The sequence below is a fragment of the Gossypium hirsutum genome, chromosome D04 (assembly GCF_007990345.1).
Source record: "Gossypium hirsutum isolate 1008001.06 chromosome D04, Gossypium_hirsutum_v2.1, whole genome shotgun sequence".
Lineage (NCBI taxonomy): Eukaryota > Viridiplantae > Streptophyta > Magnoliopsida > Malvales > Malvaceae > Gossypium > Gossypium hirsutum.
The window spans coordinates 19,670,563-19,742,651 of record NC_053440.1 but is presented as its reverse complement, the minus strand read 5'-3'; the positions used below and the strand labels follow the sequence as shown (position 1 = coordinate 19,742,651).

The 72,089-nt window shown below is 35.8% G+C and overlaps 2 non-coding genes across 2 annotated transcripts; both read left to right on the top strand.

Moving 5' to 3' along the window:
• The first annotated feature begins 2,009 nt into the window (after positions 1-2,009).
• On the top strand, positions 2,010-2,116 carry LOC121216487 (small nucleolar RNA R71). Its single transcript, XR_005912668.1, has one exon. It is a non-coding gene; the product is annotated as a small nucleolar RNA R71 (small nucleolar RNA).
• A 31,819-nt stretch (positions 2,117-33,935) lies between these two features.
• Positions 33,936-34,042, top strand: LOC121216573 (small nucleolar RNA R71). The gene has a single exon (XR_005912754.1). It is a non-coding gene; the product is annotated as a small nucleolar RNA R71 (small nucleolar RNA).
• The last annotated feature ends 38,047 nt before the right edge of the window (positions 34,043-72,089 follow it).

Genomic DNA, 72,089 nt, shown 5'->3' with positions numbered 1-72,089 from the left:
TAAAAAGGTCTTATACCTCGAATATCAGCTAAGGTCCAACCAATTGCTATCATAAATTTCTTTAGAACAGTAATTAGTTGCTCCTCTTGATCTTTCGTCAGTTTTGCTAAAATAATCACAGGCAAAGTAGAACAATCACCTAAATAAATGTATTTCAAATAGGAAGAAAGTACCTTTAGTTCGAGTTTAGGTGGTTCTTCCATTGACAAATTGGGTTGCACAAATTCTCTGACTTCCAATTTCAACGGTTCTAACCGTGTGGATTGAATAAGATTTCCCAGATTGGCTTCCATCAAAGCCATGTTTTCTTCACTTTCTTTATCCTCCAAAGGGTCAAGATCTAAGGTTACCTGGTCATAACTGAACACTCCTTTGTTGGATCGGGAAATTTCATCGCTTTAAGAATGTTAAAGGTTACCTGGTCATTTTGAACTCGCATGGTGAGTTATCCTTTCTACACATCAATTAACATTCTTCTTATGGATAAGAAAGGTCTCCCAAGGATGATGAACAGTTCCTTCTCTTCTTCAAAATCTAAGACACTGAAATTAGCAGAAAAAATAAATTTATCGACTTTTACCAAAACATCCTCGATCTTTCCTTTGGGATATGCTAAATATCGATCCGCTAGCTGAACCGTCACAGTTGTAGGTCTTACTTCACCTATCCCTAACATCTTGAAAATAGACTTAGGCATCAAGTTGATACTCGCTCCTAAGTCACACAAAGCTTTACAACAGAAAGATTCACCTATGTTACAGTGTCTAATAAAGCTTCCTTGGTCTTTCAATTTCGGTGGCAATTTGTTCTGCAGGAACGCACTGCACTCCTTTGTCAAGGCAACAGTCTCATACTCACTAAGTCTTGGACAGTATATCCTTCATAAACTTCACATAATTTGGCATTTGTTCTAAAGCCTCCACCAATGGAGTATTGATGTGTAACTACTTCAGAACATCCAAAAACTTCTGGAATATTGATGTGCAATCTTTGCGGATATGGAGGTGATGGAACTTTCGGTTGAACCGGACAAATTTTCTGAGTAGGTAAATCTACATCTAAAGAAGATGTTAAAATATCTGAATTTACTAAGTCGGTGTTTACCTTGTCAAACTTTGTAGATTTTGATTCCTTTGGTGTAGGAACTTCAACAGCTGGTTGATTCTTCTCAACGGGCTTATCTTCTACATCAATGAATCGGGGTTCTAGAATTTTAACACTTTGAATGCCACTGCCTTGATATGTTATTACCCAAATTTCATGGATTTTTAGTATCGCTCGGCAAGGTTCCTTGCAGTCTATTACGTAGCTCCATAACTAACTGACCCATTTGGTTTTCCAAATTTTTCAATGTTGCTGCTTGGCTTTGCATCAAAGTGTCATTCTTTTCCATGTATGCTTTCAACAAGTTCTCCAAACTATTTGATGCCTTAGCTTGAGGTGGTTTTGGAGCTTGCTGATTAAGCCCTTGAGATTGATTGGGTTTTTGCTACAATAAGTTGTTGTTCGGTCCATTTCCTTGGTTGCTCCAAGAAAAGTTAGGATGATTACGCCATGAAGGATTCTAAAAATTGGACTGGGTTCCTTGTCCACTCCTATTTTGATATTGGGTCCCCACATAGTACATTGACTCTGGATTTGATAGACAATTCTCAAAAGAATGACCTTTCCCATAGTAGACACAGGAAACTACTTCAAAAAAACTTGGTGGCTGAGCTGTAGAATTATTAGTACTATTAGCGGTTAACTATTTTATCATAGAGGAAATAGATGATACCTGAGCTGATAACGAAGTCAGAGTGTGAACTTCATGAGCTCTGGCTAAACGTTTTCCTGAAGCTATTCAATTTGTTGGCCATTGATAGTTATTACTCACGATCCTCTCGATGATCTCATAAGCCTCATTATAAGACTTAGACAAAATTGCACCATTCGCAGAAGCATCTACCACCAATCTTGTATTTACATTGAGACCATTATAGAATGTCTCCAACTGGATACAATGAGGAATCCCATGATAAAGACACTTATGAAGTAATTCCTTGAATCACTCCTAAGCCTCATACAAAGACTCATCATCCAATTGTTGGAAAGTTGTGATCTCATTCCTTAACTTAGCGTTTTTGCTAGGTGGGAAATACTTAACAAAAAATCTCTCTGCTAATTCTTGCCATGTAGATATGGAACTTGGTGGTAATGAATTGAGCCATGCTCATGCTCGATCTTGTAACGTGTACGGAAACAACTTCAACCTTAGTGCGTCTTCAGTCACACCGGTTATCTTGAATGAATCACTCACCTCTATAAACAACTGAAGGTCGAGATGTGGATCTTCCATGGGCATACCACTAAATTGGCCCACCATTTTTCGTATTTAAAACATCACTGGTTTCAATTCAAACTGGGTTGCCTCAATATATGGCCTTCTAATTCCTGGTTTTAGCTCACTGAAAAGTGGCACAGCATATTGTCTGATGCATCGATCCCTATCATCGACAATGAGGATGGGATTTCATACATGACCGGCTTCATTACCTTGATCTTGATTTTGATTCCCAAGCTCCATCTCGACTTGTCTTTCAGCTGTTCGTTCACATCTTCTTTGTCTGAAAGTTTGCTCAATTTTAGGGTCTACAGGGAGCAAATCAAGTAATAAGTATCGAGTTATCGTCTTCAGAGAGATTGTATTTTTGCTAAGTCACTTAATTTGTAAAATTATATTAACAATTCGGTAAATTAAAACACAATATAGTTGAGAAGTGGTGATTAAAATATATTAAACTAAATGCAATGATCCCTAATGCAAATTATCATAAGTATGCAAACTATATGAATGAAATATATTTTAGTATAATTAAACACAATTTGCAACAATTATAACATAAATAAAATAGGATAATTACTTTAATCAAACTCAATTTATTATCAACATGCATAATAACATTCGAAAAAACATTCCATGGCAACTCGAGCTTTCATGATTTTCGAAACCACATTAGGTCCTTTCAAAATCTTTTACTTAGTAAATACGAATTTTACTGATCCTTATTTACTAAAGGTTTTTTAGCATTCGTGTGAGGTAACAGGGACGTGTCAGGTTTGAACTAATTTAATCATACAAATCTAAAAACTATACAGATAACAGAGCTTGGTCAGAGTTGTTATGCAACCTTTAATTTAATCGGGTTAGGATCTAAATTGAGCATGCACATTTCAATTGTGTCCATTAGCCATCGTCTGGTCAGAATCGCTTAGCTAATTCAAGTGCATTTCAATCACGTATGAATGAAATACAAACTTGATTTTAATTGAAAACATGATTGATTGAGGCACAAACATTATAAGAATGAATCAAATAAATATTATTTAATTAAAACAATCATCCTAGCTTAAATAAAATTAAGCTAACATTTTTGTAAACACGACTCTGACTGACGAGGCTGTCACCCAAGACTCTGACTAACGAGGCCCCTTCGTTCTTTTGCTTTGCTCCTTTGCTAATGGCTCTCCAAGGTGGCTGACCAAGAGTTCTTTAAGACGCTTAATTGTCAAAATCTCTATGAAGAGATGATGCTAGGCGTGGGAATGGAAAAGGCTAAGAGAATTTGGAGAAAAGAGAGAATGATGCTTGAGGGATGATGAATGAAGGAATGAAATGGTCTTATGTATAGGTGAGGAGAGGGGGATAGTTTGCTGAAAAGAGGAGTTTTCATCTTTTGAAGCATCTTCCATGGGTGGCCGGCCATAAATTGAGCAAGTTGAGCTGATTTTTCCTTGATTTTTGGCCTATTTGAGTGCCACAACAACTCAAGACTGAGACTCGGTCAAGTGAAAATCTTCAGGTAAATCTTTAATTTCTTTAACTTTTTAATGACCTGTGCAATTAAACCAAAGAGTGATTTATAGAAAGCCATGTGCAACCGAATTTAAAGGTTGACTAGGTCTCTAATTTGGACGGTTTTGTTGTAACATCCTGAAATAGTGCCTAAACGGAATAGTGGTAGCGACACCATGAATCTAAGATAGAAATGTTTATTGTGATTATTTTTTATGATTTACTGATTGATTGGATGCATGTGTTAGAATACCGATAAGAAATTTCAGTGATTCCATGTCTGAATTGCATATTAGGGCTTAATTGCAAAAGTGGGTAAATATAAGTTTTAGATGATAAAGGATTTAATTGAAGTGCATAATTGAAGTAGAGGTCCTTAAATGATAATTAGACCATTAGATTTTCATGGACAAAAATGGGCATGTATAGATAAAAAGAACTAAAGTTTTAATAAAGGGCATTTTAGTCATCTGGTAATAAAAAGAATTAAAAAGGGAAAAAGATGACAAAATGTGCTCATCTTCTCCATAGGGTCAAAACTTCAAGGACACCATAGCTAGGGCTTCTTCACTTTCTCAAGCTCATAGTAAGTGCATCCAAGCCCCGTTTTTAATGATTTTTACGTTTTTGGAGTCCTCATAGCTCGATTTAGCTTATTCTACCATTAATTCATGTTAGGGTTCATATTTGGAAAAATATCCATAGGTGAAATATGTTTATTTTGATGTTTTATGGTAGAATATGAAGCTTTAAATTATGTTAAACAACTTTTCCTAGGTGATTTTAAGTGAAAACGAGTAAAACGACATAATCGGAAAAAATACCTAATGTTCATAAGTAAATGTTAGAGTGGGAATTTGATGTTTCCATATAAGGGAAAGATCTTCAGTATGTCACAAAACATAAGAATAAGGGATGAAGTTTAATTTTCAAGCTTTGGGGCAAAAGTGTAAATATGCAAAAGTTTAGGGGAAAATCATAATTTTGCCAAAGTTCGAGTCAAGGACTGTTTTGATGAATGTCAGTATCAAATAAACTGAATTTGCTATTATAGATCAAGAGGAACAAAATCCTGAGTTACATCGAGGAAAGAAAAAGGTTGAGGACTAAGTTGATAAATTTGATCGTATTTTGTACCAAGGTAAGTTTACGATAAATAAATGTAATATTTCATTAATTATTATTAATGTTGTCATTTTCCAGCAATTATGTACTTATTTCATGAAATTGTTTAATGTTGACTCAAGTATGAGATGATAGAGAATCAGTGTTAAAAAGTCCCGTTAAACATTAGGAATGTATCAGATACAAATGTCATGACATTAAGGGAATGAGATCCCATGTAAGACCATGTCTGGGACATGGCATTGGCATTATTAAGGTTATGAGAGGTCTGATGTAAGACCATGTCTAGGACATGGCATTGGCACTGAGATGAGAGGTCCCCCGTAAGACCATGTCCAGGATATGGCATGCGCACTGATATGAGAACTCCCATGTAAGACTACATCTAGGATATGTGATTGGCAGTAAAGGAAATGTCCCATGTAGGACCATGTCTGGGACATGGCTTTGGTATGTTGTTATCAGACAGGAGACCCGAGTGTCCATAGTATTCCAAGTGATTCAACGGTCTATTAAATAGACTATGTTACATGAAAGCTCAGGTAAAAGCATAATAAACAGATTCAGGTGAGTTATGAGAGTTAAGAATATCTCAGTTATCAGTTGAGAAAGAAATTTTTGCAAGGGAAGAGTAAGTTATAATCATGAGTTATTTAAGTAAGCAAGTAAGTAAACAAGTAAGAGAGTAAGTAAAAGAAACAAAGACCGTGATACTTGGTGATAATTTATGAGCATACTTATTTATGTTAAATGTTGTTATTTATTTGCTTGAATACTTACTAAGCTTTATGCTTACTCCCTTTATTTACCTTTTTTTATAGTATTTCCAATCCAATTCAGGGATCGTAAGGACGTCGGAGATCGTTTCACACTATCAACAGTTTATCTCGGTATTTTGTGATTCAAAATGTTTTAAGTTATGGCATGTATAGGGACTTAGTCATTTTGTGTGTGTATTCTTATGATATGGCTAATGAATAACATGTAAATGCTCAATAATGAATAGCTATTGAAATGACTATTTAAGAACATGTTTTGGTGTTATGTATGCCTAAATGATAGTTAATACAAAGAAATTAAAAAAGAGAAAAATTTTGCAATGGAATAGTTTTTGGACAGCAGCATTGACGTGAATTTGGAAAATCACCAAGGATAGTAGAAATGAAATTAGATAGTGAATAAGTTATAGAATTAAATCTTATCGTGTCAATTTACACATGAAAGTAACGATGTAGGCAAAGGAATTTTATATTATGAGATATTTGAATTTTAGTGAGACAGGGTCAGAATAGTTCTTGAAGCCCCCTATTCTGACTTTGGAAAATCATTAAAAATTGTACAGAAAGAATTATGAGTTATAATTTATATCTCTAGATTCCTTAGTGAGTCTATTTTTGAAAGAAACAAACGAGAACATTATTTGAATTCTGTACAATGAGAGAATTGAATTTTTTGTGAAGAGGGGTCAGAACTGTCGAGCAGTGAAACAGGGGAGATTTTAACGAATAAACTGTATTATTTGGCTAACCCAAAAATTCTAAAAAATTTTTGGTAAGAGTATATATGAGTCTAGTTTCATGGAAAATCAACAGATCTAAATTTCAAGTTTCGTAACTCGAGTTATAATTAATTTAGTGACTGTTACGCAAGTGGACAGTTTTATTGTGAATAGTGAAATAAATTATTTTGATTTGTTTAAGTATTCAAAAAATTTTTAATGTTCCCAGTTTGAACCCGAACTGTGTTCATTGTATATTTTAGGGTCTCAAGGACTCTTTTTACGGATATATTGAATGAATGTGAGTGAATTAATTATTTTTTTTAACAAAGGAAATTTTTATGCTCCAAATTAGTAAGTTAAGTTAGAGAACGCTTCGTGCTCGACTCCGGAAACAGTCTCAAGGGGTGTTACATTTATTGGTATCAGAGTGAGAGTTTAGTTGGTTGTTGGAATATTCATTATGAATAAGAGTCTAGCTATACATGTCATACTTGTATTTAGATAGTGTGACGACTCTTGACGATTTTGAAATGCTTTTCTGTTATAGTTATGGATCCTGAACGAGCTGGTGTAAATGATGTAGAAAGTAATACGCCCGCTCCCGCAGAAGGGACGGTGCCATTAGATAGTAGTGAAATGCCTGTTACAGTTAGTCAGGGAGGAAGGGATCGAGAAGCCTTCTTCCAAGCTATGAATGAATGGTTTGTCGAGTCTGTTCGTACGAATCCGGCTGTTAGATCTCCACCCCCTCATGATTCTTCGATCCCCCATGTAGCTCCCCCAATCACAGGTACAGTTTAAGAGAAAGGCCACCAGTTGATAAGATCAGAAAACAAGGGGCTGAAGAGTTTTGGACTACTAAATTTGATGATGCAGAGAGAGCAAAATTTTGGCTCAAAAATACAATCAGAGTCTTTGATGAGTTATCGTGTACACCTGAGGAATGCATGAAGTGTGTTGTCTCACTCCTTAGAGATTCGTCCTATCATTGGTGGAAGACTCTTGTGTCAGTTGTACCAAGCGATAGAGCTACTTGGGATTTCTTTCAGGAGGAGTTCCGTAAAAAGTATATCAGTCAGAGATTTATTGACCAGAAAAGAAAAGAGTTCCTTGAGTTAAAGCAGGGTAAGATGACTGTAACCGAGTATGAATGTAAATTTGTCAGACTCAGCAAGTATGCTCGAGAGTGTGTGTCTACAGAGGCTATCATGTGCAAAAGATTTGAGGATGGGCTCAATGATGATATCTGACTGTCAGTTGGCGTTCTAGAGATAAAAGAGTTTGTTGTTCTAGTTGAAAGTGTCTGTAAGGCAGAGGAGTTATTAAAAGGAAAAGAAAAGGGCAAAGCTAAAATTGAGGTTCAAGACACACAAAAAAGGCAGATGAGCAGATCATTTCAGTCTACATCCAAAAGGCCTAGAGAGTTCTTTATTAGATCAAATTTTTTAGCCGGATATCCTAGCCGAAACAGAGGTAGAAGATTTGTAGGTTCAAGAGCTCAAACTACTACAGTTGCAAGTGTAGGTAGTACTCGACCACCTAGACCAGAGTGTGTTCAATGTGGTAGACGTTATCTCGGTGAGTGCCAAGCAAATGAAAATGCTTTTTTCAGATGTGGTGCACTAGATCATTTTATTCGGGATTATCCCGAAATAGTCAAAAGAGAAGTAATACAGAGTGCAAGATCGGGAAATGTTCCCACTACAGGCAGACCACAGAGAAATCTGGGAGTTGGAGTAAGTAATAGGGGTACGTCCAAAGACTCAGTAGCTAGACTAGATGTTAGAGCACCCGCAAGGACTTATGCTATTCGCGCTCGCGAAGAGGCATCCTCCCCCGATGTGATTACAGGTACATTTTCTCTCTATGATACTAGTGTTATTTCTTTGATTGATCCGGGTTTGACCCGTTCCTATGTTTGCATGAGATTGATGCCTAATATGAACATGCCCATAGAATCTACTGAATTTATGATTAAAGTATCAAATCTATTGGGCCAGTATGTGTTAGTAGACAAAGTATGTAAAAATTGCCCCTTGATGATTAGAGGTCACAAATTTTTGGTCGATCTTATGCTATTGCCATTTGATGAGTTTGATGTGATTCTTGGTATGGATTGGTTGACTGTCCATGATGTGATAGTGAATTGCGAAAAGAAATACATTGATTTGAAATGCCAAAATGGTGATATTATCTGGGTTAATTCAGATGAGTCAGATAGTTCTCTTGCCATGATTTCTGTTATGTCTGCTCAGAAATGACTGAGAAAAAGGTATGAAGCTTATCTTGTTTTTGTATTGAATACTAAAGATCTAGAGTTGAAAATTGAATCAGTGCCAGTAGTTTGTGAGTTTTCCGATGTGTTTCTGAAAGAATTGCAAAGTTTAACTCCTATTAGAGAAGTTGAGTTTGGTATTGAGTTGGTTCTAGTTACTACTCCCATTTCTATTGCTCCTTATAGAATGGCCCCGTTGGAATTGAAAGAATTGAAAGCTCAGTTGTAGGAATTAACTTATAAAGGTTTTGCAATGCCTAGTTGTTCTCCGTGGGGTGCACCAATGCTTTTTGTGAAAAAGACAGACGGTTCAATGAGGTTGTGTATAGATTATCGACAGCTTAACAAGGTAACAATAAAGAATAAATATCCACTGCCTAGAATTGATGATCTGTTTGACCAATTGCAGGGAGCCACTGTGTTCTCCAAGATAGATTTGAGATCCGGTTACTATCAGTTGTGGGTTAAAGAGTCAGATGTTCTGAAGACTGCTTTCTGGACTAGGTATGGTCACTATGAATTTCTTGTGATGCCATTTGGTTTGACTAATGATCCTGCCATATTCATGGATTTCATGAACCGAATCTTCTGACCGTACTTGGACAAGTTTGTAGTTGTGTTTATTAATGATATTCTGATTTATTCTCCTGATGAGATTGAACAAACCGAACATCTGAGAATAGTTTTACAGATTTTGAGAGATAATCAGTTCTATGCCAAGTTTAGCAAAAGTGAGTTATGGATTCCTTGGACACATTGCCTCAGCTGATGGTATTAAAGTTTATCTGAATAAAATTTCAGCAATTGTTGAGTAGAAACCACCCAGAAATGTGTCAGAGGTTAGAAGTTTTCTTGGATTAGCTGGTTATTACAGACGATTTGTAAAGGAATTTTCCATGATAGCTACCCAATTGACAAGTCTGTTGCAGAAAGATGTCAAGTTTGAATGGACTGCGAAGTGTCAACAGAGTTTTGACAAGTTAAAGGCATTGTTGACTGAAGCTCCTGTTTTAGTACAACCTGAATCGGGTAAAGAATTTGTGATTTACAGTGATGCATCCTTGAATGGATTGGGTTGTGTACTTATGCAGGAAGGTAAAGTAATAGCATATGCTTCCAGACAGTTAATGCCACATGATAAAAGCTACCCGACACATGATTTAGAGCTAGCTGCCATTGTATTTGCATTGAAGATCTGGAGACATCACTTGCACGGTGAGAAGTGTCGAATATTCGCTGACCATAAAAGTTTGAAATACTTGATGACTTAGAAAAATTTGAACTTGAGGCAAAGAAGATGGCTAGAGTTGATTAAAGATTATAAGCTAGTGATAGACTATCACCTGGGTAAGGCAAACATTGTTGCTGATGCCCTGAGTAGAAAGTTTTTATTTACATTGAGAGCTTTGAATACTAGTTTGGTTTTATCAGATGAAGGTTCTATTGCAGCTGAGTTAGGAGTTGAACAGATGTTTCTTGAAGAAATCTGTAAAGATCAAAAAGATGATAGTGAGTTGTAAACTAAAAGAGCTAAATGCGAGTCAGGCGTAGAGTCTGATTTTCAGATTGGTTCTAATGGTTGTTTGATGTTTAGAAGTCGGATATGTGTACCGAAGAATGATGAGCTTATTCGAAAGATCTTATAAGAAGCACATAGCAGTTCTTTGTCTATTCACCCAGGTAGTACAAAGATGTATAATGATTTGAAGAAAATGTACTAGCGGGCAAGAATGAAAAGAGATATTTCAAAATTTGTTTCTAGATGCTTGATTTGTCAGCAGGTAAAGGCCGAACATCAAGTGCCTTTAGGTTTATTGTAGCATGTGTTAGTTCCTGAGTGGAAATGGGACCGAGTTACCATGTATTTTGTTATAGGGTTGTCGTTGACACTGAGAAAGAAAGATGCAGTATGGGTTGTGATTGATAAGCTAATGAAGTTGGCTCATTTTATCCCAATTCGTATGGATTATTCACTTGACAAATTGGCCGATTTGTATATTTCAGAGATAGTCAAACTACATGGAGTACCGTTATTGATTATCTCAGATAGAGATCCGAGATTTACTTCGTGATTTTGGAAGAAATTGTAGGAAGCTTTGGGCACAAAGTTGAGTTTTAGTTCAACTTTCCATCCTCAGACCGATGGTCAGTCAGAGAGAGTTATTCAGATACTTGAGGATATGCTCAGATGTTGTGTTTTAGAATATCAAGGTAATTGGGAGAAATATTTACTATTAGTAGAGTTTGCCTATAATAATAGTTATCAGTCGAGTTTAAAGATGGCACCTTATGAAGCTTTGTATGGACGTAAGTGTCGTACGCCTTTGTATTGGACAGAGCTTAAGGAAAATCAAATTTACGGGGTTGATCTAGTCAAAGAAACAGAAGAGAAAGTAAAAGTCATTAGAGATTGCTTGAAAGCAGCTTCAGATAGACAGAAATCCTATGCAAATTTGAAAAGAAAAGAGATTGAGTTTCAGGTTGGTGACAGGGTATTTTCGAAAGTATCTCCGTGGAAGAAACTTCTCAAATTTGGAAATAAAGTCAAACTAAGTCCACGTTTTATTGGACCGTTCTAGGTGACTGAAAGAGTGTGGCCCTTAGCATATTGGTTAGCTTTGCCGACTGAGTTAGAGAAGATTCATGATGTGTTCCATGTGTCTATGTTACACCATTATCGTTCAGATCAGTCACATGTGATTTCTCAGACAGAGGTTGAGATTCATCTAGACATGACTTACGGTGAAGAACTGGTAAAGATTCTAGCTCGAGAGGCTAAGCAACTAAGGAATAAAAGTATTGCACTTGTGAAAGTATTATGGAATAGGCATGGGATAGACAAGGCTACATGGGAGCCCGAAAAGGCTATCGAAATTAGTACCCAAATCTCTTCACAGGTAAGATTTTTCGGGACAAAAATACCTAAAGGGGGAGAAATGTAACATCCTGAAATAGGGCCTAAACGGAACAGTGGTTGCAAAACCACGAATCTAAGATAGAAAAGTTGATTGTGATTAAATTTTATGATTTACAGATTGATTGAATGCATGTGTTAGAATACCGAGAAGAAATTTCAACGATTGCATGTCTGAATTGCATATTAGGGCTTAATTGCAAAAGTGGGTAAATATGAGTTTTAGATGATAAAGGATTTAATTGAAGTGCATAATTGAAGTAGAGGTCCTTAAATGGTAATTAGACTATTAGATTTTCATGGACAAAAATGGGCATGCATAGATAAAAATAAGTAATGTTTTAATGAAGGGCATTTTAGTCATTTGGTAATAAAAAGAATTAAAAAGGGAAAAAGATGGAAAAATGTGCTCATCTTCTCCATATGGCCGAAACTTCAAGGACTCCATAGCTAGGGTTTCTTCACATTTTCAAGCTCATAGTAAGTGCATCCAAGCCCCGTTTTTAATTTTTTTTACGTTTTTGAAGTCCTTGTAGCTCGATTTAGCTTATTCTACCATTAATTCATGTTAGGGTTCATATTTGGAAAAATACTCATAGGTGAAATATGTTTATTTTGATGTTTTATGGTAGAATATAAAGCTTGAAATTATGATAAACAACTTTTGCTAGGTGATTTTAAGTGAAAACGAGTAAAACGACATAATCGGTAAAAATACCTAAAGTTCATCAGTAAATGTTAGAGTGGAAATTTGATGTTGCCATAGAAGGGAAAGATGTTCAGCATGATATAAAAAATAAGAATAAGGGATGAAGCTTAATTTCCGAGCTTTGAGGCAAAAGTGTAAATATGCAAAAGTTTAGGGGCAAAATCATAATTTTGCCAAATTTCGAGTTAAGGACTGTTTTGATGAATGTGATTTTAAATAAGCTAAAATTGCTATTATAGATATAGAGGAACGAAATCTTGAGTTAGACTGGGGAAAGAAAAAGGTTGAGGACTAAGTTGATAAATTTGATCGTATTTTGTACCGAGGTAAGTTTATGGAAAATAAATGCAATATTTCAATAATTATTATTAATGTTGTTATTTTCCAGAAATTATGTACTTATTTCATGAAATTATTTAATGTTGACTCAAGTATGAGATGACAGAGAATCAGTGTTAAAAAGTCCCGTTGAAACATTAGGAATGTATCGGATAAAAATGTCATGACATTAAGGGAATGAGTTCCCATGTAAGACCATGTCTGGGACATGGCATTGGCATTATTGAGGTTATGAGAGGTCCGATGTAAGACCATGTCTAGGACATGGCGTTGGCACCGAGATGAGAGGTCCCCCCCGTAAGACAATGTTTGGGACATGACATGGGCACCGATATAAGAACTCTCACGTAAGACCATATCTGGGATATGGCGTTGGCAGTACAGGAAACATCTCATTTAAGACCATGTCTAGGACATGGCTTTGGTAGGTTATTATCAGACAGGAGACCCGAGTGTCCTTAGTATTCCAAGTGATTCAACGGGCTAGTAAATAGACTATGTTACATGAAAGCTCAGGTAAAAGCATAATAAACAGATCCAGGTGAGTTATAAGAGTTAAGAATATCTTAGTTATTAGTTGAGAAAGAAATTTCAGCAAGGGAAGAGTAAGTTATAATCATGAGGTATTTAAGTAAGCAAGTTAGTAAACAAGTAAGAGAGTAAGTAAAGAAGAAGCAAAGACCATGATACTTGGTGATAATTTATGAGTATAATTATTTATGATAAATGTTGTTTTTTATTTGCTTGTAAACTTACTAAGCTTTATGCTTACTCCCATTATTTTCCTTTTTTTGTAGTATTTACAATCCAATTCGGGGATCGTAAGGACGTCGGAGATCATTTCACACTATCAACAGATTATCTCGGTATTTTGTGTTTCAAAATGTTTTAAGTTATAGCATGTATAGGGACTTAGTCATTTTTTGTGTGTGTATCCTTATGATATGGCTAATGAATAGCATGTAAATGCTCGATAATGAATAGTTATTGAAATGGCTATTTAAGAACATGTTTTGGTGTTATGTATGCCTAAATGATAGTTAATACAAAGAAATTATAAGAGTAAAAATTTTCAATGGAACAGTTTCTGGACAACAGCATTGACTTTATTTTGAGAAATCACCAAGCATATTAGAAATGGAATTAGATAGTAAACAAGATATATAATTAAAGCTTATCGAGTATATTTTTACATGAAAGAAACGGTGTAGGCAAAGGAATTTTATATTATGAGATATTTGCATTTAAGTGAGACAGGGTCAGAATGGTTTTTGAAGTCCCCTGTTCTGAATTTAGAAAATCATTAAAAATTTTATAGAAAGACTTATGAGATATAATTTATATGTCTAGATTCCTTAGTGAGTATTTTTTCAAAAAAAAAAAAACAAACGATAACATTATCTGAATTTTTTACAATGAGATAATTGATTTTTAGTGAAGAGGGGTCAGAACTATCGAACAGTGAAACAGGGGAGACTTTAATGAATAAACTGTACTATTTGGATGACCTAAAAATTCTGGAAATTTTATTGTAAGAAGATATATGAGTCTAGTTTCAGGGAAAATTTACAGATCTAAATTTTAAGTTTCATAACTCGAGTTATAATTAAATTAGTAACTGTTACACAAGTGGACAGTTTTATTGTGAATAGTGAAATAAATTATTTTAATTTGTTTAAGTATTTGGAAAATTTTTAATGTTCCCGGTTTGAACTCGAACCGTGTTCGTTGCATGTTTTAGGGTCTCGAGGGCTCTTTTTAGGGATATATTGAATGAACGTGAGCAAATAAATTTGTTTTTAAAAAAACAAATTTTTATGCTCCGAATTAGTAAGTTAAATCAGATAATGCCTCGTGCTCGACTCCGACAACGGTCTTAGGTAAGGGGTGTTACATTTGTAATCCAACAAAGCTATCAAATCTGTACAGAATAAATCAACAAGTTAGATGACCAAAGAATAAAATTTATCCAATTTAGTTAATTAATTAAAAACCCAAATTATTAGTGAAATATTTTAAAATGAATTATTAAATGTAATTTTATATTTTATTATTTAATTTAATCATGTATGGCCCACTTTATGTCTTAAAAAATATAATATATTTAAATTAATATAAAATAAGCCATTTATTGCGTGAAAACTATATAATAAAGCATAAAATCACATTTTAATAATTTCTATGTCCTAATTTCATATTTTCACATATTTCATTAATTTATTGAACAATTACTTAGTTTTTGCAACGGATTTAAGTAAAAAGGAGATAAATTACATAGGAAAAATCCTATATATTTTTCCGTTTACAACATCCTATTTTTAGGAATTAATTTTCAAGTATCTTAACCTAAGCTAAATTCACCCAATCCACTACTGCATGTTCTAGGTATATTGAAAATATACCCCAAAACCTAAATTCACAATACACCCCAAAACCTAAGGGATGCATTGTCCTCAATGCATGTGCATGCAACAAAATTATGCGATGGATAGACAAATGTCATGGCAAAATGAAATGAAATGCATGACCATCAAAAGAAAAAAAACTTATCTGGCTTGGGTTGTTTTGTAGGTACTTTATTCAGTTCTTCACATGGACTTGTGGGCACTGACCTTGTACCTCATCTTCCCTTTTGAGGGGTTGACATCCTCGCCTTCCTTATCATTTTCTATGAGATCATCGATCAACTAATCAATCACACGATACTGTGCTGTCACCGAGGTTGGTGGAGATGGTGGTACAGGAGTTTTACCTTTTGCGATGGCTAGAGTTGTAACAGTAGTATGGTCATTTTGTCCTTCCTTTCCTTCATCTCTATCTTTCTTAGGTTCAACGGATGTTGACTTCTTGGTTTCCTTAGCAGCTTGTCCATTATCAGCATTTGTCTCTTCATTTTTCGAGTCAGCTCTGGTAGTAGGTGGAGCTAGTTCTACTTTAGTCATAGCAGATGGGAGCAAAACCATGCGGAAAATAGGAAATCAGGGCATTGGTTTCAAAAAATTCTTTTGCAAAGATCGCTTTACTACCAAATCCCTATCCCTCACATATGACCAATACTGAACCTGGTGCTCTTTAGCCTGGACCAACTCTTTAGCTAGTTGGTACTGCTAACTTCCAAACAAGGACATCCTTTGCTCTAGGTGTTTCAGGGAATTCAATATTTGCTAACTGAATAAGCCCTGAGTGACTCAAGGTTTTGCTGGGGGAATGCGCGTGACAATAGAAGCCTGACTTTGTTGAGTTTTCGAGGCAATATCAATGCCTCTGAGCTTCGCAAAAATTGCCCTTGTTAGTCCACTCTTATTAGGGGTAATATCCTCAGCACCAATAAATGGAACATTAGTAGTTTTGTATAATGCAGTAATGACAGAAGGAAAATTCAAACTTTCTACATTCTTCTTAGCACAACGATCGACTTCTTGAAAAATGATCTTTCCCACATTAATCGTTCTTCCTTTTATAATAGAATGCAACAACAACACCCTTTCCTTGGAAACGGTGGTATTGTGCACGGATGGCATAAGCCGAATTTTCAAGAAATGATACCACACTTTCCCAATCGGTTTCAGTGAAGCCCTTTCAATAGTGTAGCATTCCTGATTAGAGACAATCCATTATGTGCCCTCGACACATAAATCATTCAAAACTTGTGTTAAACCCTTAGTTGTGATGTTGTCTGCAAACTCGGTACGTTCATCTTGCGCCTCTTTAAGGCCAAACTGGGCATTTATATGGTTATCACTTGTAACACCCCTAACTCATATCTTTCACCGAATTAGGGTTACGGAGGGTTACTGTACAATCAGAACATTTAACATACTTTTCATATATGAACATACACACATTATAATCCATTCATGTACACACATATCGTCCTTAATCGAGCCTTCATGGCCTTAAAAATGCGTTAGAAACAATTCAGGACAAATTTGAAAACATTTGGAAAGTTTAAGAAAAAGTTTTAAAATTTTGACTATAGGGGTCACACGGCTGTGTAGCCAAGCCGTGTGAGTCACACGGATGAGACACACTCCTGTGTTTGAGGCCGTGTGGACATTCGAAGTAGGGATACACGACTGTGTCCTAGCTCGTGTTCATGCCCGTGTAACTCACTGACTTGGGTCACACGACGAAGCAACACGCCCGTGTCTCAGGCCGTGTAATTGCCTAACTTGCATGCAAATGAACCTACAAGGGACACACGGTTGTGTGACTAGGCCGTGTGTCACACGACTGAGACACACGCTCGTGTGGTCTAAAAATCACCTAAAAAGAAGCCTTTTCCAAACCAATACAAGCATAACCAATCAACTACCTAAATGCAGTTTAAGGATGGACCTTTAACAACAACAAAACTCAATAAAACATGCTAAAATCATATATAAACAAACATCTTAATACCTAACCAATGTTCCTTCATTGACACCACATTTAAAACATCTATCCACAACCAATATACCCTTCATAGGTATCTCAAATAAAACTCAAACAATCAAATAATTGAATATAGTATAAACATAACCTATACTCATTTTTATCAAAATAACTACTTTCATTGAATATTTTCCTATAAAATAAGCATATAAGCAAAAACCAACCATCACCTAAAACATGAAACATATCATATATCTATGTATATATATACAAGCTTATAAATTCATATCCAAAATATTCAACTTCAAGGATATAGACACACCTTAGGTACATGGCAAAATTACAAAAGGAAGACCTCACTAACGTTGAGTATGAGATTCTTGAAGGATGCCGAGTCCGAGTCTACTATTTTTCTAACCTGCGAACATAGAAACCAATTCACATTTAATAGATTGTATTTATATAATTAACCACAAGAATAACCAAATCATATGAGATTTATCTCAACCAAATAAAATTTTTCGTTCTTCTTTCATGATACCAATAAACAACCTTCTTCTATAAGTCATATAATCTTACCGTATGGTCCACTATTTACATGCCACTCGGTGCCTAGCAGATAAACAACAAAAGAGTTTATGCTCAGCATTAGTCAGATTAACTGACGATATTAAATGTGAGCCCAGCTCTAGCTGGTTAAACCAACGACGTTTGTGCCCAGCGCTAGTCAGTTAGACCGATGATTGTGTGCCCAGCACTAGTCAGACATGCTAACAAAAGTTGCGCCTAGCGCTAGTCAGATAAACTGACAGAATCAACAGTGAGCCCAGCTCTTGTTGGATAAACCAACGATATTTACGCCCAGTGCTAGTCGATTAAATCGACGATGTCAATTACTCATTTGAAAATCCATAATATTATTTCTCACAACTCACTACCACATTTCATAGTTTAATAACACTTTCATTCCAATTATCTACCTATCAAACATTAATTTATTCCTTAATGCCGCATTCCTTAAACTACCATTCAATTAGATTCACAAATATATTAGGGATATAATATAAGACATCAAGTAATATCTAAGTTAATTAATACAATCTATAAAGTTCTAGTTCGGGGACTACGAACTTACCTTAACAAAATAGTCTAATTAGTGAGGCTGATGACTACTCAGTTACTTTCATTTTCCCACGATTCATGTCTGATCGATTAATTCCTTGATCAAAGTTTATAATTTCATTCAATTTATGCTATTCCGACACTTTAATAAATACATTTATGCAATCACATCATTCTATTATTTATTATAAAAATTATCCCAACATTTTATCATTTGCACAATCTAATCACCAACACCAAACATAGAATTTGACCATATTCAATCATTAACATCTATGTTTAATTTAATCACATCTTCGTTAAATTTCATAGCTAACTAATAATTTATATGTAAATAATAATCCACCTAAAATAGTCCCTAGTCTTTGCAAAAATTAACAATTTAAACCATGTTATTTTGAATTGAAAACATTTAAGTCCCTAGAAGTTATTACTAACAAAATGACCACACAATTTGACCACATTAGCCTACCAAAACTTATACTCTAATTATCACCTCAAAGAAAATTAATATTCAACAAGTATCATCAATCCATTGAATTTCTCTTCCATGGTAACTTCCATAATTTTTATTCATTCTCAAAATTTCAATATGGACAAACTAGTTCATAACATTAAAACATCAAAGGCATAACTTTCATGCCAAAATAATCAAATCTCACTTACAAATTTAAGCATGCAAGAAAGCTTCATGGTCGAATCTCCTGATGGTTTCGAAAACAAGTAAAAATATAAACTAATAAATTTGTTTTTCTCCTCCCCACTAATTATATCTCACATCTATTTTTTTTCTTTAACCTAATTAATTTTCTAACATAATACATATGTAAAATACTAATAAAATAGATTAAAACCATCAACCACCATTTACTAATATAAATTATGGCTTATTTACTTAATAACTCCTTGAAACTAGTTCCATCTTAAAATTTAGTAGTAATCCTTACTTTTATCCCTTATTTAATTTAGTCCCTTTTTACTTTAATTGACACATAATACTTTAAAAATATTTAACTATTATTCCATTGCCTTCTAAGGTAACTCCATATATATTTAATGATAATTTTTATAAACCCTATTCACAAAAACGAGGTTTCAAAAGTACATTTTTTGACAACCCTGACTTTCAGGTCGTTACAAATCTCCTCCCCTTAAGAAATTTCGTCCTGGATATTTATTTGAAAAGAGTTGAGGATATTGAGATCTCGTTGTTTCTTCTAACTCCCACGTCGCTTCCTCAACATTATGGCTATACCAAAGAACCTTCAGTAATGGGACTCATTTGTTACGTAACTCTTCCACCTCTCAAGCTAAAATCTCAATCGGTTATTTTTCTTATGTCAGATCAGGTTGAATTTCAATTTCTTCTACTGATAAAACATGAGATGAATTTGACTGATATCTACTGAGCATTGACACGTGAAAAACATTATGAATTTTCTTTAACTCTACTAGTAATGCTAGTTGATACGCAACACAGACCTATAAAACGAGGGCTTAATTTCTCTTTTTCTTTCGAAATGCAACACCTTCTTCCACAGAGACACTTGTAAAAAGACCTTATCACTCACTGAGTATTCAATGTCCCGTCATTTCAAATCTACATAGGATTTCTATCTATCGGAAGCTGTTTTTAATCTGTCTTGAATCACATTAACCATCTTTTTCGTTTCTTGAATAAATTCTTTTCCAATCACTTTCCTCTCGCACAAGTTAGACCAACATACGAGAGTGCTACATCTCCGACCGTATAAAGCTTCGTAAGGAGCCATTTGAATGCTCGATTGGAAACTATTATTGTACACATATTCAGCAAAAGGTAAATAACGTTTCCAACCAATTTCAAAGTCAATCACATAGGCTCGAAGCATATCTTTTAGAATCTGAATAAGATGTTTAGATTGTCTGTCCGTCTAAGGGTGAACAATCATGCTAAAATTTAGCCTCGTACCGAGTAACTCATGCAGTTGCTTCCAAAACCTTGAAGTGAATCGAGGATCCTGATCATAGATAATTGACATAGGTACGCTTGTAATCTGACGACTCTCGAGTATAAACTTCAGCTAGCTATTGTAGAGAGCAATCTATTTTGACTGCAATAAAACGAGCCGACTTTATGAAACTATAAACTATCACCTAAACAACATTTCTCTTATTTGGAGATAACGGTAATCTGGCGATGAAATCTATTGTTATGCATTCCCATTTCCATTGTGGAATAAAAATAGGTTGAAGTAATCCCATAGGGACTTAATGTTCTGCCTTGACCCGTTGATAGGTTAGTTTAAACGAAAAAATATATAGGATTTTTTTGATGTAATTTATCACCTTTTTACTTAAATCCATTGATAAAACTAAGAAATTATTTAATAAATTAATGAAATATGTCAAAATATGAAATTAGGATATAGAAATTATTAAAATGTGATTTTATGCTTTATTATATAGTTTTCATGCAATAAATGGCTTATTTTATATTACTTTAAATATATTTTTTAAGACATAAAGTGGGTCATGCATGATTTAATTAAATAATAAAATATAAATTAATATTAGTAATTCATTTTAAAATATTTCATTAATAATTTGGGTTTTTAATTAATTAATTAAATTGGATAAATTTTATTCTTTGGTCCTCTAAACTTGTTGATTTATTCTGGACAGGTTTGATAGCTTTATTGGATTACAAAACCATCCAAATTGGAGACCAAGTCAACCCCAAAATTCGGCTACACATGGCTGTCCATAAACCACTCTTTGGTTCAATTGCACAAGGTCCTTGAAGAGTTAAAGAAATTAGAGATTTACCTGAAGATTTTCACTTGACTGAGCCTGTAATAGCCCAAACCCAGCCTAGGAGTTATGGCCGTATCTAGTGTGTCACATTGAAGTGTCCTTCGAAAAATTAGACTCATTGGAAAAAAAACTTGTTTCTAAGTTTAAAATAAATAAGAAAAAGCCCAATTAAAAACATAAGCTACTTAAAGGCCTTATTACAAAAATAAAACCCAGCATAAAATAAAATAAAAATAAAAGCAAATTTTAAACAGCAGCAGTTGTGTGGCTACCTCCAAGTCTTTCGCAGCACTGAATTGCCTAAGGTTTAGGATTACCTCCACAGTTAGAAGAGAGGGTGAGTTTATGAAAACTCAGTGTGTAATCCTCTACCAAACAATCAACATACAACATGCAAAATTAGTCTAGGCCTGGGCCCTATACAGTAACAGTGTGTGGGCCATAGCCCAATACAGTAACAGAGTGTGGGCCTTAGCCCAATACAGTAACAGTGCAAATGCAGTAATACAACCCATCCCAATCCAGCCAACACACCACTCCGTACCACCAACACACCATGTGGGGATAAAATCGACCCCCTAGCCAACACACCAATATCGCAACAAAGCTGGCAATAATAGTAACGCAGCAAAGTTGCCACTAATAGTAAGGCAGCAGAGCTGTCATTATCAGTAACGCAACAAAGCTGTCAGTAACAGTATTTGTAGCAAAGCCACCAGTACAATATACTTCCCCTATATAAGAATCCAAACCCCATGCAGTATGTCATGTCATAGATCATACGTGAATGCAATATGTCATACTCAGTAAGAGTCATATAAATATCATAAAGCAAAACGGTCAAACATAGCATAAGGCCATAATAGTCATTTCATCTCCTAGGGGTATAACGGTCATTTTACCCTATAGGGGTATTTCAGTAATTTTACCTATCGAGGGTATTTCGGCCATTTTACCCTTCGGGGGTATTTCAGTCATTTTACCCATCAAGGGTATTTCTATAATTTTACACATTGAGGGTATTTCGTTAATTTTACCCTTCGGGGGATTTCAATAATTTTACCCATCAAGGGTATTTTAGTAATTTTACCCATCGAGGGTATTTTGATAATTTTACCCTTCGACGATATTTTGATAATTTTACCCATCGAGGGTATTTCGATAATTTTACCCATCAAGGGTATTTCAATCATTTTACCCATCGAGGGTATTTCGATCATTTTAAACATCGAGGGTATTTCGATAATTTTAGTTACTTTACCCAACGAGGCTATTTCAGTTATTTTACCCATCGAGGGTATTTTGGTCATTTCACCCGTTGAGGGTATTTTAGTTATTTTAACCATTAGGGGTATTTTGGTAATTTTACCCATCGAGGGTATTTCAGTAATTTAACCCATCGAGGGTATTTCGATAATTTTACCCATCGGGGGTATTTTAGTCATTTTACCCATCGAGGGTATTTCGATCAATTTACCCATCGAGGGTATTTCGATAATTTTACCCATCAAGGGTATTTTCGTAATTTTACCCATCGATGGTATTTCGATAATTTTACCCATCGGGGGTATTTCGATAATTTTACCCATCGAGGGTATTTCAGTCATTTTACCCATCGAGGGTATTTCAGTATTTTTAGCCATCGAAGGTATTTCAATCATTTTACCCATCGAGGGTATTTCAGTCATTTTAGACGTTGATTTCAGCCTAAGCCCATGATAATGCTCATGGGGCCTCTACAGTCCCACACCGGGTTTTGTGGCCTCGGTTTACCACTCGAGCGTTCGTGCATCCTTACGGTCTTAGCGCCGTCTTTTTTGGCTCTTCGGCTTTTGCCGATTTGCAGTTGAAAGAGAGTGTGATTACACACCTGATTACGAGAAGAGCTCAACCTCCACGTACCCAACCTAGATTCAAGATAATCCAACATCAGTCCTTTAATCGTTAGGGTAAGACACCCTCTTTTACAAGACACAACCCAAAAATCACTATCTTTACCTTGCTTGTATAAGGGCAACCCTACTGTTCGAAACCGCTAACCTAAAAGTGATCACATGTTGCAACGATAATCTGCACCACAACAATGACTTTCATAGACTAAAACTCGGCCATAATAGTGGCCAGGAGGGGTATTCGGCTTAAAGATAAAGATTGGAAAGGAAATGATTAAAACAAAAAGTGAGGTGCATTGCAACAATCTGCAATACTTGCAGCACTTGAATAGCAACAGGGACGAAAAGAAGATCAGCACAGGAAGTGATCGAATAGAGGAGTACAATCGACCAAACCTCAAACAATGAAATGAGATAGTTCTCAATTCAAAAGGAAAAATAAAATAATACCAGGTAAGAATCAAAGCAAAGAGAGAGAGAGAGAGAGAGAGAGGAGAACTTTCAGTCAAAGAAAAATAGGAGGTGAGGAACGAAATTCGGCCAAGAGGGAGATGGAAAGGGAAGAGAGAAAAGAAGGTTTGGCAGCAAAAAGGAGAGGGGAGAAGGGAGGGTTATTCGACCAACAGAGAGAAGAGGAAAGGAGAAAACGGAATAGAAAAATGTACAAACCCGAGAAGAAACTTGCCAAAAACAATAGCTGCAATACGAAATTGACCAGAATCAAACAAGTAGAGAAAATAACACAAGACTCCAATTGCACAAAATGTCAAAAGCCAAATTCGGCACTAGCAATCCCTCTAGCCGAAATTCCTAAAGTGCTAGAGTCCAATTTCAACATAACTCTTCCTCTCAACAACTCCTCGATTTTCTCCACAAATCTCTCCCCTTATCATTCCACCGATTTCTCCTCAACTCCCTCCATGACCAGTTCAAACTTCCTTCGACAGTATTTCACTCCAACTCTGCTACATACACGGCTCAAGCAGCAAAATAAATACTCCATTGCGCAACCCAGGTCTTGAACCCCTGTCTTCTCAGACACTTCCAAACACTCCTAAATCACTTTACGTCACTTTTTTTATGTGACTTCCAAGCACTGCTCACTGAAGTAGACATTCATTTATGTCACTTTCTTGGAAAACTAAATATTTATGTGCAGTATTCTAACTGTTCCCTTGTTTTCAAAACCTATTTCTTCTAGTCCCAAAATTCGGGGTGTTATAGAGTCTCAGTCCTGAGTTGTTGTGGCACTCAAATTGACCAAAAATCAAGGAAAAATCTGCTCAACTTGTTCAATTTATGGCCGGCCACCCATGGAAGATGCCTCAAAAGATGAAAACTCCTAATTTTAGCAAACTATCCCCCTCTCCTCACCTATAAATAAGACCCTCTCATTCCTTCATTCTTCATCCCTCAAGCATCATTATCTCTTTTCTCTAAATTCTCTTAGCCTTTTCCATTCCCATGCCTAGCATCATCTCTTCATAGAGATTTTAGCAATTAAGCCTCTTAAAGAACCCTTGGTCGGCCACTTTGGAGAGCCATAAGCAAAGGGCAAAAGCAATGGAACGAAAGAGCCTCGTCAGTTAGAATCTTGGGTTTAATCTTCATTTTCTTTAATTTAATATAAAGATGTTTGCTATGTGTTCTTTGTTCTTGTTTACAACAATGTTAGCTTAATTTTATTTAAGCTAGGATGATTGCTTTGATTAAATAATATTTATTTGATTCATGCTTATAATGTTTGTGCCTCAATTGATCATGCTTTCAATTAAAATCAAGTATGTATTTCGTTCATACATGATTGAAATGCACCTGAATTAGATGAGCAATCCTGATGAGACGACGGTTAATGGACACATTATTGAAATGTGCATGCTCAATTTACATCCTAACCCGATTAAATTAAAGGTTGCATAACAACTCCGACCAAGCTCTGTTATCTGCATAGTCTTTCGATTTGTGTGATTAAATTGTTTCAAACCTGACACGTCTCTGTTACCTCACATGAATGCTAAGAACCCCTTAGTAAATAATGATCAGTAAAATGCGTATTTACTAAGTAAAGGATTCCGAAAGGACCTAATGTGGTTTCTAAACTCATGAAATATCGAGTTGCCATGGAATGTTTTTCAAATGTTATTACGCATGTTGATAATAAATTGAGTTTGATTAAAGTAATTATCTTAGTTTATTTATGTTATAATTGTTTCAAATTGTGTTTAATTTTACTAAAATCTATTTCATTCATATAGTTTGCATACTTAGGATAATTTGCATTAGGGATCATTGCATTTAGTTTAATATATTTTGATCACCACTTCTCAACTATATTGTGTTTTTATTTACCAAATTGTTAATATAATTTTACAAATTAAGTGACTAAGCACAAATACAATCAATGTGGAGATGATAACTTGATCTTACTTATTACTTGATAACGACTATGTACACTTGCACAAACCTACACGTTACAGATGCCTTATACTCAATTTTTTTTGGGATATAGTAGGTATCTTTTAATGAAATTATGGATTTTTAAAGCCGAGCATTAGGTATATTGCCACAGCATTATTTAATAAAGGACAGTAGGCACTTCACTGTTTAGAATTTCCAAGTAGGTCAGCATCACTTTGTTTGCTCCATTGTGTTGTTGATTACAAAGGTGAGTGTAAGCAAGAGTGTTGATTACAAATCCTCGATTTGTGGCAAATACTAGATTGGGCTATGTAGATCTCATAGCCATGGAAAAATCTAGGCTGAACGGGCCGCACAAGCATGTGGGCCTTCTTGGGCCGAGTAATGGGCCTTGGCCCTATTTACACTGTTATAACCATTTAGGTTACCTGAGTCACTCGAGGCGATTGGGGACCTTTCGAGAGGTTGATATCTACATCGAGACCCCAAAATAGGTAGAATGACCGAAATACCCCTATAAGGTAAAATAACCGAAATACCTTATAGGGTTAAATGACTAAAATACCTCTATAAGGTAAAATGACTGAAATACCCCTATAAGGTAAAATGACTAAAATACCCCTATAGGGTAAAATGACCAAAATACCCTTGTAGGGTAAAATGACTGAAATACCCTCGTAGGGTAAAATGACCGAAATACCCCCGTAGTGTAAAATGACTGAAATACCACTGTAGGGTAAAATGACCGAAATACCCCCTCCCCGTAGGATAAAATGACCGAAATACCACCGTAAGGTAAAATGACCAAAATACCCTCCTAGGGTAAAATAACTATTATACCCCTAGGAGATGAAATGACCGTTATGGCCTTATGTTATGTATGGCTGATTTGTTCTATGATATATATATGACTGTTACAGAGTATGACTTCTGCATACACGTATGATTTATGACATGACGTACTACATGGGGTTGGGATACTGATATAGGGGAAGTATACTGTACTAGTGGCTTTGCGACATATACTGTTACTGTCAGCTTCACTACGATACTATTACTGGCAGCTTTGCTGCGATATTGGTATGTTAGCTAGGTGGGTCGATTTTATCCCCACATGGTGTGTTGGTGGTACGAAGTGGTATGTTGGTTGGATTGGGATGGGTTGCATTATTGCACTGTACTGTTACTGTATTAGGCTAAGGCCCACATTGTTATTGTATTGGGCTAAGGCCCACAACTGCAGTTGTTCTACACTTGCTTTTATTAGGCTGACTGTTCGGTAGGGGATTACACACTGAGTTTCATAAACTCACCCTGTCCTTTTAACTGTATAGGTAATCCTCAACCATAGGCGATTTGGTCTTGCGATGGACTTGGAGGTGGCCACACAACTGCAGCTGTTCTACGCTTGCTTTTATTTAAATTTAAAGTTTGTGTTGGGTTTTGTTTATGTAATAAGGTCATTTATGTTTGTATAAATTTTTAATTGTGCTTTTGCTTACTTGTTTTAAACTACTAGTTTAGGAGAAGACGAATTTCAAAATAATTACTGTTTTCAAAGACATGAAATTTAAACTTTAGAGTATTCAAAAGCTTCCGCTATTTTAGATCAACCTATTAAGACAATATCAGATAACAAGAAAAACGTTTTGACTAGTTGATTTGTTAATTAACAATAAAGGGGTTTATTTTAAACTTAGAAACAAATTTTTACCAACAAGTTCGATTTTCGAAAGACACTTCAATGTGACACACCAAATTCGTCCATAACTCCTAGGCCGGGTTTGAGGTGTTACACGAAAGAACTCTTTTGACTAGTAGGTTAAGTTTGATTTTGCTAAGGGATTGGTGACAAGAAAAGTAGATTCTTAGTAATCCCGACCTTCCCACTCAACTTTGCATAACCCTTATCTTTACCGAAGTAGCTTTGCCATAGTATTCTTAGACGTTTATTTATTCGTTGCATATTATTCACGAAGTTATTCTCATAATTGTCATTACATTTCTAAGTATTCATTTATTCCACATATTGCATACATCATTATTCTTTGTAATTGCCATTGCATATTTACCATAGCTTTACCATAGTATTTATTGCATTTTATTATAATAACTTGACCACTTTAGTACCTGAATCCGATCAAAATGTAATATTAAAAATGCTAACTAAAATGTCCTAAAATGCAAGAAATTTTCTTAAGTAAAAGAAATTAGCTAGGTCTAAAGGCATGAAATATAACTCTTTTCAAGAGTTATCACACCCCCAAACCTGAGTTATTGCTTGTCCTTAATCAAAATACACTTAAATGCATGAATGCACCATTTTGCCTTGGCAAAAAAATCTTATTGTGCTGCCCAGCTGTTTGAAAATCAATTTATACCTCCGTTCTTAGCAAAATTCTCCCTTCCTAAAACTAATTCGAATGTCAAAGGTTTGTTCAACAAAGGCAGTGCAAAAATTTCTCGCTAAAAACAAAATTTCCTGTGTACCCATGCATTCTTTATTTTCTCCTATAGAAAATAATTTTTTATTCATTTAGTTCATTCATTACCTAAACAAAAGTCTCTTGCTTTAAACCCATATCAAAATATTTTTTTAACATTTTCATATATTTAGTGTCTTTTTTCCTTTTCTTTTACTAGAAACCATATTAAGGGATTTAGTCATGTCACAAAAACGTTTTTGACTTGACAATCACGATGGAGCATACACTGAATTGCCGAGTACCTTATCATGTTGCAATTAAACCAAAAGTCACTCATGAAGCTAAGGCCTTTAACTAAAAAGATGGATGGAGCATACAAATACTTCCTTAGCTACTCAGTTCTTTGCTACTGCTGAATGCCCCTAAAATTATATCAGACACACTTACATAGACCTTTCTTTCTAATAAGCAGCACGATGGAGCAAACAAAGTGATGTTAACTTACTTAGAAACTCTAAGCATTGGAGTGAATACTTATTTAAATAAAATGTTGTAGCAATTTAACTAATGTTTGGTTTCAAAAATCCCTAAGGGCATTAGAAGATACTTACTATATTTAAAAAATAGAGTATAGGACATCCCAGTTTTAAAAATCAATTTCCAAGCAACTTAGCCTAAGCTAACTTTACCCAATCCATTGTTACATGTTCTAGGTATATCGAGAAAAAAAATTAAGCTCATCATCAAACATCATAAAGAAAAACTGCAGTATTTCAATAGTTATTATGTCATGGAAAAATATCTTATATACCAAAATGAACATACTAAATACCAAATGCAACCTAGATGTACAATACACCCAAACCTAAGGGATGCATTGTCCTCAATGCATGTAAAATCATGAAAAGTATATAACAAGTATGAATATGCACACAAACGATAAAAGAAATTATGCAATGCATGAGAGAAGAAACAAAAACAAAAACTTAACTTTCTTGGACTGGATCATTGGCGCTTCATTCAATTCTTTTTTTGTGGACTTGTGAGCACTGACTTTGTATCACATCTTCCTTTTCAGTAGGTCAAATTCCTCACCTTCTAAGTCGATCTCTGTTAGTTCATCGATTAATTGACCGATTGCTTGATCCTGTGCAGTCATAGAGGTGGGAAAAAATGAAATAACCGAGCCCTACATTGTTTGCTTCATACTTTAGGTTTTCCAATATTCACTAAATGCAACTGCCTAAAAATCTTACCCTCAGAATTTTCTAACTGGTTAACTCTTTTATTAACACCTCATCAGTCACTTTGTCACGGCATAACATTTCTCTGTCATGTTGCGGCAAACTACTACTTAGTACACACTAACAAATCCTGCTTCTTTTATTCTGCTCATGTTCATATTAATAAAAGAAATAGAAATGAAATTGTATTAAAAATAAAAAGAATAAAAATAAAAATAACAATGGGAAATAAAACAAAATATTGAAACATCACGAAGGCTAATGCTTTGCTTGTTATGCTCTATAGGAGCACCCAGTAATGCTTCAAGCATTGTCCATTAACCTTGAATGTAGTCCCTATTCTTAGGTCTTTAACAACAACAACACCATGCAAATACAATTAAATTACTTCAAAAGGTCCTGACCATCGAGATTTTAACTTACTAGGAAATAATTTGAGCCTGGAATTGAACAATAATACCTATTGTCCAAGTTCAAACTGCCTTGGCAAAATTCTGGAATCATGCCATCACTTTGTATTTTCCTTATGCAAATAAGCATTCTCATATGCTTGTATTCGAAAATCTTCCATCTCATTCAATTCTAGCAATCTCTTACCCCCAGTAGTAGCCCAATCCATGTTCAGCTTCTTAATCGCTAGAAATGCTTTATGCTCAAATTTAATAGGTAAATGACATGGTTTACCATAAACAAGTTTAAAAGGGGACATCCCTAATGGTGTTTTAAATGTAGTTCGGTACACCCATAAAGTTGTATCCAATCTAGTAGACCAGTCTTTTCGATATGGATTCACCACTTTTGTTTAATTTGTTTAATTTCTCAATTAGAGATTTTAGCTTGGCCATTCGTCTGATGGTGATATACCGTGGCAATTCTATGTTTCACCCCATACCTGCGCAAGGCATTGGCTATCAGTTTGCAATCAAAATATGATCTTTGTAACTGAAAATGGCTCTCGATGTACCAAATAGTGTGAAAACGTTCTTATGCAAAAATTTCAATACCGACTTAGCATCATTAGAGGTTAGGGCTACTGCTTATACCCACTTAGAAACATAGCATACTGCCAAAAGTATGTATAGCTTGCCCACGGATGGTGGAAACGAACCCATAAAGTCAATTCCCCATACATCAAATAGTTCAATCTTCAATATACTTCGCAACGACATTTCCTATCTCCTAGACACATTTCTTGTTCTCTGACAACGGTAACACGACCTATAAAATTCATGAGCACCTTTAAATAAACTTGGCCAATAGAATCCTGACTAGAATACCTTGGTAATTATTTTCATTCCTCCAAAATGTCCTACATATGGGGCAAAGTGACAACATTGTAAGATACTATGCATCTCATCGTTGGGGACACACTTCCGAATTATTTGATCTGCACAATGCTTGAATAGAAATGGTTCATCCCAATAATATTGTTTGGCATCGTGAAGAAATGTTCGTCTTTTATGAGCATTGAAGTCAGGTGGCATTACACCACTTACTAAGAAGTTTACTATGTCGGCATACCGAGGTAATGCCTTGGAAATGAACAACTATTCATCTGGGAATTCTTCCTTAATACGTTTCTTGCTTTCATCTTCATTTCTCGATTCTATTCTTGAGAAATGGTCAGCCACTTGATTTTTAGTTTCCTTCTAATATCTAATTTCCAAATCAAACACTTTTAACAAGAGTATCCATCTAATCAAACTTTGCTTGTCATCTTTCTTCCGTACCAAGTACTTAATAGTGGAGAGATTTGTATAGACTGTGACCTTTGTTCCAACTAAATAGGACTGAAATTTGTTGAATTCAAAGACCACTACCAGTAATTCCTTCTCTGTAGAGGTATAATTAAGCTGAGCCTCTGTCAATGTCCTACTAGCATAATATATTGCATGTAGTACCTTGTTTCTCTTTTGACCCAACACTACTTCCAAAGAATAATCACTAGCGTCGTACATGAGTTCAAAGGGCAATGTCCATTCTGAAGCAACCACAATCGATGTTGCTACAAGTTGCTTCTTGAGTTCCTCGAAAGCCTGTAAACATTGATCATCAAAATTAAAAGGTTTATTATGTTCAAGTACAGTACACAAGGTTTAGAGATTTTTGAAAAATCCTTGATAAATCTTTTGTGTCCTAGAGAACTTCTAATCCCCTCAACAGTAATGGGCGGTGGAAATTTTTGATCAGTTCTATTTGCATTCTATCTACTTTAATTCCTCACTGTGACACCCTATGTCCTAGGACAACGCCTCCACGGATCGTGAAATCGCATTTCCCCTATTTAATACTAGATTCATTTCATCATAACGGCATAAAACCATCTCCAAATTCCTTAAGCAATCTTCAAAATCATTTCTAAACACAGAGAAGTCATCCATAAAAAATTCAAGGAAATATTCATTCATGTCCGAGAATATGGCCATCAAGCAGTGCTGGAAAGTTGCCAGGGTATTGCATAACCCGAACGACATTCGCCTAAATGTAAAAGTACCCTATGGACACATGAAAGTTGTATTCTCTTGATCTTCAAGTGCTGTGGCAATCTAATTATATCTTGAATAACCATCTAGGAAGCAATAAAAAGCCTTACCTAATTTGTCCAACATTTTATCAATGAAAGGGAAAAAAATGATCCTTCCGAGTTGCCTTGTTAAGCCTGTAGTAGTCCTACACACTCTCCATCCCGTAATAGTACGAGTCGATATGAGCTCATTGTTGTCATTACTTACTACCGTGGCACCCCTTTCTTGGGTACACATTGCATAGGACTTACCCACGAGCTGTTTGGAATTGGATAAATGATGTCAGCATCAAGCCACTTGATAATTTCTTTCTTGAAAACTTCCTTTATAATTGGATTTAGTTATATTTACTATTCAATGGATTTGCTACGGAAATCTTCCAACAAAATTTTGTGCATACAAAATGTAGGGCTAATTCCCTTTATATTGGCAAGGGTCTAACCTAGTGCTCTTTTAGTTCATCGTAACACTTCTAATAACCTATCCTCTTGCTCAGGTGTTAGCTTAGTAAAAATTACAACTGGCAAAGTATTATTATTTCCCAAATATGCATAATTCAAATATTGTGGCTGAGGCTTTAACTCTTTTACGAAAGATCCCTTTACAGATGGTTTAGGAGGCTTGAAAGATTGATCTGATAAATCCAGGGATTCAAATTTCTCTCCTGGCCTATCCACTATCTGCTGGGCTTCCATAAATTCACCAAGCTCTTCAAAACTTATTGTGTCACCTTGCTACATCAAATCATCTTCACTATTAGAATTATCGTAGTAAAATTTTGAGAATTTGTCCACTATTGTATCTATCAAGTCAATGGCGTGACATTCCTCATTCTCATCCATGCACTTTAACACATCAAACACACTAAAAATAACATGTTGATCATTCACTCCCATGGTTAACTTGCCTTTTTGCACATCAATTAGGGTCTTGCCAGTAGTAAGAAATGATCTTCCAAGAATAATTGGTACATCATGGTTAGTTTGACATGCTAAAATGATAAAATCTTCAGGAAAGATAAATTCATCCACCATTACAAATACATCATCAATTTTACCTTCTAGATGGGCGTAAGATCGGTCAGCCAATTGCAACGTCACTGTGGTAGGTCTCGCTTTCCCAAATCCTAGCTTCTTGAAAATAGACATAGGTATTAGATTTATACTTGTGCTTAGATCACATAATGATTTCCAATTGAACATGGGATAGTGAAACTTTGGAGGCAGCTTATTCATCAACATTTTTGTACACCCTTTAGTAAGAGCAATTGCCTCAAATTCTCCCAATATGTGTTTCTTTGATAGTATGTCTTTCATGAATTTCATGTAATTGAGCATTTGCTCCAAAACTTTGACTAGTGGTATATTAATTTGGAGTTGCTTCAAAACCTCCTAAAATCTTTCAAAACTAAGCATCTTGTTAGGAATTATGGAATCGCTGAGGAAAAGGTCGAGGTGGTCATCCTTCTTTTTGCTGATATTGTTTTGATTTGGAATTTTTGTTGGCAGCCTGATCTACTTCTACCACATCATTCTTTTGCTTACCCTTTTTAGATGCAGTATGCTTTTCAAATGGTTTTAGGATCTTTACCTTGTTGTTACTTATATTATCCTCTTCTGTTGTGGCATCATGAACAACATCACTCAACTGAGTCCCGCTTCTAAGGGTGATAGCCTTGCACTACTCCTTCCCTTGTGTTTTTTAATTCTTGGTATCAATTGGCAATACTTCTTGTGGCCTTGAATTTAGAGCATTTTCTATTTGCCCCACTTAATTTTTAAGCGCTCGGAGAGATGTAGCATGACTCTGAATTACAACATCGTTCTTGGTCATATATTCCTTTAACAAAACTTCAATAGAAGTAAAAGATGATGCTTCATCGTATTGAGTATTTTGCCTCGACATAGGTTGAAAATAACCAGGTGGTGCATTGTTGACATTCTATCTTATGACATTGTTGAAATTTCCTACACCTTGGTTACTGCAACTAAAATTTGGATGCTGCGTCCATACTGAATTGTAGGTGTTGGAATATGGATTACTATTTTGATTAGAATTACCCATGTAGTATAATGATGCTAGGTTTCATGGGCATTCGTCAAACACATGATTTTCCCTACAATAAACACATGACAACTCTATTGATTTCATCTCATGGACTATAGTTAGATTTTTCGTGGTTTTAACCATATTATATAGAGGAGATACCTGGGCCATTAACGAAGTGATTTCATCAAGCTCGACAGTACTGGCACCTTTCTTACTCATCCCAAATCTCGTGGTTAGATACTGATAATCGTTATTGAAAATGTATTCCAAGATCTCGTATGCTTTATTATAAGTTTTTTCCAACAACGTACCATTAACAGACGCATGAACTACCATCCTTGTGTGCGTATTTAACACGTTTTAAAACATCTCCATTTGAGTCGAGTGTTGGAATTCATGCATGGGACACTTCTGAATTAACTCCTTCAATCGTTCCCAAGCTTCATATATCTTCTCGTCCTCCATCTACCGAAAATATGTAATATCATTTCTCAACTTGGCATTCATAGTAGCTGATAACTCTTGAAAATAGTTATATTCAGGCCTCTAAATGGAATTAATTGTCTATATTTAAGTAAATACATCTGCATTTTTAGGATAATTTTAGAACATTGCATAACAAAGCTTGGATTGTGCTATAATGGTCATTATTTGTTACTTTTGTCACTTGGGGAGGAAATGTGTAGTTTTGTGTGAACACAACTATAGGAAGAAGAAGGAAAGAAAGAAGAGGAAGAAGATGAATAAGGAAAATAAGGAAAATGAAACATTACCGTGACAAATGGTAAGATTGATTGCCAACAGAATTGCCATGGCAATTCTGGGAAGATGACTCAACACTCTAACCACGTCACTCTCTTCCAACTGTGCATGTACCAGAAAAACCAACTTGTAAAGAGGAATGAAAAATATGTGTTGAGGTGGAACGGATCTACCTAATAAAAGAAGGAGAGAGAAGAGGAAAGGGGAGAGTATAATTTGTGTGAGAAAAGAAAATTAGTGACAGCAATTTTCTCTCTGGGAAGAGATGAACTCCATTGGAAAATTCTATAGAAAGAAGGGTAGTAGCTAAGAAAGCAGAGCACAGGTGTGAACAAAAGGAAAATACATCTACCCTAGGTTCATGAGCAATCTAAAGATTAGAAATGAGCTAGAATGTGGTGAGAAATTTCTACATTTCTGCTTTATTTTCCCGATTTTTGTGGTTCGAACTTATTTGAGAATGTTGATGGAGTTATTTTGGGTAAATTTTTTATCACATTTAATGCCCATGATTAGAGATTTCTTATATTTGTATTTCATTCAATTTATTCTTATTTTAAATACAAGCATGCAAGCTCTAGACATAGTTGATTGTGTGTTGTGTTCTTAAGTATTTTTAATTCTGAACAGGTTAATTATATTGGATCTTGAATCATTTGATGCAAATGAATACAAGATAGAATATTCGTAGCACTCTAGACATAGATGTTGCGAGCTGTACAGAGAAGAACATTCATTATGGTTATTAATCCAGAGTTCTACAGAGAAGAACGATCATTATGGCTATTAATATAGAGTTTTGTAGACATACAGTAACTTAGATTTCTAGCTTAAGATCTAGCTATCAACATAGGTAGATCACAGTAGTGATTCTCTGGGCAGTAGATTAGATAATTTTTTTCCATGGCATTATTTTGATATGAAAATTTCACCTAAATAGTTCCAACCTTATTCATTCAGCAATAGAAACACTCTTGCTTTTCTCTGTAATTTTCCATAGCATTTTATTTGCCATATCAATTCTTTGGTTTTTTTTGCATTTGATTTCATTAATTCATTATTCAACATATTATTCAACTTGAGAATATTTCCTATTATTCAATATAGTCACTAGGATTATAATGACTTACTCAGTTTCGATCCCTATGGAGACGATACTTACTTATCTCTTTATTACTTGAATGACATGTATACTTGCACAATTGCATTAGTTATTTACATGCAACAAGTTTTTGGTGCTGTTGCCGGGGATCGACAATATTGGTGAAAAGATGATTTTTTATTATTCTTGTTATTTTTGTTAGAGTACTTAATTAGTATTTTATTTTATTTTTCAAGTTTGTAATAGTGCATGAGAAGAAGTACTCAAGAGGATAGAAAACATTGTTTTGATCCTGAAATTCAAAGGACATTAAAGCAAAGAACAAAAGAGTTAAGATAAATGGACGGAATTAAAAATGATCCAACAGAGTTATGACACCCCAATCCCGATTGGGATGGACCGGCCCGAATTTGAAGCGTTACATTAGCCACCAAAGTGACTCTCCAGATAATGACCACCCAACACACACCCCAACCTTATAACACCACATTTATGACTAATTAACTACCATTTATTAATACAGAAGCAATTTGTGAACCATTTTAAAACTTTTTCTAAATGTTTAAACCTATGGGTATTTTGGTCATTATACCACCAAGGTTAAACTATCTCGATTTATTTCTAAATAGTTATCAACCTTCGTTTAGTCAAATTATGCAAGCTTTAAAAATTTCAACTTAATTCAAGTTCATTTACTATCTCTAATACAAGTTTTATTATTAAGGGCTAAATCGTAACTTTTACAAACTTTTAGTATATTTTCTAAATTAAAAATTAAGAGTGTTTCTACCAAATATTGACAACTACAAGTCTAATCCTAAAATATTAGTAAGTTTCCCTATCATTAAAGACTTCAATTAATCTAATCAAGTTTTGGGACTAAATTATAAATTAAGCAAATTAGAATACTAAATTACAAAAACCAAAAATCCAACCCCGCAAAAACCCACATGCTCGTGTGCGAACTACTACACCTATTTTGTCAAGAATTTCTTTTTAATTATCTGATTTTCCATATTTTACTTACCCATTAAACTTGAAATAGCTACAATTAATTACCATAAACATCCACACATCTTTAATTTAATTTATTTACAATAAATATAAAACAATTAATCAAAATTTAACACTCAATTACTCGCTTAGCAAACCCCAATTAACTCAAACAAGCTACATACCTTAGTCGCAAGCAATCCAGTCCATGGTAAGCTTGAATTAAAAACTTTTAGTATAAAATACATGTTTCATACACTGTATTATCAACCACTGTATGAACACTCATTAACATACCATAAATCAAACATCAATTAGACCTAAAATCTTGTATTGAAACAATAATAAAACCACCAAAATTAAAGTCCAAAATTCAATGTCCAATGTTTATTACAAGTAAAATAACACTAGTCCCAAAAGCATCACAATGCCCCTATATACTCTCTAAAGTAAATTTCTTAAGCCACTACCAAGCCTTTTTTTTGGATCGCCCTTGCACTCGCTTCTCGACTCCCTACGACCAGAAATTCTCTGCATGAAATGTAAGGGTATGAGCTTAAAAAGCTCAGTGAATGATAGTAAAAACATCAAGTAATTTGCACCCAATCATGCATAAATCAAAGCAATTAAACATTAATTTTTTAGTCACAACATCTAAACATTTCACCATAACATCACATTCTATTGTAAAAATTAAGAATAAATTTTTCCATGGCATGAAAAATCATCTTTTAACACATAATCATTCAATTATATTGGCACAATTAATCAATTATATTGGCATAATACATCCATGGCAATAAGTAAATGTGTAATCATACATTGGATAAACGGATCTCCAAATTCCCACAAATCAAATACAATCCTCAGAATTAAGCGGGCCGAAGCCGCACGCTCCTTTATAACGCCTCAGATAACCCGATGAGTGGAGACTCAAGCTGAACACTCCCTTATCTACTCCAAACAAATCAGTCCACCAAGAGCCATATGCTCACAATATCGCAAATAATGGTGCGTACTAACAAATCCTATGGCATGCCAACTTTGTCCAATGGATCCACCATGCACTGTTGCCAATATAATCATACATAAAAGGAATAAAATTTGTTGTTTAATCAGTTAATTTAGGATGTTAATATGCAAGTAAAAGCATGTTGCTAAGCAATTTTAGCATCAATAAAATCAAGCATAGCAAATCTCATTTTTCCCAATATTCATATACCAATTTGTAAAAATAGAATGTCGGTAATGACAATATATCACAAAGAAAAGAGAAATAAAATAAAGAACACAGATTTTTACGTGGAAACCCTTTTGGGAAAAAAACCACAGACGAAGGAGAAGAAAATTCACTATGTCAAATTCGAATAATTACAAGAGAAGTAGACTATGTCTGTTTATAGGCTTGTAAAACCATATTCTAATAGGAGTGTAGTAAGATTGAAACACCTTATTCTAATCAATATCAAATAGATGGAGCTTAATAAGTTTTAAAAAACCATATTCTAAAATAAAATAAAAGAAGTATAGTTCAATTGGGCTTTTACATTTATTTTATTTTACCACTGTATTTTATTTAAATAAGGATTAAGGTCACTTAATTCTAACAATCTCCACCTTGACACGAATTCTCAATGAACAAGTTCTTCATCGCGAACTCTTAACGAACAAGTTCTCCACCTCTTCCATAAAACCCTTTAAGGGTTTAACTTCAACTATGAACACCAATCAAGTCTAAGCAATGCTCAACATTGGTTATAGGAAGTGACTTAGTCATCAACTTTGCAGGATTTTCATGAGTACTAATTTTGCTCGCAACAATATCACCACGAACAATAATATCACGAACAAAATGATACAGAACATCAATGTGTTTTGTTTTCTCATGAAACATTTGATCTTTTGTAAGGAAAATGACACTCTGACTGTCACAAAAGCTGTATTGATTTAAAGGTCTTCATTGAGTTCACTAAAGAGTCCCTTCCACCAAATAGCTTCTTTACAAGCCTTAGTAACCGCCATGTACGCAGCTTTAGTGGTAGACAAAGCAACTGTAGTTTACAAAGTGGCTTTCCAACTAATTGCACAACCTCTGATTGTAAAGTCATAACCTGTGAGAGATCTTCTTCTATCAAGGTCTCCAGCAAAATCAACATCAACATACCCAATGACTCCATCTCTAGTTCTTCCAAATTGTAAGCAAACATCAGTAGTACCTCATAAGTATCTTAAAATCCACAGAACTGCTTTCCAATGTACTTTACTGAGATTCACCATGTATCTGCTAACTACACTAACTGCATATGATAAATATGAACATGAACAAACCATAGCATACATAAGAGATCCCATTACACTAGAGTATGGAACATGTGACATGTACTCAATCTCATCATCTGCTTGTGAAGACCAAGCCAATGAAAGTCTGAAATTGGCTGCTAAAGGAGTACTAACTAGCTTAGCATTCTACATATTGAATCTGCAAAGAACTTTCTCAATGTACCCTTTCTGACGTAGGTACAATTTACTTGCTTTTCTATCTCTAAGAATCTCCATACCAAGTATCTTCTTTGCTGGTCCCAAATATTTCATCTCAAATTCTTCACTTAGTTCAGTTTTGACTTTTCTTTTCTCTCCTTTATCTTTCGCTGCTATCAACATGTCATCAACATAAAGGAATAGATACACAAAAGAACCATCACTATTTTTCTTAAAGTAAACACAACTGTCAAAGCTACTTCTTTTAAAATCTTGAGAAGTCATAAAGGAATCAAACCTCTTATGCCACTATCTTGGTAACTGTTTCAAACTGTAAAGGGACTTTTTCAGCAAGCAAGCATAGTCCTCTTTTTCTGAGACTGTAAAACCCTCTAGTTGTTGCATGTAAAAATCCTCCTCAAGTTCTCCATGCAAAAATGCAGGTTTTACATCTAACTGTTCAAGCTCCAAATCATGCATGGCCACAATACTGAACAAAGCTCGAATTGAACTATGCTTCACAACTGGGGAGAACACATCTGTGAAGTCCACTTCTGGAATTTGACTATAACCCTTTGCAACATGCATTGTTTTATATCTGGGTTCTTCAACTCCTAGAGTCCCCTCTTTCTTTTTAAACACCCATTTACAATGAACAATATTTTTACCTTTAGGAAGTTTCACAAGATTCCATGTTTTATTTTTGTGGAGTGATTACATCTCCTATTGCATAACAATCATCCACTTTTTTGAGTCTTCACAACTAACCGCCTCAAAATAATTAGATCGCTCTTGGTTTGCATCTATATCTTCAGCCACATTTAAAGTATAAGCAACTAGATCAGCCTCGACATACTTTTTTAGAGGTTTAATTTCTCTTCTAGTTATGTTTTTGGCGATAGAGTATTGTGGTGAAGAAGCAACTCTATTCTGAATTTTTGTACTGGCTTGAGGAGTCAACTCTGTTGTAGATTCTGGATTAATTTGATGCTCCACCTGCTTTTGATTTTCTTTATTGGAAGAGTCTTTAAGAGAAACGTTAGGTAGCATAGCAGTTTCAACAAAAGAATCTCTCTTAATCACAACTTGTCTATTTTCAGGACATCATAACTTATACCCTTTTACACCAGCTTTATAACCAAGAAAAACACATTTAATGTATCTCGGTTCCAATTTTCCATCATCAACATAAGCATACGCAGGACACCCGAAGATCTTTAAATCAGAATAGTCAACAAGATTACCAAACCAAACCTCTTGTGGAGTCTTTTTCTCAATGGCAACGGATGGAGATCAGTTGATCAAAAAACATGTAGTAGAGGCTGCTTCGGCCCAAAATGACTTTGGTAGGTTGGCATTTGACAACATACATCGAACCTTCTCCATGATCATTTTGTTCATTCGTCCTACAACGTCATTTTGTTGTGACGAACTGTCAAGTGTCTCACGATCCCTTCTGACTTGCACAATTTATTAAACTCGTCAGAATAGAACTCTGAGCCATTGTCTGTGCAAGGGTATTTTATTTGTTTTCCCGTCTATTTTTCTATCATAGTTTTCCAAGACTTAAATGTTAAAAACATATTGTTTTTCTGTTTCAAGAAGAATGCCAACACTTTTCTAGAACAATCATCAATAAAAGTTAGCATATAATTAGCTCCACCTCTTGAAGGCACTCTGGATGGACCCCACAGATCAGAATGAATATACCCCAACATTCCCTTCATGTTATGGATTCCTCTAGTGAATCGAACTCTCTTTTGCTTGAAAAATGCAGTGCTCACAGAACTTCAATTTGCAAATTACTTGCTCATCAATAAGTCCTCTTTTGCTCAATTCTGCCTTGCCATTGTCACTCATATGCCCTAGGCGCATATGCCAAAGTTTAGTAATATCATCATCTGATAAGGAAGAGGATACGACAGCTGCATCACCAGTAACAGTAGAACCTTGCAAAACATATAATTTGGCAGTCTTTCTCTGCCCATTCATCACAATGAGGGAACCTTTAGAAATCTTCAAAACCTCATTTTTAGCTGTGTATTTCGACCCTTTTGAATCAAGAGTACTTGTAAACAGAAAAATATATAGGATTTTTCCTATGTAATTTATCACCTTTTTACTTAAATTCATTGTTAAAACTAAGTAATTGTCTAATATATTAATGAAATATGTGAAAATATGAAATTAGGACATAGAAATTATTAAAAAGTGATTTTATGCTTTATTATATAGTTTTTATGCAATAAATGGCTTATTTTATATTAATTTGAATATATTATATTTTTTAGGATATATAGTGGGCCATGCATGATTAAATTAAATAATAAAATATAAAATTATATTTAATAATTAATTTAAAATATTTCATTAATAATTTGGGTTTTAATTAATTAATTAAATTAGATAAATTTTATTCTTTGGTCCTCTAACTTGTTGATTTATTCTAGATAGGTCTGATAGCTTTGCTAGATTACAAAACCATCCAAATTGGAGACCAAGTCAACCCAATATTCGGCTACACATGGCTGTCCATTTAAACCATTCTTTTGTTTAATTACACAAGGTCCTTGCAGTGTTGAAGAAATTAGAGATTTGCCCGAAGATTTACGATTGACCGGGGCTCAGTCTTGAGTTGTGTGACAGCCAAAATTCCTTAAAAATCAAGCAAAAATCAAGTCAAAAGACAATAAGCATGGCTGGCCACAATTTGAGGGGATTTGAAGAGGTTAACATCCACTATTTTTAGCAAACTATCCCCCACTCATTGCTTATAAATAAGACCCTCTCATTCCTTCATTCATCATCCCTCAATCATCCCTCAATCATTCCTCATTCATTCTCATCATTCATCATTTTCTTTTTTTTTTTCTAAATTCTATTAGCCTTTTCCATTCCCACACCTAGCATTATCTCTTCATAGATATTTTAGCCATTAAGCCTCTTAAAGAACCCTTGGTCGGCCACCTTGGAGAGCCATCAGCAAAGGGGCAAAGGAAAGGAACGAAGGAGCCTCATCAGTCAGAGTCGGGTGACAACCATTCTGAATTGGGTTTAATCTTCCTTTTCTTTAATTTAATATAAAGATGTTTGCTAGGTGTTCCTTGTGACAGCCCAAAATTGACCCTAGTCGGGAAGTGGTTTCGGGACCGCTAAACCGAGTCACCGAAAGGTTCGAATGTGATGTTTATTGTCTAGAATATGTAATCATGAATGTGTGAAAATTTCAAGCTTCGATTTAGTCGATTGCATGTGAATTTAGTCAATAGGACTTATATGAGAAAATTTTAAAATGTGATAGGTCAATGCATGAGGACCTATTAGTGCATGTGGAAGAAAAAGGGGACTTGCATGTCAAATTCCCCCTCCCTAATATGTAGTGGCCGGCCATGCTATGGGTGGAAACATGTCACCAACATGTTGTGTTAGTGATGTATGGTAAGGAAAATAAAATAATAAGCATGATAATTAAATAATGAAAGGAAGGGTGATGAAAAAAAAGAAAAAAAATAATAATGGTCTCATGCATACACCCCATTGCCGTGAGCTAAAGGAAGGAAAAGAAAGGTTTTGTTCATCCTTTTTCAACCTCTTTTGACCGAAAATCCTAAGGAAGAGGATTAGGAGGAAGTTTGGCCATGCATGTAACTAGATTGAGGTATGTTTAATGTTATTCTTTGAGATTCATGTATATTTTAAGTTGTAAGTTCAAAATCTACCTAGCCATGGTTCAAACTTTGTTAAATGATGGAGATGACATTCAGCCATGAATGTTACGTTCTTGGTTGGTATTTTGATGTCTTTGGTGATGAGGTAAGGAGATGGTTGACTTTGGGTGTTTAATAAAAGGGTTTGGATGTGAGAGTGTGTGAGAAGTAGAAATGAGGAGCCTTAGCAACTCCATGAAGGTTCGGCCATGGTAGTTTGAGGATTAGAGATTTTATTTCTTGTTAAAAATTTGATGAATCCTAGTGTGTGAAGTGTTTGAACCAACTAAGGATTAATAGATGCATGGGTACAAAGTAGGAAGAATCGGCTACTATGGTTGACACCAATGCCGAATGTAAAGATGTTATAGTAAATAATGTATGTGATTTGAGTTGATAATGTGAAAAAGGATAATTAGATGTGTTATAAATGATATAAAGATTTTAGAAATTATTTTGGTTAGGTGTGTGTATGATTAAGTATATTCGGCAATATACTTAAAGTGAGTACTTGATATTATATGGGAGTATGTATATTCGGCCACATGAGTAAATATATATATATGATGTTAAATTTGATTATGTATAATGGGCATTAAGATGTGGAACTTAAGAAATGTAGTCATATGTGGAACTACATGATGTTATAGTTGACATTGTACACACATACATCCATTCGGCCATCAACATGAGTAATTAGTGAGGATGGTTGCCGAATATACAAACATACATAAGCATGTGTAATTGAATTATGAATGTTTAACAAGATGGTTAAACTAGTGAATTATTGATTAAGCTCAAGGAGCTAAAGGAGGAGAATCAAGCAAAGGCAAAGAAAAGATCACTGAGTAGCCGAGTTGGAACCGTCTTACCCAACACAAGGTAAGTCATTAAGCATGTAGTTGGTATTATTTCAAATGGTCATAATGTTTATGTATTGATGCTGAATGGAAGGAATAAATATACATATATATATGCATGTACGTATGTGATGATGAAATTGTTGAATGAAAAGAAAAGAGGTAAGATGTGCTGAGTTGTTGATCTCGGCACTAAACGTGCGGGTATAACCATTTATGACCATGAGATTGGTGCTAAGTGCGCGGGATTAAATTGTACAGCACTAAGTGTGCGATTTGACTATGTTGCACTAAGTGTGCGAAATGAATATGATGCACTAAGTGTGTGAATTGACCATGCGGCACTAAGTGTGCGAGTTTGACTATGTAGCACTAAGTGTGCGATTTGATTACGTAGCACTAAGTGTGCGAGTTGATTATATGGCACTGAGTGTGCGGACTCAATATACATTCGTGAATCATTATGGACACTATGTGTGCGACACTATTGAGTCGATCGCGGACAGCGGATCGGGTAAGTGTCTTGAGTACATGGCTAATAGGTGCTATGCTTATACTTGGTGTTGAGCTCGGTAAGTTTGAACCTATGTGATAAATATACTTGAAGTCACGTACATAAAATTTATCGTTGGATGGGTGAAAGGCCGTTTAGTCGTTTGATTGTAACGAAAATAAATTGATTTATGAAAATGCTTCAATGTCTTATTGATGAGTATATGGAATGTGAATGCATGAATTGATATGAAACTGAATCGATAGGTTGGAGGAACTATGGTATGGTTCGGTATGGATGGAGTAAATTGTCTCGTTCCATTTTTTTTCCTCTTGTGATAATGTTATTGATGGATGGTAGTGCATTGCTTATGACTTACTGAGTTATAAACTCACTCGGTGTTTCCTTGTCACCCATTATAGGTTGCTTGGACTCATCTATTTTTGCGGGGTCAGGCCGTCATCGAAGTCATCACACCGGATAGCAAGTTTTTGTACTTTCTTCTTAGTTGGCTTAGAAGAACATTTTGGCATGTATAAGCTATTACGTTGTGTTTGAACTTTGGCATGTAAACTTTAAGCCATGCGAAAATGGCACGAATGTTCGATTGAGTTGGATCAAGGGTAGGCATGAAATGGACCTAGTTACTTTCGTAACAGATGCTGGCAGCAGCAGTGTCATGAGATTGAAAAATAACTAAAAATAGTAGGAGTGGAATTAATTGATGAATAAATTATGTAATCGAAGCTCGATGAGTCTGTTTTCATGAGGAAGTAACGAAAAGATCATATGGGCAGTATATTAAGAGATAAACAGATTTTTGTGGGACAGGGCCAGAACGGTTTCTGGATTCCCTGCTCCAACTTTGGAAATTCATTATAAATTAACCAGAGATAATTAGGGATCGTACCATATATGTACAGATTCCTCCCTGAGTCTAGTTTTCATAGAAACAAACGGCATCTGTATTGAAGCCCCGTGCAGGGAGATATCCAAGTCGTAATGGGCAAAGGTCAGTGTAGTCGACCCCTGCAACATGGGAGACTTTGACTAATAAACTGTACTAATTGGCCCGACCAAAAATTCTAGAAAAAATACATAGATGGGCACATGAGTCTAGTTTCTGGGAAAAATTACGAAACTGATTTTCGAGTTACGAAACTCAAGATATGATTTTTGAAACGACTAGTACACAGATTGGGCAGTGTCTGGAAAATAAATTTTATAAGGGGTTAAAGTCAGTTAACACCTCGTGTTCGACTCCGGTGTCGGTTTCGGGTTCGGGGTGTTACATTCCTTTTTCTTGTTTACAACAATTTTAGCTTAATTTTATTTAAGCTAGGTTGATTGCGTTGATTAAATAATATTTATTTGATCCATGCTTATAATGTTTGTGCCTCATTCGATCATGTTTTCAATTAAAATCAAGTTTGTATTTCGTTCATGCGTGATTAAGATGAACCTGAATTAGCTAGGCGATCCTGACCAGTCGACGGCTAATGGACACATAATTTAAATGTGCATGCTCAATTTAGATCTTGACCCAATTAAATTGGAGGTTGCATAACAACTCTGACCAAGCTTTGTTATCTGCATAGTTATTAGATTTGTGTGATTAAATTGTTTCAAACCTGACATGTCCCTGTTACCTCACACAAATGCTAAGAAACCCTTAGTAAATAAGGATTAGTAAAATACGTATTTACTAAGTAAAGGATTTCGAAAAGACCTAATGTGGTTTCCAAAGTCATGAAAGATCGAGTTGCCATGGAATGTTTTTCCAAATGTTATTAAGCATGTTGATAATAATTTGAGTTTAATTAAAGTAATTGTCCTATTTTATTTGTGTTATAATTGTTGCAAATTGTGTTTAATTTTGCATACTTAGGATAATTTGCATTAGGGATTATTGCATTTAGTTTAATATATTTTAATAACCACTTGTCAACTATATTGTGTTTTTATTTACCAAATTGTTAATATAATTTTACAAATTAAGTGACTAACATTACTAACTTATTCTTTTTAATTTTTGTGATTTTCTTTTCAGGTGTTTATGAGCATAGATCTAATTATCGATTTGCTCCCTGTAAACCCTGAAATTGAGCTAACTTTTAGACAAAGAAGACATGAACGAACAACTCAAAGACAAGTTGAGATGGACCTTGGAAATCAGAATCAAGACCAAGGTAATGAAGCCGATCATGTACGAAATCCTATCCTCATTACCGATGATAGGGATCGATGCATCAGACAATATGTTGTGCCACTTTTTAGTGACTTAAACCCATAAATTAGAAGGCCAGATATTGAGGCAACCCAGTTTGAATTGAAACCAGTGATGTTTCAAATACTACAAACTATGGACCAATCTTTTCAAATACTACAAACGGTGGGCCAATTTAGTGGTATGCCCACAGAAGATCCACATCTCCACCTTTGATTGTTTATGGAGGTGAGTGATTCATTCAAGATAGCCGGTGTGACTGAAGACGCACTGAGGTTGAAGTTTTTTTTGTACTCATTGTAAGATCGACCACGAGCATGGCTCAACTCATTGCCACCAAGTTCCATATCTACGTGGCAAGAATTGGCAGAGAAATTTTTGGTTAAGTATTTCCCACCTAGCAAAAATGCTAAGTTAGGGAACAAGATCACAACTTTCCAACAATTAGATGACGAGTCTTTGTATGAGGCTTGGGAGCGATTCAAGGAGTGTAACACCCCGAACCCGAGACCGACACCGGAGTCGGACACGAGATGTTAACAAACTTTGAAAAATTTTTTTTTTCCAGACACTGCCCAGTCTGAGTACTAGTCGCTTCAAAAATCATATCTTGAGTTTCACAACTCGAAAATCAGTTTTGTGATTTTTCCCTGAAACTATACTCATGTCCCCACCTATGTATTTTTTTCTAGAATTTTTGGTCGGGCCAATTAGTACAGTTTATTAGTCAAAGTCTCCCATGTTACAGGGGTCGACTACACTGACCTTTTCCCATTACGACTTGGATATCTCTCTGCACAGAGCTTCAATACTGATGCCGTTTGTTTCTATGGAAACTAGACTCAGAGAGGAATCCATACATATATGGTATGACCCCTAATTATCTCTGGTCAATTTATAGTGAATTTCCAAAGTCGGAACAGGGAATCCAGAAACTGTTCTGGCCCTGTTCCACAAGAACCCGAATATCTCTTACTGTACTGTTCCTATGATTGTTTCGTTACTTCCATATGAAAGTAGATCCATCAAGGTTCGATTACATAATTTATTCACTATTTAATTCCACTCCTACGAATTCTTGTGATTTTTCCAATCCACACCACTGCTGCTATCAGCTTCTGTTTTCAAAGTAAACCTTACCTAATTTGGGGTTTCATGGACCAACTAGGGCCTTGTCATACATAAGCCCACATATGATCATACTTAGCCATTCTAGTGGCTGGTCATTTGCTCAACACTTCCATTCCAACTATAGTTACATCATGAAACCATCTATACATTCATAAATACGCATGGTCTAATGCCATACTCCACTTCTACAAGCCATTTTCGCATGGCTGTACACTTATACATTTCATAAAGTACTCGAAAGACAACGATGGGTAGTCCTATACATGCCATATCAAAATTCAACCAAAATAGTACCCAAAAGAGCCTTTGATAGTGTGGGCGACTTCGACTTCAAGATCCCGAGTCCGATAGCTGGAGAACCAAAAATCTATAAAACAGAGGAGCAATGTAACGAGTAAGCAATTTATGCTTAGTAAGTTTGAGCAAGGAATTCCAGCATGCACAAATAATAGCACACATTTAGCTAAACGGAATATTTCATAATACGCAATTTACCGATATCAAACTTGCTTCACAACATTAACAACCCTTATGTACATACACAATAAACTAACTTGGCCGAAGGCCGGTAGCTCGTTTATCAACTGAGCGAACATTTATTTGTAAGGGCTCGATTAATATTTAACACATACGTAACATATCCCCATATTGGGATGTTTTTCGAGTATTCGCTGGAATTTTACAGCAAGCTCATTCATTACCAAATCACGTACCTTCGGGATTTAACCGGATATAGCTCCTCGTTCAAATGCCTTCGGGACATAGCCCGGTTTTAGTAACTCACACAATGCCTTCGGGACTTAACCCGGATTTAACAACTCGCACGAATGCCTTCGGGACTTAACCCGGATTTAACAACTCGCACGAATGCCTTCGGGACTTAACCCGGATTTAACAACTCGCACGAATGCCTTCGGGACTTAACCCGGATTTAGTATCTCGCACAAAGGCCTTCGGATCTTAGTCCGGATATATTCACTTAGCACAAAGCCTTCGGGACTTAGCCCGGACAGCATTCAATTAATCATGCACATCTAACAATAATTCATGGCACATTCATATTTCATTTTCGTTTACGAAACTCAAACACAAGGCACATATTGTCCTTGTACATTCGGCTCAATAGCCACACATAGAGCATGATTTAATCACATCGAAATTTAAGCTAACAACTAAAACATGCATGCATCTCATGGAACATCATTAAACATACCTTGGCCTAGCTACATGCATGGCCGAATCTCTTCACCTTTCTTCTTCTTTCCTCCTTAAAATTTTTGGCCAAGGATGAACCAAAGGATGAGAAATTTTTTTCTTTGTTTTTCTTTCTAATTTAGGCTAAAAATGGAGGTGAGAAAGGATGAACACAAACTTTTCTCCTTTCTTCTCTTGAGCTCACGGCAATGGGGGGGGGACAAACACTACACACACATTTTTTTTTCTTTTGTTTTCCATTTCTTTATTACCCATACTTCTTATTTTATTCTTCCACTAACAAAACATGTTTCATGACATGTTTTGCCCATCATTCTTTGTCATGGCCGGCCACTACTCATTAGGGGGGGGGGAAATTTGACATGCAAGTCCCCCCCTTTGTCCACATGCACTAATAGGTCCTCACACATTGACCTATCACATTTTTGAATTTTCTCACATAAGTCCTATTGACTAAATTCACATGAAATCAACCAAATTGAAGCTTGAAATTTTCACACATTCATAATTACATATTCTAGACAATAAGTATCATATTCAAACATTTCGGTGACTCGGTTTAGCGGTCCCGAAACCACTTCCCGACTAGGGTCAACTTTGGGCTGTCACAACTCTCCCCCACTTAAGAAATTTTCGTCCCCGAAAATCTTACCGGTAAATAGGTTTGGGTATCGTTCTTTCATCGAGCTCTCGGTCTCCCAAGTAGCTTCCTCGATCCCGTGTTTGAGCCATAACACCTTTACTAGCGGAACTCTTTTGTTTCGCAACTCCTTCACTTCACGAGCTAGGATACGCATCGGTTCTTCTTCATAGCTCATGTCGACTTGAATTTCAACCTCTGATGGGCTAATTATATGCGATGGATCAGATCGATAGCGTCGAAGCATCGAAACATGAAAGACATCATGAATCTTTTCAAGCTCCGGGGGCAAAATCAATCTATACGCAACCGGACCAACTCGTTCGGAGATTTCGTACGGCCCAATGAATCTTGGGCTCAACTTGCCCTTACGGCCGAACCTGAGTATCTTTTTCCAAGGTGAAACCTTAAGGAACACTTTGTCTCCCACCTGATACTCGATGTCTTTTCGTTTCAAATCTGCGTACGACTTCTGACGATCCGTGGCTACCTTCAGACTTTCACGGATTACCTTTACTTTCTGCTCAGCATCTTTAATCAAATCAACTCCGAAAATTTTACTTTCACCGAGCTCGGTCCAAAACAATGGTGTACGGCATTTACGACCGTACAAAGCCTCGTAAGGTGCCATCTTAATACTTGATTGAAAACTATTGTTGTAAGCGAATTCAATCAAAGGTAAATACCGTTCCCATGAACTACTGAACTCGAGGATGCAACATCTCAACATATCCTCAAGTATCTGAATTATCCGCTCGGATTGACCATCGGTTTGGGGGTGAAAAGCAGTGCTAAAATGCAACTTGGTACCCAGAGCTTCTTGCAATTTCTTCCAAAATCGTGAGGTGAATCTCGGATCTCTATCCGACACGATAGAAACAGGTACCCCGTGTAATCTCACAATTTGATAAACGTACAATTTAGCTAGTTTATCCAATGAAAAATCCGTACGTACGGGGATGAAATGAGCCGACTTAGTCAGTCTATCAACAATAACCCATATCGCATCCTTCTTACTTGCTGACAAAGGCAGTCCGGACACAAAGTCCATTGTGACTCGATCCCATTTCCACTCGGGTATCATGATCGGCTGGAGTAATCCTGAAGACACTTGATGTTCCGCGTTCACTTGTTGACATATTAAACATCTCGAAACAAAGTCAGAGATGTCCCGTTTCATACCATGCCACCAAAATTGACGTTTCAAATCGTTGTACATTTTCGTACTCCCCGGGTGAATTGACATTCGGCTACAATGGGCTTCGTTCAGAATCATCGAAATGAGTTCCGAATTCCTTGGAACACACAAATGATTTCTGAACCTCAAACAATCATCATCATCAATTTGAAACTCCGATTCCTCGTTCGGAAAACACTTAGACCGTTTTGCAACCAATTCATCATCGACTTTCTGAGCTTCACGAATTTGGTGAGTCAATAATGGTTTAGCTTTTAATTCAGCTACTAACACACTGTCTGGTAAAACAGAAAAATGCACGTTCATCGCTCGTAAAGCAAACAATGACTTCCGGCTTAAGGCGTCCGCAACCACGTTAGCCTTTCCCGGGTGGTAATCAATGACAAGCTCGTAATCTTTCAACAACTCAAGCCAACGTCTTTGTCGCAGATTCAAGTCTAGTTGAGTCATCAAATATTTGAGACTTTTGTGATCCGAAAATACATGGCACTTCTCACCAAACAGATAATGTCGCCATATTTTTAAAGCAAACACGATGGCAGCTAGTTCGAGATCATGGGTCGGATAATTCCTCTCGTGTGGCTTCAATTGTCTCGACGCATAGGCCACGACTCGACCTTCTTGCATCAATACGCAACCCAACCCAAGTAGGGATGCGTCACTATAGATGACAAACTCTTTACCTGATTCGGGTTGCACCAAAATTGGAGCTTCAGTCAAACGAGTTTTCAGTTGGTCGAAACTTTTCTGACATTTCTCCGTCCACTCGAACTTAACATCCTTTTGAAGTAGCTTCGTCATTGGTGTGGCTATCATCGAGAAACCTTTCACAAATCGTCAGTAATAACTGGCGAGCCCCAAAAAGCTCCGAACTTCAGTAACATTTCTCGGAGGTTTCCAGTCCAGTATGGCTGAAATTTTGTTCGGGTCAATTCGAATACCCGACGCGGATACCACATGACCCAAGAAGCTAACCTCTCTTAACCAGAGCTCACACTTACTGAACTTAGCATATAACTGCTTATCCCGCAAAATTTGCAGCACTAGCCTCAGATGCTCAGCATGTTCGATCTCATCTCTTGAATAGACCAAAATGTCATCAATGAACACAACTACGAACTGATCCGAATACGGTCTGAAGATCCGATTCATCAAATCCATAAATACCGCAGGGGCATTAGTGAGCCCAAACGGCATCACTGAGAATTCGTAGTGACCATATCTCGTTCTGAAGGCAGTTTTGGGAATATCTGGATCTCGAATTCGCAACTGATAATAGCCCGATCTCAAATCTATTTTTGAGAACACTGAGGCTCCCTTCAGTTGGTCGAACAAATCATCGATGCGCGGCAACGGATATTTGTTCTTTATCGTCACTTTATTCAGCTGACGATAGTCAATGCACAACCTCATGGTTCCGTCCTTCTTTTTCACGAACAATACTGGTGCACCCCAAGGTGAGAAACTTGGTCGAGCGAAACCTCTCTCCGTCAGTTCTTGCAACTGAGCTTTCAACTCCTTTAACTCGGTTGGTGCCATACGATACGGAGCTATCGAAATCGGCGTAGTCCCAGGTACAAGCTCAATACCAAACTCTACCTCCCGAACATGTGGTAAACCCAGTAATTCTTCCGGAAAAACATCCGGGTATTCACAAACCACCGGCACAGATTCGGGTTTCTTTTCTAATTCTTTGTCATCAAGCACATATGCAAGGTATGCTTCGCACCCTTTTCTTACATATTTCTGTGCCAACATTGCTGATATTACGGCTGGCATCCCCTCCAAGTCCGCAGACTCAATTCGGACTACTTCGTTATTTGCGCACCTCAAATCAATAGTCTTGCTCTTGCAATTCACAATCGCATCATGCGCGGTCAACCAATCCAACCCAAGGATAACATCAAATTCATCAAACGGCAAAAGCATCAAGTCCGCTGGAAAACAGGAACCTCGAATTTTCCAGGGGACATTTCTTACACACCTTGTCGACAAGCACGTAACGACCCAAGGGATTTGACACCCGAATTACAAACTCAGTAGACTCAATAGGTAAAGTCTTACTGGATGCTAAGGTTTCACATATGTAAGAATGGGTAGAACCGGGGTCAATCAAAGCAATTACATTAGTATCAAAGAGGGTGAATGTACCGGTAATAACATCAAGCGAAGAAGCATCCTCGCGGGCACGTATAGCATAAGCTCTAGCAGGCGCACGGGCTTCGGATCTGGTTATATCATCTCTAGATCCTCTCTGACCACCACCAGCATTGCCCATATTTCCAGATGGTCTACCTCGAGCAGTGGTAGCACCCGGTCTCCCACTCTGATTTGCATTCTGTCCCGACAACCTCGGGCAATCTTTAATGAAGTGGTCCACTGATCCGCATTTGTAACAGGAGCGGTCAGGAAATCTACAACTCCCCGAATGCCATTTACCGCAATATCGGCATTTCGTCCTGTCTCGACGTTCATTCCCAACACTGGCGACCGAAGTGCCTCGTGTACCCACAGGGGGTCGATCACGATCTCGTCCAAAAAGGCCCGAAGTGCCTCTAAACTGGCCCGCATCATCTCGAAATCTCTTCGATGTCTGTTGAAGAGACCTTCCCGAGGATCTTTTACGAAACTCTCCAGTTCCCTCATCAACTCTTTGCTTTTCTTTTCTAAGCTCTTCGGCTTTACAAGCTCGTTCAACAAGTACCACGAACTCTCGTATTTCAAGAACGCCAACGAACATTTTTATATCTTCATTCAGCCCATCCTCGAAGCGTTTACACATAATAGCTTCGGACGAAACACATTCCCGAGCGTATTTGCTAAGTCTAACAAATTTTCGCTCGTAATCAGTAACCGACATGGAGCCTTGCTTAAGCTCAAGAAATTCCTTCCGTTTTTGATCAACAAATCTCTGACTGATATACTTTTTCCGAAACTCAGTTTGGAAAAACTCCCAAGTTACTTGCTCTCGGGGCACAATAGAAGTCAGAGTACTCCACCAATAGTAGGCAGAATCACGTAGCAAGGAGATAGCACACTTTAGACATTCATCGGGTGTACAAGATAGCTCATCGAGTACCCGGAGAGTGTTGTCCAGCCAAAATTCAGCTTGCTCGGCATCATCGCTATCCATAGCCTTAAATTCAGTAGCCCCATGTTTTCGGATTCTGTCAACTGGGGGCTTATTTGACCTTATTTGGTCAGTTACCGGTGGTATTGTAGGTGCGGGGGTAGTATTTGTCGGGAATGGAGGTTGTGGAACAGCCATATTAGTTCGAATGTATTGGTTGAACCAATCATTCATCACGCTATAGAATGCTTGTCTAGCTTCATCATTCGGATTACTAGCATTAGGTTGAGAGTCTACCGGCACTGCCCCTTACGCGGGAGCAGGCCCTACACTCTCAAGATCATTAGCTATCTCTCGGTCACGATCGGGATCCATTACTATAAACACATTTACAATTGTCAGAAGTCACCACACTATCAAGTAATCACATAAAATGGCATGTATAGCTAGACCCAACACATTACGGTAGTCCTAGAATCGACTAAACCGTAGCTCTGATACCAATAAAATGTAACACCCCGAACCCGAGACCGACACCGGAGTCGGACACGAGATGTTAACAAACTTTGAAAAAAAAAATTTCCAGACACTGCCCAGTCTGAGTACTAGTCGCTTCAAAAATCATATCTTGAGTTTCACAACTCGAAAATCAGTTTTGTGATTTTTCCCTGAAACTAGAATCATGTCCCCACCTATGTATTTTTTTCTAGAATTTTTGGTCGGGCCAATTAGTACAGTTTATTAGTCAAAGTCTCCCATATTACAGGGGTCGACTACACTGACCTTTTCCCATTACGACTTGGATATCTCTCTGCACAGAGCTTCAATACTGATGCCGTTTGTTTCTATGGAAACTAGACTCAGAGAGGAATCCATACATATATGGTATGACCCCTAATTATCTCTGGTCAATTTATAGTGAATTTCCAAAGTCGGAACAGGGAATCCAGAAACTGTTCTGGCCCTGTTCCACAAGAACCCGAATATCTCTTACTGTACTGTTCCTATGATTGTTTCGTTACTTCCATATGAAAGTAGATCCATCAAGGTTCGATTACATAATTTATTCACTATTTAATTCCACTCCTACGAATTCTTGTGATTTTTCCAATCCACACCACTGCTGCTATCAGCTTCTGTTTTCAAAGTAAACCTTACCTAATTTGGGGTTTCATGGACCAACTAGGGCCTTGTCATACATAAGCCCACATATGATCATACTTAGCCATTCTAGTGGCTGGTCATTTGCTCAACACTTCCATTCCAACTATAGTTACATCATGAAACCATCTATACATTCATAAATACGCATGGTCTAATGCCATACTCCACTTCTACAAGCCATTTTCGCATGGCTATACACTTATACATTTCATAAAGTACTCGAAAGACAACGATGGGTAGTCCTATACATGCCATATCAAAATTCAACCAAAATAGTACCCAAAAGAGCCTTTGATAGTGTGGGCGACTTCGACTTCAAGATCCCGAGTCCGATAGCTGGAGAACCAAAAATCTATAAAACAGAGGAGCAATGTAACGAGTAAGCAATTTATGCTTAGTAAGTTTGAGCAAGGAATTCCAGCATGCACAAATAATAGCACACATTTAGCTAAACGGAATATTTCATAATACGCAATTTACCGATATCAAACTTGCTTCACAACATTAACAACCCTTATGTACATACACAATAAACTAACTTGGCCGAAGGCCGGTAGCTCGTTTATCAACTGAGCGAACATTTATTTGTAAGGGCTCGATTAATATTTAACACATACGTAACATATCCCCATATTGGGATGTTTTTCGAGTATTCGCTGGAATTTTACAGCAAGCTCATTCATTACCAAATCACGTACCTTCGGGATTTAACCGGATATAGCTCCTCGTTCAAATGCCTTCGGGACATAGCCCGGTTTTAGTAACTCACACAATGCCTTCGGGACTTAACCCGGATTTAACAACTCGCACGAATGCCTTCGGGACTTAACCCGGATTTAACAACTCGCACGAATGCCTTCGGGACTTAACCCGGATTTAACAACTCGCACGAATGCCTTCGGGACTTAACCCGGATTTAGTATCTCGCACAAAGGCCTTCGGATCTTAGTCCGGATATATTCACTTAGCACAAAGCCTTCGGGACTTAGCCCGGACAGCATTCAATTAATCATGCACATCTAACAATAATTCATGGCACATTCATATTTCATTTTCGTTTACGAAACTCAAACACAAGGCACATATTGTCCTTGTACATTCGGCTCAATAGCCACACATAGAGCATGATTTAATCACATCGAAATTTAAGCTCTCTTACTCAAGAACTTACCTCGGGTGTTGTCGAACGATCCCGCTAACTATTCGACCACTTTTTCCTTCCCTTTATCGGATTTATTTCCCCTTTGCTCTTGAGCTTAATCAAACAAATAAATTGATTTCATCATTTAGGCATCAAAAGATGAACACAAGGCACTTAGCCCATATTCATACATTAGACATTAAAGTCTCATACATGCAAAAATCATGCATCAACACAACATATTAGCTAATTTCTTTCCCCTTGGCCGAATATGCATGTCCATTTTTGGGGTCGATTTCAACACTTAATACACACATATACACACTAGTAAAGCATCCTCCCCCTTTTCATCGATTTAACACATGCATTGCTCATCAACATGCAAAGTTACATTCGGCCTTAGCACACATCTTGCTAGCCGATTCTTCTCCCTTTAGCAACCAATGCACATATGTGCTCACACAAAAATGCTAAAAAGGAGGTTCAAGAATCATCAAGCCATCATCACATGCATCATTAACAAGCTTCATATTTTGCATGCAATGGCATTAACACAACCTCCACCTAGGCCGAATCTTAACTCATCCTCATGCCTCATCACCACAACATCAAACACCAACCAAGAATGATGCATCCATGGTCAAGTGCCATTTCCATCACATAGCAAGATTTAGACCATGGGCTAGGTAGAACTCAAGCTAACAACTAAAACATGCATGCATCTCATGGAACATCATTAAACATACCTTGGCCTAGCTACATGCATGGCCGAATCTCTTCACCTTTCTTCTTCTTTCCTCCTTAAAATTTTTGGCCAAGGATGAACCAAAGGATGAGAAATTTTTTTCTTTGTTTTTCTTTCTAATTTAGGCTAAAAATGGAGGTGAGAAAGGATGAACACAAACTTTTCTCCTTTCTTCTCTTGAGCTCACGGCAATGGGGGGGGGACAAACACTACACACACATTTTTTTTTCTTTTGTTTTCCATTTCTTTATTACCCATACTTCTTATTTTATTCTTCCACTAACAAAACATGTTTCATGACATGTTTTGCCCATCATTCTTTGTCATGGCCGGCCACTACTCATTAGGGGGGGGAAATTTGACATGCAAGTCCCCCCCTTTGTCCACATGCACTAATAGGTCCTCACACATTGACCTATCACATTTTTGAATTTTCTCACATAAGTCCTATTGACTAAATTCACATGAAATCAACCAAATTGAAGCTTGAAATTTTCACACATTCATAATTACATATTCTAGACAATAAGTATCACATTCAAACATTTCGGTGACTCGGTTTAGCGGTCCCGAAACCACTTCCCGACTAGGGTCAACTTTGGGCTGTCACAAGGAGTTACTTCGTAAGTGTCCTCATCATGGGATTCCTCATTGTATCCAGTTGGAGACATTCTATAATGGTCTCAATGCACATACAAGATTGATGGTAGATGCTTTCGCGAATGGTGCAATTTTGCCTAAGTCTTATAATGAGGCTTATGAGATCATTGAGAGGATCACAAGTAATAACTATCAATGGCCAACAAATCAAACAGCTTCAGGAATACATGTAGCCGGAGTTCATGAAGGTGATGCCTTCACTTCGTTATCAGCTCAAGTATCGTCTATTTCCTCTATGATAAAAAAGTTAACTGCTAATAATACTAATAATTCTGTAGCTCAGCCACCAAGTTCGTTTTAAGTAGATTCTTGTGTGTACTATGGGGAAGGTCATTCTTTTGAGAATTTTCCATCAAATCCCGAGTCAGTGTACTATGTGGGGAATCAATATCAAAATAGGAGTGGACAAGGACCTCAGTCCAACTTCTACAATCCTTCATGGCGTAATCATCCTATCTTTCCTTGGAACAACCAAGGAAATGGACCGAGCAACAACTTATTAGAGCAAAGACCCAATCAATCTCAAGGGTTTAATCAAGAAGCTCCAAAACCACCTCGAGCTGAGGCATCAAACAGTTTGAAGAACTTGTTGAAAATGTACATGGAAAAGAATGACGCTTTGATCCATAGCCAAACAGCAACACTAAAAAATTTGGAAAACCAAATGAGTTAGTTAGCTACGGAGCTACGTAATAGACCGCAAGAAACCTGGCCGAGCGATACTGAGAATCCAATAAATTTGGGTAAAGAACATATCAAGGCAGCGCCATTGCGATGTGGTAAGATTCTAGAACCCCAATTGATTGATGTCAAAGATAAGCCCGTTGAGAAGAATCAACCAGCTGTTGAAGTTCCTACACCAAAGGAATCAGAATCTGCAAAGTCTAACAAGGTAAACCTTGACTTAGTGAATTCAAATATTTTAACATCTTCTTTGGATGCAGATTTACCTACACAGAAAAGTTGTCTGGTTCAACCGAAAGTTCTATCACCTCCATATCTGCAAAGATTACAGTAACACAAGCAGAAACATGAGGTGCAATTCAAGAAGTTTTTGGATGTTCTGAAGCAGTTACACATCAATATTCCATTGGTGGAGGGTTTAGAACAAATGCCAAATTATGTGAAGTTTATAAAGGATATATTGTCCAACAAGAAACGACTGAGTGAGTATGAGACTGTTGCCTTGACAAAGGACTGTAGTGCGTTCCTGCAGAACAAATTGCCACTGAAATTGAAAGACCCAAGAAACTTTACTATACCCTGTAACATTGGAGAATCTTACTGTGGTAAAGCTTTGTGTGACTTAGGAGCGAGAATCAACTTGATGCCTAAGTCTATTTTTAAGATGTTAGGGATAGGTGAAGTAAGACCTACAACTCTAACGCTTCAGCTAGAGGATCGATCTTTAGCATATCCCGAAGGAAAGATCAATGATGTTTTAGTAAGAGTCGATAAATTTATTTTTCCTTCTAATTTCATTGTCTTAGATTTTGAAGCAAACAAGGAAGTGTCGATCATCCTTGGGAGACCTTTCTTAGCCACGTGAAGAATGTTAATTGATGTGTAGAAAGGAGAACTCACCATGCAAGTTCAAAATGATCAGGTAACCTTTAACATTCTTAAAGCGATGAAATTTCCTGATCTGGCAGAGGAGTGTTCAGTTATGGAAGAGATAGAAACCTTGGTTTTTATAGAAAGTAATTTTGAAGAAGATCCATTGAAGAAAGCCTTAGATCTTGACCCTTTGGAGGATGAAGAAGGTGAAGAAAACATGGCTTTGATGGAAGCCAATCTGGGAAATTTTATTTAATCCACACGGTTTGAACTGTTAGAGTTGGAAGTCAGAGAATTTCTGCAACCCAAGTTGTCAATTGAAGAACCACCTAAACTCAAACTAAAGGTACATCCTTCCCATTTGAAATACGTTTATTTAGGTGATTGTCTAATTTGTCTGTGGTTATTTCAGCTGAACTAACGAAAGATCAAGAGGAGCAACTAATTGTTGTTCTAAAAATATTTAAGAAAGCAATTGGTTGGACCATAGATGATATTCGAGGTAGAAGCCCTTGTTTTTGCATGCATAAAATCATTTTAGAAGATGGTGAAAGAGCTCGAATTGATGAGCAAAGGAGGCTCAATTGTATTATGAAAAAAGTTGTGAGAAAGGAAGTAATCAAATGGTTAGATGCAGGAATCATCTATCCTATTTCAGATAGTTCGTGGGTAAGTCAAGTGTAGTGTGTGCTGAAGAAAGGTGGAATCACAATTGCTGAAAATAAGCGTAACGAGTTAATTGCAACGAGAACTCTTATCGGTTGGAGAATTTGTATTGATTACAGAAAGTTGAACAAAGCCACTAGGAAGGACCATTTTTTGTTGCCTTTTATGGATCAGATGTTAGATCAACTAGAAGGTAATGAATTCTATTATTTTTTAGATGGCTATTCAGGATATAACCAAATATTTATAGCTTCGGAGGACTAACATAAAACAACATTTACTTGTCCATACAGTATGTTTGCTTTTAGGTGAATGCCTTTTGGTTTATGCAATGCACCTGCGACTTTTCAACGATGCATGATGGCAATATTTACTAATATGGTTGAAAATTTTGTTGAGGTTTTCATGGATGATTTTTCTATTTTTGGTAACACTTATGATATCTGTTTGAGTAATTTGGCTAAGGTACTGAAGAGATGCGAAGAGACGAATATTATCTTTAATTGGGAAAAATGTCATTTTATGGTCAAAGAAGGGATTGTCTTCACTAATAAGATCTCAGAATTGAAGTAAATAAAGCAAAGGTGGACGTAATTGAAAGATTACCGACCCCAATGAATGTGAAAGGAATCAGAAGTTTCTTAGGCCACGCCGATTTTTATCGAAAGTTTATCAAAGATTTCTCGAAAATTTCTAAACTGTTGTGTTTGTTGATAGAGAAAGATACAGTGTTTGATTTCAAAAAAGCATTTTGGAAGCTTTTGAAGAGTGGAAGCTTTTGAAGAGTTAAAGAAGCAGTAAAACTCAGCCCCAATAATCATTACACTTGATTGGAACTCACATTTTAAGTTCTAAACTGTTGTGTTTGTTGATAGAGAAAGATACAGTGTTTGATTTCAAAAAAGCATTTTGGAAGCTTTTGAAGAGTGGAAGCTTTTGAAGAGTTAAAGAAGCAGTAAAACTCAGCCCCAATAATCATTACACTTGATTGGAACTCACATTTTAAGTTGATGTGCGATGCAAGTGGCTATGCCGTTGGAGCTGTGATGGGTCAAAGAAGAAATAAAGTGTTTCACCCTATTTACTATGCAAGTAGAACTTTGACGGGAGCCCAACGCAATTATACGGTAACCGAAAAGAAACTCTTCGCTATAGTTTTTACTTTTGACAAATTTCACTCATACCTTATAGGTACCAAAGTTACAGTATTTACTGACCATGCAGCCATTAAATACTTGCTCACGAAGAAAGATGCAAAACCAAGGCTAATTCGTTGGATACTTTTACTACAAGATTTTGACCTTAAGATACAAGACAAAAAAGGTGTCGAAAATCAAATAACTGACCATCTGTCGAGATTGGAGCAAGATGAGGTAACTTAGTCATGTGTGCCTATCAACGTGAATTTCCCAGATGAACACTTATTTGAGATAAATCGAATTCATGAAATACCCTGGTTTGCTGATTTTGCCAATTATCTTGCATGTGGAATAATTCCTCAAGAAATTACATACCAACAAAGGAAAAATTCCTTCATGATAGTCGGTATTATCTTTTGGAGGATCCACTTTTGTTTAAGCAATGTGCAGATCATATAATCCGAAAGTCTGTAGCTAAAAGCGAGATTGCTGAGATCTTGTATCATTGCCATTCATCTCCAAGTGGGGGACACTTTGGTGGTTCACGTACTGTAGCAAAGATTTTGCAATCAAGTTCCTTTTGGCCTACACTATTTAAAGATTTTTATGCTTATGTGAAGAACTGTGATAAATGCCAAAGGACTAGAAATATATCAAGGAGGAATGAGATGCCCTTGACAAACATTTTGGAGATTGAATTGTTCGACGTATGGGGCATTGACTTCTTAGGCCCGTTTCCTTCTTCGTATGGGAACAAATACATCTTAGTTGTTATGGACTATGTATCCAAGTGGGTTGAAGTTGAAGCATACCCTACAAATGATGTTAAGGTAGTTGTGTGATTCCTACATAAGCATGTGTTTACACGATTTGGGACACCAAGAGCTATTATTAGTGATGAAGGTTCTCACTTTGTGACAAATATGATACAAGCACAAGATTGCTACTTTCTATGACCCCCAGTCTAATGGGCAAGTTGAAAGAGTGAATCACGAAATCAAAGGTATCCTTGAAAAGGTAGTACGCCTTAGCAAAAAAGATTGGTTTTGAAGGCTCAATGATGCATTACAGGCCTATCGAACAACCTGTAAAACTCTGTTAGGAATGACTCCTTATCGGTTAGTCTTTGAAAGGCATGTCATTTGCCATTAGAGTTGGAGAATAAAGCTCACTAGGCTTTGAAGTAGTTGAACTTTGATCTTAAGGAAGCCGGTGAGAGAATGATGTTACAACTTGATGAGTTGGAAGAGCTGAGGTTGTTTTCCTATGAGAATGCATAATTTGTAAATAAAGATCAAAGAGATGGCATGATAGTCATATACAACATCGTGAGTTTAAAGAAGGTAAAAAGGTTTTATTGTTTAATTCAAGGTTGAAGTTATTTCCTAGGAAGCTTAAATCCCGATAGAAAGGACCTTATACCATCTACCGAGTTTATCCTTACAGAGCTATTGAATTATACAACAATTATGGAGGTACGTTTAAAGTTAATGGTCAACGTCTCAAACACTACTGGGATGGTGAAGTTGAGCGAGTTGAATCCTTGCTAAAATTAGCAGGCCTTTAATTTTTCATGAACTCATTTTGTAAATAAATAAATAATTAAAACTTATTTTCTTAACTTATTACATTTAATCAATTCTGTATAAGGAGATTGGAACTTAAGCGGGACCGCTGTGACCCCCCTAACCTTTCCTGGGAACTAATTTAATGTAATTTGTTAAGAAGAAATTTTCTAATTAAGAATTAATTTTTTTTAAATTTCACTTGTTCTATTTAAATTTTAAATTTTTATGTTAATAAAGGGGGTCAAATTTGGCCCAAGTACTAATCAGTTTTTTTTAGTAAGATACAGTCTGAGTTTAAGACCCAAGACAACAAAAATGAGGGAAAAACCCATGCCTTGTCGTCACACCCATTGCTTGCCACCCAAGTAACCCTAATGTAGCTAATTTTTGCTAAATGTTACCCTAATTTTTCCCTATATAAACCTCTTTCCATTCTACTAATCTTTATATCCATCAAAGTAATTTGCTTACACCTTAAAAATCCCTAGATCTCCCTTTTGTGTCGTCAACCTCAAATCTCGAAAGAAACCCTAGTTCTCTTCCCTTTTTCCAAAATTCCCTTTTGTCGTCGCAATTGTGCAGAAACTTTGTCGAATTTTTGGGAAAAGATACCATGTCTCGCAAAAGAACCAGATCTTCAAAGACTACTCCTAAAAACCCGATTTTAATCGATGAAGAAGTGAAGAGAGATTTGATTCAATCTTCAAGCAAAAAAGGTTTTGACTTGAAGAGTAATGACTTGATGGTTGTTCCTATACCAATTAGAAATAAAATCAATGCTCTCAAGTGGGAATGATTTTGTGATGCTCGTTCACTTTCAGATGATGAACTAGTTCAAGAATTCTATGCTAGTTTGACTATGCTAGATGCTATTGAAGTCATCATTCGACAGAAAAAGGTACCTCTTACTTCTAAGTCCATCAATGATTTTTTTTAATTTACCTAATGTTGAAGAAGATGAATACTACCTATGGTGAACAATATCAATTGGGATTTTCTTCAACAAGTGCTTGATGTTGTAACAAATCCGGGATCCCAATGGATTATAAGAAAGTATGGGCACCATTCTTGTCGAAGAGAATACTTAAAACGATTAGGAAAGGTATGATTTTATTTCGTTCCCTACAATTTTATGCCTATCTCACATAGTTCCACCATCTCAATGGAACAGATGCTTTTGTTATATGCAATTTCGACAGAAAACTCCATTAATGTTGGGAAAATTATCCTCAAGGAGATTCACGATTGTACTAAAAAGAAGGCAGGAAGTGCTTATTTCCCATAATTAATCCTTTCACTTTGCTTAAAGGCCCTTGTTAAAACACAAGCAAATCTTTAGGGGCAATATGTTCAAGGATACATTACAAATTATGATCTTGAATTATTAGTAGAAAGGGTGCATGAACTGAATCAAGACAAGCAAGATGAGCCAACTGAGCCGGATACAGAGGAGTCAACAGATGGAACTGAAACTGAAGCTAATTCAGTCACAGACACTAAAGAGGAAGAATTTGATAAGGAACCGAACATTCATGAACCAAGGGTTGAGCCAGAAGAAGAACTAGTCAAGCTAAGTGTTGAACCTGAATATAAAACTCCCATGCCGACTTCTGCAAGTACTTTAAGGAAATCGGAGTTGTCAATTTTGATGGATATGTGAAAGTTCATGCACAATCAACAACAAAATTTTTGGAAATATGCAAAAATTAGAGATGACTCAATTCAAAATACCTTTAAGAATATCTCTAATACTTTTGTTCCTGAGTTCCTAGATGCTATCTTTGATACATAGATGAAAGATACTGACGATGCAAGCGAAGATGGAGCTACAGAAGGCAAGGGGAATAAGTTAGAAAAATAAAAGAGTGGATTCTTGTCCTGTTATTTATTTAATTATTTTTAGGTCTTTAGGAATCTTTTTTCGTAACTAGGATTTAATTTCTGCAGAATAAAACATAGCAAGCATGAACAAACTTAACACTTCTTTAGAAAGAATAAGACTAAGTGATGTGGTAATGGGAATGAACATGTCTAGGATTAGGTTATTAGGGAAGACTTGGTATTTAAGCCATTTTAATGACACACCTCTCTTTCTTTACAACCCTACCTGGTGTTCAGCTTTCATTCATTACTTTTTTCTTGCAATCAGGACATTGCTTCTTTTTAAAGGGGGTAAGGCAAATAAATTGCTCAAACTTTTAAATTTCTTTTTCAAGTATGCTTCAATTATTTCTTTCATAAGTATATTTTAATAAATGAATGTTTAGAGATTTTTTTTTGTTACTGAGATAGTTTGTATGCAAGTATGAATGATGATTTTATCTAAGTGAAAGTATGTTATCATGAAGAATGGAATGCTTGTATGATCTTAGCTTTAGTAATGTTTGCCATGAAAACTTAGTTTCTTTTGAGATTACACATGCATGAAGGTTTATATCTTTAGAATTGACTTAGTAACAGTCTTGAGGAAAAATCCTAGGGGACATAAAAATCTAAAATGATATAGGCACTATTTATTTGGGCCGTTTGAGTCTTTTTAAGCCAACCCTATGATATTAGACCTTTGAAATTGTAATTTTGAGCTTAAAGGCCTGTTTCTGCAATGAACCTACATTATAAGCCAGTTCTCATCTTTTTAAAATTATTCTAATTTTGTGCACCTATCTTAACTAAAGTTGTCTTGGGAATCAACATTTGAGGAAATTTTCATAAAGATGTATGTTCTCATGCTTAAAAAAAAGCAAAGAAAAGTTCGCTCAGTCTTCAAAAAGGAAAAATGTATGAGCTTGAGTTCAAATTAAGTTTGGAGGTGTTCCAAAGGTTCACTTAAAGAAAAAGGTTGTATTACAAGAAAACCAAGACAAAGTTAAAGGTTAAGATTTTTAAAACCGAAATGTCCCATCTCTTAAAATCCCTACCTTTGACTGAGCCCCATTACAACCTTATAAAGGACCTATTGATTTGATGATTATGTCACCTACATTAGTGGAGAGGAAGTTCGAAGTTCAACATATGAAGCTCATAAATAAGCATTTTGATTGTTTACTTGATTGAGGGGAAATTATGTTGAATGAATAATGTTATATATGGCTGGGACATACATGCAAACTATGATTCATGTTGGCATATTTTGAAGCTTAGTATAATCTTAAGGAATGTTTGCATATGAATTACTTGTTAATAAAGAAGATCGATAAGCATGAAGTTATTAATGCATGATTATGGGATAAAGATTGATGTTGCTTACACAATTAGCAATTTTACCTTAGCAAGACCTTTTGCTGTGCATAAAAATTACTTGGGACGAACAATGATTTAAGTTTGGGGGTGTGTAAATGGAAAAATAGATAGGAATTTTTTTCCTATGTAATTTATCACCTTTTTACTTAAATCCATTGTTAAAACTAAATAATTGTCTAATAATTTCATGAAATATGTGAAAATATGAAATTAGGACATAGAAATTATTAAAATGTGATTTTATGCTTTATTATAAAGTTTTCATGCAATAAATGGCTTATTTTATATTAAATTGAATATAATTATATTTTTTATGACATAAAGTGGGTCATGCATGATTAAATTAAATAATAAAATATAAAATTATATTTAATAATTCATTTTAAAATATATCATTAATAATTTGAGTTTTAATTAATTAATTAAATTAGATAAATTTTATTCTTTGGTCCTCTAGCTTGTTGATTTATTCTGGATAGGTCTGATAGCTTTGTTGGATTACAAAACCGTCCAAATTGGAGACCAATTCAACCCAATATTCAGCTACATATGGCTGTCCATTTAAACTTTTCTTTGGTTTAATTACACAAGGTCCTTACAGTGTTGAAGAAATTAGAGATTTGCCCGAAGATTTACGATTGATCGAGTCTCAGTCCTGAGTTGTGTGGCATCCAAAATTGCTTAAAAATCAAGCAAAAATCAAGTCAAAAGCCACTAAGCATGGCTGGCCACAATTTGAGGAGATTTGAAGAGGTTAACATCCACTATTTTTAGCAAACTATCCCCCTCTCCTCACCTATAAATAAAACCCTCTCATTCATTCATTCATCATCCCTCAAGCATCCCTTAATCATTCCTCATTCTTTCTAATCATCCATCATTCTCTCTTTTCTCCAAATTCTCTTAGCCTTTTCCATTCCCACGCCTAGCATCATCTCTTCATAGAGATTTTAGCAATTAAGCCTCCTAAAGAACCCTTGGCCGGCCATCTTGGAGAGCCATCAGCAAAGGAGCAAAGCAAAAGAACGAATGAGCCTCGTCAGTCAGAGTCTTGGGTGACAACCATTTTGAATTGGGTTTAATCTTTCTTTTCTTTAATTTAATATAAAGATGTTTGCTAGGTGTTCTTTGTTCTTGTTTACAACAATGTTATCTTAATTTTATTTCAGCTAGGATCATTGCTTTGATTAAATAATATTTATTTGATTCATGCTTATAATGTTTGTGCCTCAATCGATCATGTTTTCAATTAAAATCAAGTCTGTACTTTTTTCATAAGTGATTAAAATTCACCTGAATTAGCTGAGCGATCCTGACCAGATGACGGCTAATGGACACATAATTGAAATGTGTATGCTCAATTGAGATCCTGACTCGATTAAATTGGAGGTTGCATAACAACTCTGATCAAGCTCTGTTATCTTCATAGTGTTTAGATTTGTGTAATTAAATTGTTTCAAACCTGACGCGTCCCTATTACCTCACACAAATGCTAATAAACCCTTAGTAAATACGGATCAGTAAAATGCGTATTTACTAAGTAAAGGATTTCGAAGGGACCTAATGTGGTTTCCAAACTCATGAAAGATCGAGTTGCCATGGAATGTTTTTTCGAATGTTATTAAGCATGTTGATAATAAAATGAGTTTAATTAAAGTAATTGTCCTAGTTTATTTATGTTATAATTGTTGCAAATTGTGTTTAATTTTACTAAAATCTATTTCATTCATATAGTTTGCGTACTTAAGATAATTTGCATTAAGGATCATTGCATTTAGTTTAATATATTTTGATCACTACTTCTCAACTATATTGTGCTTTTATTTACTAAATTGTTAATATAATTTTACAAATTAAGTGACTTAGCACAAATACAATCCCTATGAAGATGATAACTCGATACTTACTTATTACATGATAACAAATTTGTACACTTGCACAAACCTACGTGTTACAGTACTCAATGAAATTAAATTTCTCTTTAATTCTGGAACATGTCGTACGTCACTAAGTGTTCTGACAACTCTATCAAACATCTTAACTTTAACTGTTCCAACACCTACAATTCTACATGAAACATTATTTCCCATCAAAACAACACCTTCATAAACTATTTCATAAGTTGTAAACCAATCCCGAATGGGACTCATATGGAAGGTGCAGCCTGAATTAAGGATCCACTCCTCACTCACTTTAGAATTGTTGACAAAAGTTACTAGAAGTTCACCATCGATGTAGTCTTCTACAACATCAGTTTTACCAGAATTTTTTGGTTGTTTTCCATTTTGATTCGCAACTTCCCTTTTGATATTATTCTGTAGCTTATAACACTCAGATTTAATGTGTCATTTCTTCTTGCAAAAGTTGCAAGTTTTACCTCTGTTTGAAGACTTCGATCTACCCTTAGATTTATCGCAAGGATTCTGTTCTTGTGTCCTTCCACGATCATCATTAGCATTCTGATCTTGTCTTCCACGAACAATGAGACCCTCTCCCTGAGAGTCAATTTTAACCACCAGATGTTTCATCTTATCAGATGAGGTTAAAGAATCATAAACCTCATCAACTGTGAGAGACTCACGGCTATATAAAATTGTATCTCTAAAGGTTTAATAAGACGGAGGCAACAAACAAAGTAGAATCAACCCTAGATCTTCCTTATCATACTGAACCTTCATGGCCTCCAAGTTTGAGAGAATTTCTTTAAACACTGTTAAGTGTTCGTGCATATATGCAGCTTGCTAGTTAGAGTTTTCGACATACATATTTGTTCCAACCTCTTCCATAATCTAGCGTCGGTCTTATTAGACTTATTTTGAGCTTAGATATCCATTAATATTTGGATTCCAACTCAAAATTAAAAATCCACCATTGTTGATCCTCAACTTCAAGAAAGAAGAAATTAATGTTGAAAATCCATTATAATAACTTTAATGAACAAATAATGATTGCAATCAACTTAAAAACAAGTTTGGAGATGAGGATTACCTTCAATTGAACTTTAATAATTGATTTGGATGTTTGAATCAAAATACTTGAAGAAATTTGGATGACTTTTTGCCCAACTTTGAAAATTATTTCAAGAGATTTTAGAGAGAATTTTAGGAGAGAAAAAGTTTAGATCTATTCTCTAATATTTGGTTTATGAAAACAAAAAAAAAGACAGAAAAAGCTCTCAATTTGGGTGAAAAATGAGTGAAAAGTGAGGTAGTTGCAGAGTTTTTAAAACTGAAAACCCCTACCTGATTTTAAAAATTTGTGGAAATTTCCATTAGGCCACTCCCCCTTTCCCCTTGTTTTACAATTTGCTCATTTCCCTCCAAAATTCCAAAAATATGGTTTATTTACTATAAAACCTCTTACACATTTCCCTTATTTTTCAAATTAGTCTCGATTAATTAATATTTTAAATCACCCAATTAAACCCAAATTTTAAATTATTTTTAAATTCCAATTTAACCCAAAATATTTATTTTTACCCAAAAATTATTTATGTAGTTGCCCATTTTCAATGAAATTGAAACAGTGGTTTCGAGACCATAAATTTGACAAGTAAATATTTATTTTATTATTATTTTAATGTCTACAGTATGTGAGTAGATTCATATAAAAAATTTGTTAAGAAATTTTGACGTTTGCATGCTTAATTATGTGAAAACAACTAAATCATAAAAGATGCAAAAGTAAAGTACTATAAGTTAAAGGTATCAATAGCTATGAATTTTTAATATGAGTGACTTAAATGGTAATTAGACCATTATTATTATTGGTAGACATTTATGGGCATAAAATGAAGTAATTTTAAAGTTAATTAATAAGGTTAATATAGTAAATCAATAATTATGTAATGTAAATTAAGGAAAACAAAAGATATCATCTTTTCTTTGTCTTCTTCCACCGAATATTAAGAGAAAGAAAACTCCATGGAAGCTTGGTAGGTTCAGCCAACTCCCTAAACTTGCATGTAAGTGATTTTTGTTTCGTGTTTCATGATTTTTATATTTTCAGGATCGTTGCTGCTTAATCTACCTAGCCTAGGGACTAATTTAAAAAATTATTAAATAAACAAGTTTTGTAAAATGATTTTTGATGAAATTCTTATTTAGGGACTTATTTGTAAAAGTAGTAAAATACCATGATAAATTTTTGAAATATTAAATTTATGAGGTTGTATAAGTCCTTAGGTAATTTGGCTAGCATGAAATGTGGATGAGTTTGCATAAATGTCAATTTACAAGCTTAAGGACTAAATTGTAAAGAAGTTAAAATATTAGGGGTAAAAGTGTAATTTTGAAAAAGTATGAATTTTGGACTAAAATTAATAGTAAGATTATTAAATGAATTGAATTTGCTTATTTAGATCAAGATAAATCTCGTACGGATCTAGATCGAGGAAAAGCTAAAGCCTAGGATTAGTGATCTCGTCTTGCGTCTTTGTAACCGAGGTACGTTCGTATGTTTAAATAACATTTTAAATAAAATTTTCATGTTATCTTGATATACATTCTATTGTGCTACTTATCATGTTATTAAATTATGGAAATCCAACGACGTTTCAACTATTATCGAGTCTCGTTTGAACCTTAGGAATATATAGGTTACAAATGACATGTTATTAGGGTTACCATGTTTTGGGAGCTGCTCCTGAATGTCCTACCAATGGCTGAGTTCCAGCATTTGTTGTGGATACTCAGCAGATTGTGTGAGCGGCATCGTGTAGCTTACATTCTGATCGTCAGCTTGTGTGAGCAAACATATTTTATGGCTCGAGTGAGCAATGATGTAAAGAAAATGGAAAAGGAATGGTTTCGACCATATGTTTAGCACACTTTGTGTGAGCTTTCCCGCATATCCGATATCATTCTAAGTGGTTCAACGGGCATGAAAAGGGAAGGAACGGTAAATGTTTCAATGGCTATGGTATAAACCTATGAAAAGGTATGAAATGATCTATGAATGTATATCTATGTTTATAGAAAGTATGAATCCAATTGCATTATGTTCATGTGAATTTACCTTACCATATAATAATTCTATTTAATTATGTGTTAAAGCACTAACAATTGTTGTTGATGATGCTTAGGCTTGTGCTAAGCTATTGGTTGGATTGTATCATGTTTAATTTTAAAGTTATGCATTGAAATGTTAATTTATGTTCATGTTATATGAACTTACGAAGCATTATATGCTTATGTAGTTTTCTTTCCTATGTTTTATAGATTATTGGAAGCTCGTCAGAGACCTATCACACTATCCAACGATTATATCGGTAGATTTTGATGTTTTGGTCAAGGTTATAATGGCATGGATAGGGAACTTATGTTTAAAGTTTGACTTAAGTGCTAAATATTGAATTTGGTTTGTATATATAAGTTGGTTACTTAGTACTATTTGGAAATGGTTGGTTTATGTCACTTATGTGATTATGATGAATGTGGGTAATGGTCCAAATGGTAAGTTTTTATGGACATGGTATATGGTCAATTATGGTATGTTTTGGTATGGAAATTAGTTAGATGTGTATGGTTGAAGTATGGCCAAATATGCATATGTTTATATATGTTTGATGGTTTTTGATTGAGGTGCCTTATTGGCATATTGGTTGTATGGACTAATGGTATAGTGAATTGATCATTTATGCATTTTTTTGGGCATGTTTTAATGCCTTTGTCATATGTGCAAATTTTGTTTAGGTACATGCTTGATTTGGGTGAAGGAAATGCCTTGGTTTTCACCAATTTCTTGTCCACGCGGCCTAAGACACAGGTCTGTGTCTTAGCCGTGTGTGACACACGGCTCTGCGACACGGCAGTGTGTCCCCTATAGGTTTTAAAGTTTGCAAGTCAGGAAGTTAGGCAGCTTAGCACACAGCCTGGCACACGAGCATCTGAGGCCATTCGAGTGTTACATGGCCTGACACACAGGCATGTGGCTTGGCCGTGTGACCCAAGTCAGAGAGTTACAAAGGCACAAACACGGGCTAGGACAAGGCCGTGTCCTCCTATTTTGATTGTTACACAACCTGAGACATGGGCGTGTGTCTCAACCGTGTGAGTCACACGACCTGGCCACACGACCGTGTTACCCCTGCAGTTTAAAATTTCTATGGTTTTGATCAATGATTCAAATGATCTCGATTTAATTCCAAATAATTTCTAAAGTGATTCTAAGGCGTCAAGGGCTTGATGAAGGGACGATATGCATGTTTATAAATGGATTATGCTATGTTTATATCAATGTTTGAAAGTGTATGCTTTTAGGCTATGTTTATTCAGTAATGCTCCATAACCCTATTCCAACGATGGATACGCATTAGGGGTGTTACAATTTAAAACCATAAAATTAATTTTTTTTTAAAATATTTTTATTTTTTGGAATATTATTTACCGATTTTTAGATGAAATTAAGCTAACTAATTAAGAATATAAATCGCTAATTAACCCAATTAATTCCCACTTTTCACTTGGAACCTAGTAAACTTACCCGAAACTACTAGACCTATTTTTGGGGCCTTACACATTTGGCCATGCTCTCGCACAATCTCTTAAAGAATACGAAAATAGCTTAAGTCTCAATGCATTTTCAAGAACACCCTACTATTTGAATGAATCACATACTTATAGAAATAGTCTTAAATGTAATCGTAGGTCTTCAATTAGGAGTCCTCCAAACTGTCTTACGGTTTGTAACATCTGGAACATTACTAGTTTCAGTTCAAACTACTGAGCTTGCATTTTTGGTCTGACTATCCTTGGATTCAAGTCATCCAAAATTGGGACGACATGCTCT